The sequence below is a fragment of the Talpa europaea genome (genome assembly GCF_964194135.1).
Source record: "Talpa europaea genome assembly, chromosome: 3".
Lineage (NCBI taxonomy): Eukaryota > Metazoa > Chordata > Mammalia > Eulipotyphla > Talpidae > Talpa > Talpa europaea.
The window spans coordinates 11,740,529-11,812,443 of NC_140069.1; the positions used below are offsets into that span (position 1 = coordinate 11,740,529).

The following is a 71,915-nucleotide window of genomic DNA, read 5'->3' on the forward strand; positions in this document are numbered from 1 at the left end:
CCAAATGCAGTCCTATAGCTTGTCTCCAATATTTTCTTCTAGAAGCTTCATAGTTTTTTCCTTTTTTTTTTTTTTTAAAAGATTTGCTTATTTTTACACAAGAACCGGGGTACAGGCCAGATGTGCGGGAGGGTGAGAGGATTCACCGGAGACAGAGCAGGAACAGAACGGGCAGACTGAAGAAACACACTGCTGAGGGGAGCAGCGGGAGAGACAGGAGAGGTCTGCTGCGCCACGTGGGTTTCTCCCTGGCCGGCCGGGATCGAACCCGCGCTGCAGAGGCTGCGGACAGCTTCACAGAGTGGCACTCAGCTCTCTGCGCCACCAGGGAGGCCCCTAGAAGCTTCATAGTTTTGCATGTTATGTTAAAAAAAAAAAAAACTTTCCCAACAGTATACTTTTTCTTTTTCTTGCATTCCACTAGCTAGGAGCTCCAGTGGGATGTTGAAAAGGCATGCTGGAAGGTGACCTCCTGCCCATCTTAATGAGCAGCATCCAGTCTCTTATGATTAAATATAACTTTAACTATAGGGTTCTGGTAGATATTCTATATCAAGTTGAGGATGTTCCTCTCTATTTCTAGTTTTCCGAGAGCTTTTATCATGAGTGGCACTGGGATTAATCAAGTTCTTCATCAATTTGATATGATCATATAATTTTTCCTCTTCAGTTTGTTAGTAATGTGAACTGATTACATTGATTGATGTTTGATTCATGAACCAGTTTTGCACACCTGGAATAAATGCCACTGGGTCACCATGTATAATTCTTTTTATACTTTGCTAGACTCAGATGTGCTTTTCATCATTATGGTGTCGGTGTCAGCGTAGATAGACAAGATCAGCTACTTAAGACCAGTTGTTTACTTGGAAGATTATTGGAGTAATTTGTTAAGAAATAGAAAGGGATCTTCTCAGTACTGATAGAATTAAAATGATAAAGGGTTGGATTTAAGAGGAATTTAGAAAGTAGAATTGGAAGGATTTGGCAAAATTGAAATAAGTGAAAGGAAAGAAAGAGAAGAGAAAATTGACTTCCACACCTGTGGTTCTAACTTAAGTGAGTGGGCAGTGATATTATCAAATCAGAAAATACAGCATGAACTGGATTTAACATTAAACAGGATAGAAATGATGAGCTTGCCTTTGGATAGACTACCTGTAACATGTGTGATGGCAGGACATCCAGAGGAAGATGCCTGTCCAGCCTTTGGGCAGGTCGGTACAGAGCACAGGGGATGGATGTGCTTAAAATAGATTCGGGAGTCACCTAATGCAAAGTGATGGGTGTGTGTCCAAGGGCAATAATATACGGCAAATTTCAAGGATTCTAAAATGTCTAACTCTACAATGAGATATAAAGGTAAAAAGTTAATTCTACAGAGGTGAAAAAGAAAGAAGTTCAGACCTTATCCAACAGCATTGTTTTTTAGGAAAAATATTCCTGCTACGAACAGGCTTACCTAGATGCAATTCCAAATTCAGCCACAAAAGACATCCAGCAGCAGCTGTATAACTCACACTAACTTGACAGGTCACAGCCCACAGCATTCCCCGCATCAGAACTGTTGATTAAGCATTTATGGACTTCCTGGGGTGGGGGGTTATATTATCTATTTATATTATGCCTCCCTTGAAATGTCTGGCAACGATTTCATGGCTTCCTGCCTTGTTGAACCATTAACCCAGAATTTCCTTTGCAGCTCTGGTGAAAGAAAATGAAAACTGATTACTTCTGTGTCCTGAAACCAAGCAGGCAATGACTCCTAATAGAGTATAAAAATTAAGATGAACCCCAATACATGAGACCAGGTTTTTTCCCCCACACAACCTCACTAACAGGTCTGCAGGGAGATGTACTTGGAGAGAGAAGTGTAGGGTTCTTGTGCAGGCAGGAGAGATCATTTTTCTGGTAATGGAAAACATCTAGTTCTTAGAGTGAGTTTCCATTACATAAGGAAATGGGCCTCAGTCATGATCAATAAAAATTATGAGGAAAAAAACTACAGTAGATGAAAGGGCTCTGCTGACCTGCCACCCATCTAGCGACCGCCCTGCTTGGAGTCTTGCCCTAGAAGAGGCGCTAAGTATGTTTTTGATTTATCATCCCTTGCTTTTGGGGATCCCTTCCTCAGAGCCCAAATCACTAATTCAAAACTTTTGCCATACTTTGGATTCTTAAATGTCAGGATTTTAATGAGGCAGCGAAAGTTCACCACATCCCTTTCATTAATCTACAGAGCAGATTTTTTAAAAACAAATTCCCATTTGGAGCCTCCCTGGTTGTGGAAGGGGTTAAGTCCCAGCACTATGAAGCTATCAGCATCCACTGCTGTGTGAGTTCGCCCCCCAGCCAGGGAGCTACCCACATGGTGCAGCAGACCTCTCCTATCTCACCACTGCTCCCCTCAGAACTGTGTAAATCTGCCTGTTCTCCCCACTCTGTCTCTGGTGAATCCTCTAAACCCCCCCCCACCCTCACACCTCTGGCCGGTTCCCCAGCTCTTGTATGCATGCATAAATAAATCTTTAAAAAAATAAAATCCCATTAAACACCCTCCATATATTTTCCTCTCTACTGGTCTCTATGCCCTTCCAATAAATAAGGAGAGAAGGGAAGGAGTAAGTAGGGCTGGAACTCACACTCAAAGAGCTTTATGAAAGAAGCCAGATGCATGAAGAAGTACGTGATAAATGATTGAAGCATGAAACTAGGTAACACGAATCTGTGCTGTTAGAACTGAGAGCAATGATGGGAGGGTAGAGGCTGGAGGAGCAGAAGGGCCCTCGGGTGCTGGGGTGTTCTCTAGGAGCTGGAGGCCAGTTCCAAGGGTGGGTCCCATTAGTGAAATTCACAAATTCCTTTTGTGAGCTTTTCCGTAAGTACATTCTACTTCACTCAAACTATAACAAATAAGGAAAATATCACCCATCTCTATGAAAACAACCACACGGAGGGAAAAGTGAGCCAGCCAACATTTAAGGAGCCCTCCCACATGCCAGGAATGGTTCTGAGTGTTTTTCAGGCACATTATTTTTATTCTCAACTCTATGAGTTAAGTAATAAAATTATCCCCATTTTGTGGAGGAAGAACCGAAGCTTAGATTTAATAACTCTCTTCATTATTGTTTTCTGTAAAAAAAATAATCTGGATTTTTAGAAATCCAGCAATTTCTGAGAGTTCCTAAAACAACTTCCTCATTTTGTTTTCTGACTCTATAATCCTCTGCCCCTTTGCCAGTTTCACACACACACACACACACACACACACTCAGCAACATGGACTTCCAATCACCAAGGCTGACCTGACTACAGCCATTGCTCAGGGACCAGGGTGCCCACAGCACAGGCCAGTGCCGAGTGCCATTACGGCATCATGCCCAGGTAATCAGCCAGCTACCTTCTGGCAAGCTGATTGCACTGCATCATTCTCATCATGGAAGGGAGAGCATTTTGTTCTTGCTGAAATAGACACTTACGCTGGAGAGATTTGCCTCCTCTGCACACAATGCTTCTGCTAAAACTACGCTCTGTGGACTTAAGGAAGGCCACATCCTCCAGCATGGAACCCCCACCGCACTGCTTCTGAGCAAGGAACCCACCTCGCAGCAGATGAAGTGTGGCAATAGGCCCATGGTCGTGGGACCCACAGGTCTTACAATCATCTGAAGAACTGGCTTGATGGCACGGTGGAATCACTCTTGGAGGACTAAGCTGCAGCTCTAGCAAGGTGATACAGCCACGCAGGGCTGGGGCAAGTCTCCTCGAGAGGATGCATTTGCTCTGAACCAGCTTCCAACCTATGGTGCTGTTTCTCCCACAGCCAGGATTCACGGGTACAGGAATTAGGGGATAGAAATGGAAGTGACAACCCTCATGATTACCCATAGTAACCCACTATCACACTGCTTTCTGGTCATGTGACCTGGTGGCCAAGAGGTTCTAGTTCCAAAGGGAGGGACGCCCTGACCACAAGATTCAGTGACCTACAAGTTAAGACTATCACCACTTTGGGCTCCCCTGAATCGAGCTGGTTAAGGTGATTGATCTCTTTGATTGCCAAGAAGAAGCTGGACTCCTGTCCCACAGAGGAGGTAAGAAGAAGTCTCTTAGGTGGTCTCAGTCTTACCATATCCCATGATTAAGTGGATGGACAGCTCTAATAATCTAATTCAGGTCAGACTGGTGAGGGCCCAGACTCTTTTGGAATGAAGATTTGGGTCACCCATCAGGTAGAGTCATGACCTGCTGGGTGCTTGCTGAGGGCAAAGAGAATACAGAATGGGTAATGGAAGAAGGTGGTTATAAATGGCAGGCATCCCCATGTGATCTGTTACAGAAACGAGGGCAGTCATGGTCATGAGGATTTCTTCCTTACCACATTAAGAATATGTTTGTATGTACATGTACATATTGCCTCCGGGGGACTATTTTGTGATTATAGAAATTCACTGATGATTTTGCAAGGGTTCTACCACCCAAAGTACAGCAAATCATCACTAGAAAAAAAATAGTACCTTAGCATCTTCAACAGAGATAAATTCTAAGGTCAGGTGCAATTATTTATAGCAGTATATTCATAATGTGCAAAAATTGGAAACATCCTAAGTATCCCTCAACAATAAAAATAACTAAATGTGGCATATTCACGCAACTGAGTGCTGCACAGAAATAAAAAAGCACATTATGCAATTGCGTTCCTTGGTATTTACCCAAAGACACAAGTACTTACGTCCCCACAAACACCAGCACGTAGATGTTTACAGCAGTGAAGTTATTCGTGATCACCAAAACTTGAAAGCAACCAAGATACCAAGATGCCCTTCAGTAGCTAAATGGATAAAGACAGTCTGGTCCACTCAGATAGTGTTATTCAACGCTAAAAAGAAATGAACTTAAAGTCACCAAGGGATAAGGAAAAGATTTAAATGCACATTACAAGTAAAATAGGCCAATTTGAAAGAACTGTATGATTGCAACTATATGGCATTCTGGAAAAAGCAAAACTATGCAGACAGTAAAAATCAGTGGTTGTCAGGGATTGGGTAGAGGGAGAAGTGACTTCACCGAGCACAGAGAATTGTCAGGGGAGCAAAACTACCCTGTATAATACTGTAATGGTAGCTGCAGGTCATTCTGCATTTGTCCAAACCCACAGAATGTACGATACCAAAGGTAAACCCTAATGTGAACCATGAACTTTGGGTAATTATGCCAAGTCAGTGTAGCTTCATCAATGGCAATAGACATGTCACTTTGGAGGATGTGGAGAACAGGGGAGGCTAGGCATGGGTGGGGGCGGGGAATCTCTATACTTTGTTGTCAATTTTGTTGCCAAGCTAAAACTACAGCTGAAGGTAAATGCCATTAAAAATAAAGTGACTGCAGGCAACGAGACAGATCAGTCTAACAGGCCTATTAATGAACAAAAGAAGCCAGGTGCAAAAGAGGAGAAACTGCTTGGTTCCCTGTATGGGAAGATACACAGGAGTAAGTTGACAGAGGTCAGAACAGTAGGAGGAGGGAGCACAAGAGTCTCCTGGGGTGCTAGAAAGGTTTGTTTCAGATGTCAGTAAGCACATGCATGCGCACTCACACACACACACACACACAGGCTCACAGTATTTGTGTTTCCAATCTCATGACAGAGGGAAAGGCTGAGGGTTAGCCTATCAATACAGTCCAACTGGAGCGATGATTTCAGGTTGGGAAATTTATAGACCGAATGACCAGCCTGGGTCCTTTTAGGCACCTTCTCTGTAACTTCTCATTAGAAACACGTTTTATTCTGATTCCTGAAAACTTAATTTAATTCATCATTTTTTTTAACCTTTGGCATGGATTGCACGATCTCATTTGGTGTCAGTTAATCTAGAGGGTTATATTTGAGGGAGGGTAATCACTTACAGAGGTTTCCAGTTATTCAACTGTGGACCTCCCGCCAGAGGCCGCCAGCGGCCAGAGGTTCTGACTGAGCTGTGAGCTGTTCCCGCCCTATTGGACACACTGGGTCTCAAAACTCGATTTCTGCTTAACCTCTAGAGAGAAATGGTGGTGATGCAAAAGCAGACACTATTTTCATGTTTTTTGTTTTTTGTTTTTTGTTTTTTTTTAGTGAAAGGGGACCTTTGGGTAGGTGACTACACAGCAGAGATGATGTTAACAGGCTGTTGAGTGATCCCGGGTTTTTTTTTAGATTTAGTGGAAAGGACAACAGAGCTTTTATAGAAACACAAGGGGGAAAAGTGGGGGTATGGAGCGAAGGACGGAGGTCCAGCTGGTATCTTTTACAGACTGTTGTCTCCACTCCTCATTCTGATCACAACTCAAAAGAAAACTCTAATTCACTGACAATAATGGTTTTTCTTTGGAATGAATTTAGATATTTCACCTGAACCAAGTCATCATTTTTTGTTTTTTATTTAATAAAAGTTTATTGGTTTACAATATTATGTAAATTTGGGGAGAACAGCATCACGGCTCCATGCATTTATGCCTCACTGCACCTTCACCAAGGATTTGCTTCCACTGCACCATCATATGGAGCCTCTGCCTGTCTCCCCACCCCCTCCCCCTTCCCCTTCCCCGCTGGTAACCATCGTATATTCAGAGTCTATGAGTTATTTTTGCTGTGACTGTTAGTTCATTTGCATCGGGTATCTGTATTCCACATATGAGAGAAACCATCCAGTAATTGTCTTTCACTTTCTAACTTTATTTCCACTTAGCATAATCACCTCGACTTCCATCCATGTTGTCACGAAAGTAACAACTCTAATAGCTGAGTAGTATTCCATTGTGTAGATAGACCACAACTTCTTCATCCAGTCAACCATTGATGGGCATTTAGGTTGTTGCCATGTCTTGGCTGTGGTGAATAATGTCCCTATGAACACAGCAGTGCAGATATCATTTCAAACAGCTGCTTTTGTATTCTTTGGATAAATGCCTAAGAGTGGTATTGCTGGATCATATGGTATCCTTAGTTTTAGTTTTTTTAAGGAATCTCCTTACATTTTCCAGAGAGGTAACACCAATTTACATTCCCACCAACAATGCACAAGGGATCCTTGGTCTCTGCACCCTCGCCAACATATGTTAGAATAAATCATTTTAAAGAGCAATAAACAAGTGTGCAATTCTTTCAAAATATTATGATCGTCTCTTAACCTTATTTAAATTGATCAAGAAGATAACCTCGCACCCATCCTAAGACTACCCATGCCAGTTGCCCCTCTCACAGCACCCAAACTTTCAGCTTCCACTCCACTTCTCTGCCCACCAGTGCAGCCCCAAAACCTACCCACTTCTCTTGCTGCCAAAAATCACCCACACTCCAAGCACTGCAACTCACTAGGACCTGATCTTTCAGTTCAAGAAGACTAGCCATCTATAACACAAAGGGTAACACTTCTGCCCTTGAAATGTCCTGGCAAGGGAATCATGTATTCCCACTTACCTCCAAGATTAAGATCTCAAATCCCAAATAATAGTCACCAACAATTATTGAGCATTTATTATATGTTTTGCACAATGTTAGGCACTTTGAGTATCTATGCTGTCACATTTAATCCTTGAAATAACTAAAGGAGGTATGTGTTTTTACCTCCCTTCTCTCTCTCTCTCTCTCTCACACACACACACACGCACACAAACACACACACACAAAAACACACAGAGGCTTACTGTAACATACTTCATCGACGATGGAGCTGGGGCCAGAAACAAGACTTGTCTCACCTGAACAGAAGTTCATGACTCCACAGCCTCAGAGAACCCACAGTCTAAATCGTGGGTGAACCATTGCTTCTGCGCCCATATGTTTTCAATTTGAATGAATTGGCAAGATGATCACCATGACAACCAGAATTCATACAGGTTTTGCTTCTCTATGTTGATGAGAAAAAAACAAGTCTTTAGAAAACACTGAACACCTGACTTTGTTTTTTGTGGGCTGCCTATTCTCTGTGGTCAGTCCCTTTTGTAGTTGAACAACAAACATCAGATTTTTTGTTTTCTTTCTCACAGTTCCTGAGAAAGAATCCAGGCAAACAAATACTCAGCAGGACTTTTTTTGTTCTACAGATGAGGGACATTTGGCTGTATATTTAAACTTAGAAACTGTGCAAAAACACTTCTATATCATTTAAATTTGTTGAAAACCTTTGCAGCTTGAGGCAACCAATTATAAATATCTCTACTTGTATTAAGTATACAAAACAGATGACTTAATCCTAAAAAGAAAAGGTTTAAAAAAATAGTTTATTGTTAGGTACAGCAGACATGATTAATAATGGGCAGAATGTATTCATTTTCTTATCTCCTACACAAGTTGTGTTATAAGACGTACACCGTCTCGGTTACCCTCCCCACACCAAGATATCCATCTAGCATAGATGTTTACATTTCAGAGGGATGAGAGATGGGCTCTGAAGGAAAGCAATGTGACCTCAGAGAATCCTCATTGCTTTATATAAAATGTCAGGAAACATGAAAGAGAATAAAGATAAAAAGCAGACCATGCTTCCTGACAAAAATATTGTTTCAACCTAATTAATTTATCTACCTGAAGAATGCAAAAACAGGGGCCTCCCTGGTGGTGCAAGGGGTTAAGCATCAGCACTTTGAAGCTATCCACAGCCACTGAAGCACGAGTTCGATCCCAGGCCAGGGAGGTGACCCACATGGCGCAGCAGACCTCTCCTGTCTCGCTGGCTGCTCCGCTCAGCAGTGTATTTCAATCAATCCGCCTGTTCTGTTTTGTTCCCCGCTCTGTCTCTGGTGAATCCTCTCACCCCCCACACCGCTGGCCTGTGCAAAATAAAGCTTTTTTTAAGAGTGCAAAAGCATCCATTCGAAGGAATATTTGCACTTTTATGTTCACTGCAGCACTCTTTACAATAGCCAAGTTATGAAAATGACATAAATGCCCAATGACAAATGAGTGGATAAAGAGGATGTGGTATATAGACACAATGGAATACTACTCAACTAAGAAAAGAGACGAAATCTTGCCATTTGTGACAACATGGATGGAACTAGAGGGAATTGTGGTAAGTGCAAAGGTCAGAAGTAGAAACACAAACACTGGAGAATTTCTCTCAAGTGTGGAACAATAAGAAACAAAGCAAAGGAACAGACAGAAGCAAACAAAACAAACCTTGGAAATCTGACTGCAGAACTGAGGTGACCAGAAGAGCAAGGAGGGGTGTGGGAACAGAATGGCAGGGGCCCAATGGACAGCGGTGGGGGATAATTGATGCTTTGGTGGGTGTGGTGAGGTACATCTAAACCAATGAAACCAATGTTACCACAACGATTAAAAAAAGATGGTGAAGTCCTTGAAGCTAAGGGTGGGTACTGATCAGGCTCATGTTGCACAGTCTCCTGAAGGTCTGAGCCTCAGCTGGTTGTGAACATGTATTTGTTGAGTAGATCTGTGAAAGCAAAAGCCACTGTAAGCTCCATCTTTGCAAAGGGAAGATATGAAACCAGAAAGATAAGCTTCTTGGAGAAGGAATTGTCTTTAATTCCAGGAAAATGAAACAAAGCGCCTGGCTCTGAAACGACTTTGTTTCTCAAGGTTGTATGTGGTATGTCCTTTCCCTGGCCTTGCCTGATCTTTGAGGGGACCAAGAGAGATTCACAAAGAAAACACTCAATAAATTAATCAGGTTGAAACAATGTTTTTGTCAGTAATTTATTGAGGGGGGTGGTTGTTGGGACAGGGTATGCTCACACAGGCTGCTGTGGACTTTGCTTGGCAACAGGAAGCCGTTGTCCCCTTTTCTGTGCAAGAGGGGTCAAGGGTGACCCTCTTTGCCTACCCCACCCTTCACCCCATCTCCAAGCCTCTCACTCCCCAGCACCAGGTCTGGGCATGTATATCAGCAAGAACCTGTGTTCAGCTGCTGGAACAGGAACCCAAAAGCCTAAAACCAACCAAAAGCTTTATTTTCATTTTCTTTTTTTTAAGATTTATTTATTTATACAAGAACTGGGGTGCAGGCCAGAGGCGCAGGAGGGTGAGAGAATTTACCAGAGACAGAGCAGGGAGCAGAACAGGCAGACGGACCAAAGACACTGCTGAGGGGAGCAGCGGGAGAGACAGGAGAGGTCTGCTGCTCCATGTGGGAATCTCCCTGGCCTGCCAGGAATCGAACCCCACATTGCAGAGACTGCAGACAGCTTCACAGCGCAGCGCTCAACCCACTGCACCACTGGGGAGGCGCCCAAAAGCTTTATTTTCTTTCTCTGTTGTATGTAACTCTCTAGAAAAGAACAATCCAGAGCTGGCATACAGGTACCAGGGACCCAGGTTCCTGCCACCTGAGCCACCCGGCCCAGGCTAGCTCACATTAAAAGTGCCATTCCAGCCAGCAGGAAGAAGAAAAGAGGGAGAGTGAGACACACGCCTCCTTTGGAGGGCATGACCGCAAGTTGCACAGATAAATCCCACCAGACTTAGTCACCTGGACAGGGGCAGGCTGGAGGGAATGTAACTGTTGTTCACTCATGTGTGTCCAGATAAATCCTAGATAACTATGGAAGCAGAGGAGCCACGGATGGACAAATATGAGTAGGGATCAGAACAGAGGGGACTTCAGCGCACTGCAGCTGCTGAGTGTGGAAAGAACACCTGTCCCCGGTACATGGTCCCCAAGTGTCACTGACAGCTGGGCACCTACTTTTCTCTAGAAATTTCAATGACACTGTTCTCCTACTTGCCAACACAAACATACTAGCCTTCCAAGGTCAGGAATTTGAGGATGAGAGACTCTCTTACACACTAGCCATCTTTAAAAAAAAAAAAAAAGTAACTATTGTATATTTTAGTCAAAATATTTTTTGTACTTGATGATGCAAAATGTTATATAATCTCAGTCTGTCCTTGATTGCATAAGAATTCCATAAACCTGCAGAGGCAGACAGATAAAACAGTTGTGGATTCTTAGACTTAGGTCCAGAAACATCCAGTTTTCTTTGTTTCACTCATGGGTTTCTGGAAAGCATGGAAGGGCGGGGGGCCCTGTTCTTTTGGACAACTCTTCACGACCACAAGTTCATGCCATAATCTTGCATGGGAATCCCTAATGTGCATGTTCCCCTCATACCACAGGCCTGCCAGCTGTCACGAATTTCCAGCGGGCACACCCCCCCCCCCAACTTCTAGAACAGCCAGACAGCTATGACAAAGGCCTTGGTGCCATGCTCCCTGCTTTCGGCTCTCAAAAAGTTAGTCAGGCTTCCACATTGAGGTACTACCTCACCACTGTGAGAATGGCTCATATGAAAAAGAATGGAATCAATAAATGTTGACAAAAAGGAAGTCTCATCCACTGTCGGTGGGAACATGAGTTGGTGCTGCCCCTGTGCAAAACAGTATGGCAATGCCTTAAGAAAATAAAAATGGAAATTCTGTATGATCCAGCAATATCTCTATTAGGTATTCATCCAGATAATATGAAAGCTCTAATACAAAAAGATTTACCTATGCCTATATAAATTGCAGCACTGTCCACAATTGCCAAGTCATAGAATTGCCAACACAAGTGCCCTTCAACAGATGAATGAGTAAAGAAATTGTGTAATATATACTCAATGGAGTACTACACAGCTCCGAAAACAGTTGAAGCAATGGCACTTGGGACAAAGTGCATGGACCTTGAGGTTATTATGTTAAGTGAAATAAGTCAAAAAGTGAAAGACAGATATAAGATGGTTACAATCATTTATGGAATATAAATAATCAAAAAACATACACAGGCAAAATATAGGAGGACTAATTCTTGAGCCCAGTGACATAATGTAAATGGTTAACAGAGGGAATATGAGGGAAGAGGAGTGGATGGGGGAAGGAGGCAGATCGGATATGGGCACAGGTGGTTTGGTGGACAGTGAGAGAAGCATGTGCATACATGGAAGAGAAAAATGTAACCCTAAAAATTAAAATAAAAATAAGTCAGGCTTAAACAGTGCCAGGTGCATAGTGTGCATCTACAAGTACTAGTTAGGGCTGTTGTTTTTCCAGCATTATAACACTGCATCAGCTTCAGGTGCGCATCATTTATAAATCAATGTCTGTCTAGCCTACATTATTACTACTTCCCAAAGAATCTTTAAGTTTGATGGTGAATTGAATCATGGCAGAAATTGTTTTTTTTTCCACATTGGCATCCTCACCTAAGTCAGCACATACCCGATGCCATTCGAGCTACATAATGAGTCTAGGAAGGGGCACTAAGGCACAGGAAGGAACTAACTCAGTCATCGTCCGCTATCACCATGTGCCAAGTACAAAGATGGAGACTGGGGCTCCGTGATGAACAGAAGCTTCAACTCTCATCACCAGAGAATTTAGAATTTAGTGGGGACTCTGTGAATGCAGGGAGGAGGGGAGAGAAGGAAGGAGAGACAAAATGATGCTTGACCAAAACTGCTGGAGATATCACAAGCATGGAGCAAAGGCACAAACTTTAGGAGCAGGGAAATAAAAATGCACCTCCCCCCCAGGCCACCTTGCATACTCCTCTCAGAGGGCCAGCTCCGGCCCATGTTTCGCCCATCAGTGCAGCCATAGACATAGTCTGTGACCTGGGGCCCCAAATGGTTTGGACTGAAGCTTCCCAGTCCAAATACCCTGAGGAGGAACAGAAACAAAGCCACCAGAACCTTGCAGAACAAGATGAGCAAAAGAACAATATTTTACCTAAAGAACCACATAGGTGGGCCTCCCTGGTGGTGCAAGGGGTTAAGCACAGCACTGTGAAGCTATCCGCAGCCTCTGCAGCACAGGTTCGAAATACCCATGTGGCACGGCAGGCCTCTCCTGTCTCGCCCGCTGCTCCCTTCAGCAGTGTACTTTGGTCAGTCTGCCTGTTCTGCTCCCCACTCTGTCTCTGGTGAATCCTCTCACCACCCCCCCACACCTATAGCCTGTACCCCAGTTCTTGTATGCATAAATAAATCTTTTTTTATTAAATAAATTTTATTTTTATATTCCCCATACAATTGCAACCCCCTTATTTTGACCCCAATCCCTCCCCTCCCACCCCACACCCCCCATTTTTTTTTTTAAAAAGAACAATGCTGGTACAATCTACATATCGAACCAGACCTACACATGCACTTGTTACATGCAAGATGAAGGGAGGGAGAGGGGGAGCAGAGGGAGGGTGCGAGGAAGGGCAAGGATGAAGTATGGAAGAGACTCTCACCAGAGGGAACACCATAAACAAACCTGAAAGCAATGAACAGGACCCTGGATCACGGGGGAAACTGAGGAGCATGTAAAACTGACCAGGTGGGCGCCACCACATTAGCTTGGAGGACCAGAAAGGCCTCTTCTGGAATCTGTGTGAGCAATGACTTCAAGCCTAGCTCCCACCCAGATGCTGACTTTAGTGCATCTCTCTCAGGCCTCAGGTTCATGGGGGGAGAGGGTGTGTGAGAGTGGGGGTGAAGCAGCAGGAGGAGGCTGCCAAAAAGCAAAAATGTAATTATTCCTTATCCATAACCACTAACACCCCCTTTTAAAAATGCCTCCTACTTAAGAGAAGCTAAATGATTGATTGGCAACCAGACTGATTGGTTGAGTGACTGAGGTTGTTAATGCGTACTAGAGAATAGATGTAATTTTAGGTTTCAGAACATTTTGAATATGCATATCCAAAATGTTCTCATTATTTTCTCATATTTTTAAAGTCTTATTTATATAAGCAATTAGGTAATGGGTAATTTTCTTTGGCATCTGAAAATAGACATATAGAATAAGGCTTTTCTTAAAAAGATCAAAAGGAATCTGCTTTGCTCATGGAATATTACTGTATTCCTACCAAAGTGACAAACAACAAGCATTTACCGAGAATTAGATTGTTCTATGTATCCTGTTTTCTTTTATGGCCAAACTTAGGCAATTCGGGATGTCCAGAGAGCACTGGCTTTAAGAAAATTGTATTTTCCTGTGGAAAGGTGAGGAAAGGTGGCCTGGTGGGGAGAGTGAGCCTAGGGTGGGCCCGCTGCCCAAAGGTACAGAAGCCAATAGCCACAGACCCAGTTTTTGAGAAAAGAAATGTCACCTGGAAGGAAGGTCACCTGGTAGGAGCCTGGAGGCAAGACTCTCTGGCAGTCTCCCTGAGAATGCGGCTTTGGGCTGTATTTATGGGGTTGAGGGACAAAGGAAGTGTGAAAAAATGTGAGTTGGTAGAGTCTGCTTGGTTGCTTTCTGCTGAATCGTGGTGTGACTCGAATTTGGGTCCAGAACTGCAACACCAAACACCCTTCGCTTCTGAGTGCTGATCGTTTAAACATGAGCTGAGCATCTGAGCAATATTTTCCATGGCTTTTCCCCATGTCGGCCATTGAGGGGTCTCCGGGAGGACAGTGAATGCTCTGCTCAGCCTGTGCTCTGAAACACAGCGTGCCAGCATGTGACGGATGTCTTCTCCTTGTTTAAAATGGGTATGGATATTTGTGTCCCATCGTTTCACTCTCAGAAGCCCACCCTACTGTTGTTACAAAATAAGCAAAAATGGGAACGGGCCATGATGACCATTGTCGTTTCAAGATGAGACAGAAGCAGGCAACATCTTAAAGGAGACCCCAGAAGGAGAGTTCCTGCTGGGCTGGGCACATGGGCGCCTGGCAAAGAGAAGCTGGGGCGTCTAACAGCATGTGCAAAGGCACAGGGAGGAGAGGTCCCGTGCTGCAGGGTGTTCCCAGCACCTTCAGGGAGAGGAATCTGCAGGTGGCAGGATCCCAATGGCCAGATCTGGCCCCTCACACAGTAAGACCTTTAAGCGTGAGATAAGGAGTTTGGAAGGAAGGGAGAGAGGAAAAGGAAGAGGGAGGGTGGAAATCCCCTCCATGTGAAGGAGTACCCCCTCTCACGAAGCTGGTGACAGACAAAGGACCACATAAGCTGACGCCACTTGGTGAAGATGGTGGCAGAGGCAGGCGCGGCCTGTTAGCGGCAGAGGTGATCAAGGCAGTGGTTCTGCAGAACCACTAGTGGGGCCGTCCGAAGTGTCCATGTCAGCTGCGATGCTTCATCTAGACCAGGTCTGAAGCAAGTTATGATTTGGTGGGGGGTCCCAGACTCTGACCTTCAAGCTTGGATCTGCTCTTCCTGGAGGTTCCCTGCGCTTTGCAACATTTTTTTTTCTTAAATCCCTTTGCTGCTTAATTTAGCCAGGCTTGGTTTCTTCTCCTTAGAGATAAAAGAATTCCAGATGGATATATCCCCAGTAAGTTTCCATGGCAACAGCTGCAGAAAGCCCAGTCCTGGAAGGTGAGGGTAGGACAACCTAGCCATTGGAATGCAGGGGTGGTCTGGGGCTCTGACTGTCTCTTCCGTGCCACACTGTGGTACATCCACCTTCATCAAATAGCTACCTTAGCAAAGCAATTGAGAGGAGAGGGGGTGTCCCCCCACACCCTAACCTCACCCACATCCTTATTAGCATTAAGCATGACTCAGGCTGGGGACAGACATTAACACATAAACACTGACACCCATACAATTACACGAAAGGATGCGTCCATACAGACGCGTTCTTTCTATCAGTACAGTCCACATGTAGTCAGAGCTAATATTTGGCCACTTGTTGCACGCCAGGTACACTCAATGTATCATCCCACTTCATCCTGACAACAACCCAGAGCTATCAGGATCTTCACTTGCCAAGAGGAGAAACTGACAAAAGAGTTAAGTACTTTGCCTAAGGCCACATGCTGAGCCTGTTGCAGGAGGCAGGGGATGCCCTGATGACAAACTTGCCCAAAGCTTCCTTGCTCCTGCTGTGTTCCACCCTCCATCACAAGGAGGCTGCACAGAGCCCCCGCCTGGGGGCCAGCAGAGGTCCTCTGTCAGTTGCATCGTCATCCGTGACAGGGACAGAGAGGAGTGAGCAAATGGTGTCTCCTTCTCCCCAGAAATGGCCAGAGACGGCTTTCAAGCTCACTGGCCAAAGCGAGGCATGTGGCAGGGTCAAACTTTAGGGTGGTGGGAGGCAGAGTCAGCCGTGGGCCAGATGAGGCGAGATGGGAGCCTGGGGCAGCCTTAATGGCCCCCACACTGGTGGAGCCACAAAGGAAGTTCCAAGAAACATTCTGAGGATGTTTCACAGACAGTCTGGGCAGGGGTCTGGTTAATGTGTCTGTCCTATGTGGCCTGTGTATTGAGGAAAACAGAGGGTTGTAAAACATTACTTCACGTAGAGTGTGCTCTTCTGGAACAGGGAATTTAAGCAAGGTCACAAGTCTCAGTGCTTACTTTCTCTAAAGTTATTAATCTGTCTGGAGTCAGCAGCTCCCAGACGCTGTTTTGTTGTTCTTATAAAGTGGGTTTTTTTGGGGATGCAGCCTCTTCATAGCGCCAGGCCAACTGCATCCTGACTCTTGGCTTATGCTCCTTAGTTGGGACCAGGGAGATGGACCCACTTGTTAGTTTTGATAAGCACCACAACACACGAATAAGGTCCTTTATCATGCCCATCGTCCAGTTCTGCAGTAGCCATGCAATAAAGAAGCTGGCTCCACCAGTAAAGAACCAGCCTCTGAATTTCCTTTTCTGATCACATTTTGAAGCTTGAGCCATCAACACTGAGCAGCAATGCAAGAAGGGGTCAGACCTTGACCACCTGTCAACTCCACCAATAAACAAGGGTAATGGCTCCTGGTATATCAGGGCCCTGATCTACCAAGTGGTCCATTTTGAGTGACAGGGAGTTGGGATTGTCGCTTTTGCTTCCACCAATCTCATAAATAAATAAACAAATAAATAGATAAATGACATTATCTTACCATCTGGAGGAGCAGGAATAAATCAGAAACTGAGATCTTTTCCAAATCATTTTATATTTATTGGGTCCCTTCTATTTCCCACATATGGTTCTAGAAGCTGGAGATGCCATGGTGAACAAAAGAGAAAAATCCCTGGCCTCATGGAGCTTCCATTCTAAGGGGGAGGATAGACAATGTGAGAAGTACGACACCTGCTGTACTCGATGGTGTGACAAGGCACAGTGGGGGTGGCTGCAGCTGGACTGCAAAGGGAGATGGTGCAGGGAGGGTGAAGATCTTCGCTTTGTCGGGCAGTCAGAGCAAAGTCACAAGCTGGGTGACTTCAACAGCAAATCTGCTCTCTCAGATTCAGGAGATGTTCCTGTGGCATGTGTCTGTGTGGGGGAGAGGGGCTTCCTAGAACAAAGGTGGGAAGGAAAAATGAGCTGTGGGTTGGGGAGCCGACCTCAGTCACTGCACCCCAATACATTCAGGTGGTTTTCTCAGAACGTTTCTGAGTGATCCAGTCACTGCCAACACAAGACCCTTGCCCCCCAAATGTATTGGGAATCAACCTATAGAGTCACTCCTGATGTTCTCAAAGCAGTTTTCTAAGAAAACTCAAGCACCGGGTGAACAGGACAGGGTGGGAGAGGAAGCTGATAGCTCTGAAGAGGGGCAAATAGACACAAATTCTGCTTATTCTTTTTAAGAAAGAAATTCTGTGCTGTCCAAACAAGTTGGAAAGGCTTTAAGAGAAGGATGAAGCAGTGAAATACTGCCACCTTCTGGAAGAGAGAGGCCCGCGCATGAAGCCGCAGTTACTCAAGCCCCACAGGCCTCAGCACCTGGCCGCTGAGCTGGGACTCTCAAGCCCAGGCTGTGCCCGAGTCCTCCTGTCAACACTCCGGTCACTAGACAAAGATTCTTTAAACACCAGCAATAAAAACACTTGAGATAAATTTGAAAGTTGGATTGTGCAACTGTGCCCTTTGGTATTCTGGATTTACAAGAATGTCGTTCAAGGACAGCAGCGAGGCCCACAGAAAATTTCCTACTTGACAAGCCTGCCTGGGATTCCGTAGACACCTGCTGGGCAGCTGAAGACTCTTCATTGTATCACAAAACATCTTAAAGCAGATTTGACATTCAAAGATGCTTTGTCCTTTTTCTCACACACTGAGAAGAAAAATCCTACACTTGATTTGGACCTAAGAATGAGCCTCTTACAATTTATTCGGTGTCAGTGTTGTATCAAAGATGAGTGTATTTTAAGTGCAAAAGGATATTGACAAATTTCTCTTTCCCAAAACAGCTGTAATAATTTACCTTCCAACCAAGTGTAAGAACCATGCTGCCCTAGACTTCTCGACAGCTGGATAGTATCATCCTTTTTATTTCTGCCAGTGTGTTGGGTGAGAAATGCTGCCGCAGCGTAGTTTCAGGTTGAATTATTAACAGGCTTTATTTTTTGTTGGCCATTATTATTTTTTCTATGAAATGTCTATTCATCCATTTTGCCCATTTGTCTAGGCTGGCTTGTCTTTTGGGGGGATAGTCACGGTGCACACAGAGATGTGCCCCTCAGATCCAAGGAGAGTGGCTCAAGGGAATTCAAGAGCAGACTCACTGCCCAGCTGCAGAGGGTGGCTCTCGGGCATGTCCAGTTGTTATTTCCATCAAGGTCGGCCTCAGCTTTCCAGCTGGGGTCCTGGCTTCTTGTGGCAGCCCCCGCCAATGACGGAGCAAGAACGTTCAATAGAGCACAAAGCGGTCACTCCAGCCAAACCAACACGCCAAGTGCATGCAAGCGGCCAACCTGCCTCGTCTCCATCCGCTCCACCCACGGCCGCACTGGCTTCCTTGCTTGCCTCCTAATGTCCCATCCCGGTAGGATGGGGCTACTCCAATAAGGACGATGCTAGCAGCTCACTGGCCCCCATTGTCAGCTGACGGGCCCCACTGTACATCCTGCACCCCTAGTTTCCTTCACAGGCGTTAATCTGCAGTAAACCTCATGCACTTACCTCCACTTCAGTATCAGCTCCATGAGGTCCTTAGAAGTCAGCTCCTGTTCTGGACAATTCTGTCATTTTCTCTTGGAATTTACCTCACTTCAACCCCAGAGAACAAGAGGACAGTAAGATAACACTATGAATAATAAATGCCCACTAATATAATTTAGACGAAATAGTCACAAACTATTCAAAGTTGCTCAAGAACAGCTAGTCTGAAAGCATAGCCCAAAGCCTTTAAGCCCAAATGACTTCACTAGCAACTCTACAAACGTTTAAGGAAGACACAATTCCTATACTTGATAATCTCTTCTAGAAAATAGGACAGGAACATTTCCTAATTCATCTTATAAAGCAAAACTCGCCTTAATGCCAAAACCAGACTAAGTCATAAAAAGAAAACTATAGATCAATATCCCTGCCATAAAAAGTCTCAATACTAGCAAATCAAACCTAACAATATTTAAAAAGGATAATCTATCAAGACGGAGTGGAATTCATACCAGGGATGCAAGGTTGATTGAAGATTAATGAATTATTCAGTGTAATTCACCATATCAAAATAACAAACTCACTCACTGGGTATAGTGAATGCATTTGACAAAAACCTAACATTCTTTCATGATAAAAAATAATTCAGCGAAGTAGAAATAGGAGGGAACTTCTTTAATTTAAACATCATTAAATAATCTACAGCTAATATACTTGATAGTAGAAATAAATGCTTTCTCCCTAAGGGGGTAAGATATGCCACTCTCACAACTCCTATTCAATAAGCACTGCTAATCTTAGTGAAAAGGGACAAGAAAAAGAAACTATGCATATTGGAAAGTGTTTGTCTTTAATCACAGACAATAGGAAAATCTATTTAGAAAGTCTCAAAGACGCTACAAAAAATTCACTAATAAGTGAGTTTAGCAAACCCAAGTAGAAAATGAACAATTTCAATTTGAGATTTAAATTTTCCAATAGCACACAAAAGTACTTAAATAGAAATCCAACAAAATGTATAAAGACTATGTATGCTGAACCCTACAAAACAGTGATAAAAAAATCAAAGAAATTATTAAAAAATGGAGATTTTTTTAGGATGTCAATTCGCAGTTTATCTATGGAGTATTTTGATTAAAACCATTAAAGTTTGTATATAAAAGTCAACAAGCTGATTATAAATTTTATATGGAAAGGCATATAAATTGGAGGACTCACTCTATCAATTTTGGTGTGGTATTGAAAATAGACAGATTGATCAATGAATAGTGCAGAAAGCCCAGAAAATAAACCTATGCAAATGACATGTCATTTTTAAAAAAGCTTTATTGTTATTTACATCTGATAAAATTCACTGGTTTTTAAATGTACAATGTGGTGAGTTTTTGTAAAATTAACTGTTACCACAATCCAATTTAGAATATTTCTATCACTCAAAAGAGAGAATTCATGCCCATTTGCACACACTCCCTATTTCCACCCCCAGGCACCCCCCATTGTACTTTGTCTCTATAGAGTCATCAACTGATGTCTGATAATGGTGTAATGGTACATCAATGAAGAATGTTTTTTTTTTTTCACGAAATGGTTCTGTATCAACTGGATGTTCACATGCAAAAATAAATCTTGACATGTATCTTATACCAAACATGAAACTATAACACTTTCGGGAGAAAACAGAGAAAAATCTTCATGACCTTGGTTTTAGAGATGAGATTTTAGAAAACACACAATCCATTAAAGAAAAGAAAAAAGACTAATAAAATAGCTTCTATGATAAACTTCTCTTCTTAAATACTAAGAATGAAAAGATAAACGAGAGAGGGAGAAAAAATTTGCAAAACCTACCTGACAGAGATCTTGCATTCAGAATACCAAACTCTTAAAACTCAACAATAAAACTCAATACTTTAAATATGGACAACAGATTTGAACAGAAATTTCACCAAAGAAGATACATGGGTGGAAAATAGAAGCCTATGAAAAGGTGCTGAACATCACTTTTTATTCGGGAAATGAGTATTTCCACCACAGTGAGATATGCCTGCAGCAGGGGACGCTTATCCATTGTTAGGGCGAATATGCAAAATGGCACAGTGACTATGGAACAGTTTGGCGATTCCTTATAAATATACACTTAACAGGGGCCTTCCTGGTGGCGTAGGGCTTGTCTGGGTGCTATCATGCTATCACCACTGCAGGGCCTGAATCTATCCCCGGCTAGGGAGCTGACCCACATATGGTGCAGCAGACCTCTCCTGGCTCACCTGCTGCCTCCTTCAGCAGTGTATTTCAGTAGATTCACCTGTTCTGCTCCCCACTCTGTCTCTGGTGAATCCTCTCATCCCCGACCTCTGGCCTACACCCCAGTTCTTCTATGAGTAAATAATCTTTTAAAAATATATATACATTTAACAAATGACTCGGCAACTTCCACTCGTATTTTACCCAAGCAAAATGAATTCCTCATATTCATAAATGATAAACCTTGATACATCCATACAACAAAAAACTACTTAGCAATAGAAATGAGCTATTGATTCATGCAACATGACTGAATTTAAAATGCATTTGGGTATGAAAAAGATCTTGGGTTCAAAAGGCTACAGATCATACAATTCTACCATTTTAATGACATTCTGGAAAAACTCAAATTATAGGGATGGAAACAAGTAAGTTGTTGCCAGGGTGCGATGGGAGTACCCCAAGTACAAGCTGAATCTGGACGGACTGCTGTGCATGGTACCGAGATGGTGACCACAACTACATTGTCAAAGCTCACAGAGTGAATTTTACTGTATGAAGAAATCAACTGAGGTGTTGAGACCCCAGACAGAATACAGAACGTGACAAATCAATCTGTTTTACAAATGTATGACATAACCTCAATGAAAGGAGTGGGGAAAAGAAGCTGGATGAGGCTACTTAGGGAAATGGTGTTTTGAGAAGATACTATAAGGTTAAAGACAAAAACAAAACAAAACTAAGAAGAACAAAACCTATGCTAGCTGGTCATTTTGTTTTTCACAGGAGTACAACTTAACTCTTCCAAAACCACTTCTTAAGCATACAGAGTTAAATAAATAAATAAAGAGAAGATAATAGGAACCAGGGTTCTCATTCTAAGATCAAGAAGTTATAAATAAGCCAAAACTAGAATATGTTTCAGAGGTTTCTACTTGGTTTCTATGTACTGTTCTCCAAAAAGAAACTTGGGGCTCCATGATGAAATAGCTATTTCTGGGGCTAGTGTCCAGATAAAGTTTGTAAGCAGTCTTTAAAAAACAAACAAACAAACAAACAAAAAAGGACTCAGACAAGTCAAAAGAGCTTCCAACAGCCAAACTTTAAACAATCTGCACAAAATAAAATTATTGAATTTTAACCCAAAGTATAAAACAGCCATGATCCCAAACAAATATGAATGATCAGACAGACAGAAGGATATATTTTTTTAACGATTTATTTACACAAGAACTGGGATATAGGCCAGAGGCGTAGGAGGGTGAGAGAATTCACCAGAGACAGAGCGGGGAGCAGAACAGGCAGAACGACCTAAAACACGGCTGAGGGGAGCCGCGGGCGAGACAGGAGAGGTCTGCCACACCATGTGGGCTTCTCCCTGGCCAGCCAGGACTTAAACCCATGCTGCGGAGGCTGTGGACAGCGTTAGAGCACTGCACTCAACCCGCTGTGCCACTGGGGAGACCCAGAAGGATAGTCTTTTCTAAAAAAAAAAAAAAAAAAAATTACACACACTGCCTCCCTTCCCTTGAATGTGGGTTTGACTTAATGATTCACTTCCAGAGTGAAAGTAGAAAAAATAGTAACTTCACAGTGGAAAAACCTAGCAGACACCACCTTCACCATAGAAGGAACATCACCAGTGATGCCTCGTGGTATCAGGCATTCCACCATGAGATAGTGAAGGGCACACACACCTCTGTGCTATTCCTCCTGATAAATCCTAGCCTCAATTCTCATCTTGAGGAAACAGACAAATCCATCCCACAAAACTATAATCGGCACTCTTCATAGTGTCAAAGTCGTGAAAGATAAGAAGCCGTCACAAGTGGGAGGAGAATAAGGAAGCATCAATGATTAAATAAATACAACGTGGGAACCTGGACTAGGTTCTGGACCAGAAAAAGAACATTAGTTGAAAAAGAATGAAAACCAAAAAAGTCTGAGTTTAGTAACCAGCAGTGGACCAACATTAACAGGTGACTTCTGACAGATGTACCGTGGCTTACATAAGGTGTTAACATGAGAAGCTAGGGGGAGGGTACAGGAAATATCTCTGGACCATCTTCACAACTTTTCTGTAAATCTGAAATTATGATGAAACAAAAAAGCTATGGAAAAAAAAGTATTGGTAAGCCACAGCACTGAAACCATGGCTGCATTTAAATTAAGAAAGGGACTTACACATTGTACACATTTTAGCAGTAACTTGATCAATACCAGTTTATTTGTAAACATATTATATGTGTCAATAATCAAATTGACAACATTTATACATTTCATTGTATAATATGAACATTATACCAGAAACCACTGCACTGGTTACAGTTTTGGTACTTTAAAATCTTTAAATACAAACTGTCTTTGAAACACTGAACATAAAAGAGAACCATGAATGGCAGAGAAAACTGAAAACATCGACTTGAAAAAGCCCTGTTACCCCAAAAAAAGAAATACAAAACATCTGACTACATATTTTAAAAGAACAAAATCAAGGAAATCAGATGATTGTATTTTTAATGACACGAAGTTGCATTTCTTTAGACCCACTTGAGAAGTTAAGTCGTATTGTATTAAATTCTATGTGCTTTTTGTATTTTTTCTCTTGGCTTCCAAAGAATGTTTGCCATGGTTTAAACTACATTAAGGGGAGAAGGGGGAGAGAGAAGTGGCCCAAAGCCAAATGAAAATACCTTAAAATATCCAAAAATAAACTGGATAAAATCTTTCATAAATCTTCTTTGGCAGATAATAAAGTCTACATTTTAAATTTACCTTTTGATGAACTGGGTCAACACCTGTAAGATTTAAGAGCAAGCTCTTTACATGGATTAGTGTATGAAGGAAACAAAAGCCAAATTCATAAAGCACAAGCACAGCAGGAGCTTGCAGTTCACTAACAGCTCTAAGAAAGCAGATTCCCCCTCAAAAGTATGAGAGCAGCTAGGAATCAGAATCTTTCCTCATTCACAGGAGAAATAAGAGTTGACTGTATGTTTTTTCAGCCCTTTTTTTTAAATTCATGATCATTTTTAGCTTCTATTTCTTTCTCCATTATCTCTCAAAGGAATAGCAGCAAATCACTCTCATATTTTAAGTTTCAAATTCACCAACCACTGGGTTCACTGCCAACAACTACAAATATTTGATTCTTTATTAGTGTACATGTCATTACAGTAGGCTTAGACTGTTAATACAGGAATAAATAACTACAGTCAATTCAAAGAAAGCAAAAGAAGGTTGAGATTAAAGAGCCCTGATCAAATGAAAGAGTTACAACTTTTGGTTGAAAAACTGTAGAAGTTACATACATACCTAACAGCACTAGGAATGTACAATATCAATCATTGGAAAAATAAAGGAGTGATTCACAGTTGTAAGAAATTATTTTAATATTAGTATGTATTTTTCCTTTTATAGACACACATTTATAACATACACTTGGTTTCTACCTCATCTAAGACAGAGTAGGAAACTAAACGTTACTGCATTTACCCGACATACAGCACTGACTGTGCCACAGATAACCTGTTCCAAAATATTCGATTCTTTAAGTAGGCCATGGTATTGAATGCATGGTTAACAGTTTTCAGAAAGGCATATATTTCCAGGTGTTAAATACACAAATATCAGTTCTACAAGTAACAAAATTACCAGCAAAAATGCTTAGGTTAAACACTCCCAAATTGTCTAATGCTTTACGTATTTTAGATATAAGTTGTATAACCAGTTAGTTTGGTTACAGTTTTAAACTAGCAAACCATTAGCCTATGAGAAGAACTAAACTAAACTATAACACTGCACAAACTGCCCAAGGAAGATAACCTGAAAAAATCTAAAAAGTGATTCCAATTAATCTAATTATCATTTGAGATACTAAAAGAATCAATGACTCATGAAATATTTTGAAATTATTCATTTTCTTTATCATTTTCTCTGAAACTCTTAATAAACTTAAGATTGAGACTAAGAATATGTCTTCTAAGTAGGCTTATCACTAAAATGTTTTGATCAGAAGACACAGTCTTAATGCCGCTAACATCTAATTCTAACCTAAAATCACAATCCTTGGTTTGAAGACATCAAACTCAATTTCTAACAATTCATCAGTAAAGCTATGAAACAAAAAATAAATCAGGATGAAACGTGCAGCAGCCACAGCTATGAGAATGGAAAATAAATTCTATTTTTCCATAAAGACTCTGAAAATATAAAGCCCAAAGTGAGTGACAACAGAAGTCCACATATAAAGTGTTTAAAAATATAATGTTTTCCAAAGATTCTCATGAGATGTTGATGTATATAGTCATATTCCAAGTTAAGACCTTATAAATCAAGGTTAAGATATACATAACTATGCTGATTTACATACCTTCCACAATGTTCAACTGATATACATAATTTACAGACATCCACAGGAATTCTTAATGCCCTATCATATCCTCTCACAACACTGGATGTTTATTGTTCTATAGTTGTGCTACTTTTAGTACCAGGAAGCCACTCAGAGGAAGAGTTCCACCTCTTCCCATGATCCCCTAAGGAATAGGTAACAAAATATAAAATTAAACAAGATTCATGTTTGATAAACTAACATATAAAATTACCACTGCAATATTCATAGTGACTGCTTATAAACATAACAGTCATCATAAAGCCTATAAAGTATATCCTCAGTTTTATAAAAGAAATGCAGATTGTCTCAAGGTAAAAAAATACAGTGCAGGCTGCTAAAAAGCTCTTTGTTGCATTAGGAAGTGCAATGAGGAAAACTTCAGAAAGCATGAGCATGTTCCCCAACCCTTCATCATCAGTGAAGCAGGAATTGCACTGCAGCAGCAGGTGCTTTTTAGTGGCTGGCACTATAAAGCGAAGGTTAAAATGAAAAAGGCCGGAAGTGTGAGCAACACATGGCGTAACCAAATTATTGCAAATGGAGATTGGCAATAAGAAGTGAGGAAGGTGAGCGTCCACTCCATTCTGATAAAATGCCATCTTTAAATATTAAGTTCTTTGCAGGAAGGGGGACCCCCATATCAGCAGAGGACTGCGATAGCAAACTCGAAAAGCTGGCCTCTGTGTGAATATCCAGTGTCGAAGCACCTTCCTGAAAGATCAAGAAACGAGAGTAATGATTTACTTTCAACATATTCCCAAACCATTTGCTACAGCTAATGAGAAATATAGACCTTGATTACCCGAGAAATGTTTATGGAATGCAGAAATGTTTGTGGAATGTTTACTACATGTGACACGAAGATCTACTCAACAAACCCAAACTGACAATGACGGGTAATATAACATCTGCAGAAATGACTAATACAAGTAAATCTCTGACAAGTGCTTAGAAATAAATAGAAATAGGCTATGAGACAATGGGATAAGAAGATGTTAACTCTACAAAAGCGAAAGGTAAATCGGAGATATTCTGCAGGGGAGTAGGAGGGAGAGGGAGCAGAACAGGGGAGGGAGAACACAAGAGACTACGGCGATGTGCACAGGTGGCGTGGTGGTGGGAGTTCTATAGGGACTACACCTGAGAGGAACCACAGTGTGAAAAAAAATACATCTGTAAATGAACTTAAAAAAAAAAAAAAAATGAAAAGAAAAAAAAAAAAATGTTAGCTCCTACACATTCTCCAAAAATCCTGACATAACACTAACATGAAATACATACCATCCACCCCCGGGACGACCTGATTCCTGTACGCAGCACAGACTTCTCCCCCAAACTCTAGCTCAAACATCCACCCAACTGACTGACCGCTCTCGATGTGTCGCCACACACGTCAAGGCACCCCAGCCTTCCCATTCCACCCTGCCTCAACACTGCCTCCTCGCATTTCATTCACCTCCAACATGTATCCCAAACTAGTTTACTTTATTCATTCACCACAGCTACCACTGTGGCCTAGGCAGTCGTCTCAAAGTGGGGAACTCACTGCAAAGTAGGGTATGATGTGAAAATTTTAGAAATCTCCTACTTACCACACTCTTACAAAAATTCTATTTCTGTGTATGTTTTACTATATATATATAAATTATTGGTATAATAACATATATACGTAATAAACTGTTTTTACGGATACATGCCAAACAAAATATATGTATTTTTTTGATAAAAAACAAAAAGGGTGCTCAGCTATCAACATCTCTCTCACTTGGGCTATTACAAGTCTCAGAAGCGATCTTATATCTATAGTCTATAGACAGTAACTAATCTTATAGGAACAGTCCATCAGAAACATCACTGTCCTATTTTCAAATCTTCAATAGGTTCTCTTTGTACGCAGCATTAAATACAAATCCCCAATTACTGATTTCAACATGTTGGTCAGATACTCTGAATGAAAATTCTACTCTAAAAGTTCATATACAAAAATCTTAAGTATTGTTTCCTTGTGGGGACGACAAGAGGTCTAGAGCACTGGTTTTTACAACAAACAACCTGATTTCAACAATGGAGAATCACTGCAATTTGTGCAAGGAGACTGCACCCAAGAACCAGCACTGCAGGGGGTGTGGCCCGTGGCATAAGTCCAACACACGTCTGTGAATGAAGCACTGGCACAGAACAGAGTCAAGCTGCACAACCCGGAGACCAACCCAAGGAAATCATGTATAAATCAATCAACTTCCTCATTCATAAACTAATGTTTATTTCATGTCTTGCTGTTGTGGAGACTCAAAATCAAACATGAAATGCTTTGCATGTATAAAGTTCTATATAATTACCATTTACATTTCTTAGTTTTTGTTACCTGGAATGAGTGAACGAAGTTAAGGACTTGTAGAGAGAGTTTTCTACTGGAATGTAGGAGATCTTGAAGGCTGGGGAAAAAGGGTAGGGGTGGGGGAAGTTAAAAACAAACAGAATGGCATGTACGCATATCTAACAAGAGTATAATTTTAGAAATTTAAACACATTGATACTTGTACATACATCCTGATTAAGAACATAAAAATTAAAAAAAAAAATCAATGTTTCTTGTTAATGAATTTCTGCCCTTTTTACTAGGGAATAAAAATAATACATAAAAAAACACTATTTTAAACTAAAACATTATGTCCAACCAAAATTAAAAAGTTACTGTTAAAAAAACAAACTATTAATAAACATAAATGCTAGCTGAAAGAAAATTTCTTAGTAAGAACTTTGAGGAATGACAATAATTTAAACTTGAAATATCCAACTAAATTTTAAAAGACAGCCTGATGAAACACCTGACAGATTTAACATACATCAATCCCCCCAAATGAAGTATTTTTCAAATATGTGAACTGGTAACAATTATAGTAGCTACGTTCAAAGCTGCACGGTATCCACTTTTTATTCATGACATTATTTTCATTACTTGTCAATTGAATACCTTTTATTTTCTCATATAAGCTACATTAAGCCAATTAAATGAATTATTTGTCATTCAACTTTGCTTTCGTAAAGAAGTCAAGGAGATCTGGATATCACCTCTCCATGCCACAGACCATGACAACCAGGGTCTATGACATTCTCTCCTGCTCACCCAGAGTCTCAGATCTATTACAGCACCACTCAGAGCAGATGCTCCCAAAGAACCAGAGATGACTTAGGAGGATAAAGGCTGCACCACATCTCTGATAATACATGCTCATTTTAGAAAATGAAGAAAAATTTAGAAACTCAGCCATAATCCCATCAGAAGAGACAATCACTGTTAACATAACTCAAGTGTATTTAAAGTGTACCATAAAAATTTTCTATAGACATTTACATAGTTTTAAAAATTAGCTTATACTTGTATGTAAGCATGCCCATTTCACCACATGCTGACCAAATTAATTATAATTAAGCAAAACAGTTGCCCAAAATGTTTTCATGAGCCCAAATTCTGGGCTACTAACGTTTAATTTTGAAAAATATAGTAATCAATCCACAAATATACACAAGAAAATTATTAAGATCATATGTGGAATGAAAAGACACAGCAACTATTACTGAGAGTTATAAAGTCTAGCAGATGAAAAGACAATGAAATAAACCCTCACCTCTCTTTTCTGCAAAGGCCATGTGTAGCAATTTTTCTACAAACTTTCTGGTTTAATTCAGAACTAAACAATGGAATTCCAAAGCAGAGCTCAAGAGGAACCCAATCTGCTTCTGCTGTGGCCACTACAAGAGGACATATAAACTTATTAATCACACATAAATATGACACCTCTATGAATGACCAGGGTTTGTTTCTTCACTGAGGTCTGCAGATCCTCACTAACCCCTCCCACCCCCAGGACATTCACCAATAGGCTGAAGAGAGGAGGGGACTCAGGGGGTCAGTGAATCTCTCTCTGAACTGGCTTTTTTTTTTTTATGTACATGTTTCTGGGGAGAAGGATGTAGCTATCATCAGATGCTCAAAAGGTCTTTTACCCAAAAAAAGGTATAAGACATCTACAAGATGAGGGAATGAATCAAAGTATTTAATACAGGAAAAACGAAACTGAAGTCATTCTCAGGTCATATTTCTGTAATACTTTAATGATTATTCTAAATAAATAAAAGTTTCTTAGAAGACACTTATTAAAAGGTCCACTACAGATAAAAGCAGGCAAATGAAGTCCAAATAATTTAACAAAAGGGGTAAACCTTAGGAATTAGTTCAAGATTACAAATAATTTTTTTTTTAAAGATTTATTTTATACAAGCACTGGGTACAGTCCAGAAGCGCGAGAGGGTGAGAGAATTCACCAGAGCCAGAGCAGGGAGCAGAACTGGCAGACAGACTGAAGACACTGCTGAGGGGAGCGGCGGGCAAGGCAGGAGAGGTCTGCTGCGCCATGTGGGGTTCTCCCTGGCCAGCGGGGAATCAAAAAGGTGCTGCAGAGGCTGCAGACAGCTTCGCAGCATGGCGCTCAACCGCTGTGCCACCGGGGAGGCCCAAGATTACAAATAACTTTTAAAGTCTTACCAGAGTTTTGCTTTGTTGATGAATCTAGAGCTGCTTCCTCAATGACCATTTCAAATGATTCTGTACTCCCATTCACATCTGAGCCGGAAGCCAAATCAGGGTCTCCTTACAATTAAAGGACACATGCAACATTAGGATCCTAGTGGCTGGTGTAATCTGTCAATAAATCTGTCCTTAAAGAAATGAAGACGTCAGGCAACTCCAGGAATGATAAAGGAAAACAACAGTCCTTAGCCTAAAGCAGTAGCTGCTAACTGGAGGGCAGCTGTGTCCCATAGAAGACATTTGGCAACATCTAAAGACATGTTTGGTTGTCTTGAGAGGGGGAGAGGATGTGGTGACTGCTATCTCGTGATACTAAATATCCTACAATTCACAAGACAGTCTCCACAATAAAGAATTACCTAGCTCAAAGTGCAAAGAGTGCAAAGATTGTGAAACCTTGGGCTAAAGAAATAAGAAATGAAAGGGCAAAGAACACGAGTTCGAAACATTCGCTGAGACCACTACTAAAGTCATTTCTATTCCTGTGGAAATATACACACTATTGTCATTTCTCTTCAAAATTCTTTGACTCCATATCTTTTACCACATAAGATCCTCAAAGATCATCTATTCCTTAACCTACTTCTCTATTCTTATCTCCTCCTGACAAACAAAAATCTTTTCTTTTGGCCCAGAGGAGTTACTTTATTGCCCAATTCTCTGTACCTGAAAGGCTCTGATCCTCGAAAAAAAGCAAAAACAAAAAAAACCCCAATAATCATCTTTTGCCCAGCTAACTTCTCATTTTTCCAAACCCAGTTCAAATTTTAACTTTTCTAGGAGGCTTTCTCTGACAGTTTAACTGGGCCAAGATGTGCCTCCTCTGTCCTGCTTTAGCATTTTTAAGCCTCCTGGCATGGGTCTTAAACTTGCTATCTCCCTTGCTAGGATTTTATTCTTTGAAATAAAATCAGGTCTTACTAATATAAATACCTCTAGCACCTAAGCATGTATTCCATAAATGTTTGTACTGTGACTAAAATAAAACATGACAGCTGTAGTAGATATGCTTTGAAATGACCACCTAACCCCTGGCCCTCTTGTCTAGAAAATGCCCCTGCAGTATTTGGCAGTCAACTGTTGAGCATGACCAAATTCCTCTGGCCAAAGGCAAATGGACCAGGAGAGGATACCCAATGCACAGGGAGCCAGCGCAGCCCACCAGGTGCGAGCAATCAATCACATCATCTCAGCATTTCAAACTAAAAGCTTCGGAATTAGTCTAGCAGTGACACATCTTGAGTTGAAAGGTTTCCTACAGTCATGGGCTAGGCTGGTATCATGGCAACCAAAACCACAAACAAACTAAAGTATGCCGGAGCAGAAGCGATTAGTAAGCACGAGGTGACTGAAAATAAATTTTTTAATTGAAAAGAAAAATTATTTAAGGAAAATTGACTTTTGTCAATATGCAGAGAGGTTGAAGAAAGAAAAGAGGCGGCGGCTTCAAATAGAAGACTCAGACTAGGTGGCAGCTATGGAAAATTTAAAGAGGAGAGACGAATAAACAGATGAGATATTTCTAAAGACTACTTTATGTGAGCTGGAAACTGGATAGAATAAGAAAAGCGAAGGATGAGACAAAAACACAATTCTGGGTGTGGCTAATTGAGCAAGTAGTGCCTTTGACAGAAAGAAATGGTAAAAGGAAAATACTTATTAATTCTATTTGGAAACAATTTTGCAGAGACTTAAGTTTTGAAACCATCACCCCATAAAATAACTTAACTTAAAGCCTATAAACTTAACTCAAAGCCTATAAGCACAAAAATGTCAGCAAAGGGATGAAATCCTTGTAATAACTTCTCTGTGTTCCAACCCTGCGTCACCACCTCCTTAGTTACATCCTTAGTATTTTCTCAATGAACCACCGGTATTTGTGCAAACGATGTCAAAGAATTTTCTCATTCTTAAAACATTAAGTACTAAATGAGTCAACATCCCCCACAAAGTTCTCCCTGCTTTTTAAATATTAAGATTGTGTGAAGCTCAATACCAATTATCTTAATTCAAAGAATGCAATTCTTGGCCAACCTCTCTCATCAGAAGCATCACTGAGTTTTCGGTGTGCAAGCTGGCTAGAAGCATTCAACATGGTGACATAGCCACAAAAATGCTGTAAGTCCACTTTGCTCCTTAGCACTTGCAATGCTTTATGAACACCCATGTTGACTCGAGTAAACTCTAAGAACAAAGAGTAAACATCATGTTGTAAGTAAATAGTTGTATAACATGATACAGCAAAAACTTAAGTATACTTTAACAATCCTTAGAATTACTTTTATACGTTAATCTATTAAAAGACTATTCAATGAAGAAATATCTGTGAATGCAAAACATATTTATAGCCGCCAGGAGACATTTCTGGTATTGGAACAAATTATCCGCTAAGTAAGCAAACAGGACCAGTTGGCAGCAACTTCTCTTGGCTTCTCTCTGTGGTTCTATTCTGCCCCAAATGCTTATTTGGTGGGGTTCAACCTGGAAGTGTATTAAACAAAATTTATGAAACCTGAAATTATTCTTATTGAACCAAAGCTAATAGTACACTTGAAATCAAAGTCTAGTTATTTAAATATTTGGTCAAGTTCATATCTTTCCGAAAACTAGGAAGATTCCTCGTTTTTATAATTCACACAATAATCGCCCAAAGCAAGAGTGTTCTTAATCCGTTCTTGAGATTTTATTTAAAATCCTCTATCTTTAGATGATCAAATTTCTCCCCCCCACCCCCCCATAGAATGCATAAAGTATAAGGAATAAGTAGCAAAGTTGAGTTGGAGAGAAAAGCTTATTTCTAAATACGGGGATATTTTCTGGAAGAGAAAACTCTTCTCCAAATTTTGTACACAATTATTTGCAACAGCCAAAGAGAGCACCTTCATTTCAAAAGTAAAGCTTCTGCAGTCTGGTGACTTGAAGATATTTATTAAAATCTTCTTCTTAAATTACCTGAGCCATTTACTGCTCTTTAAAAAATCCAAACATCGATTACAGGGAAACTGATTACAAAATAGCAGTTCTGCATGGAGCAGGAAACACAAGCATTACATAAAATATGTGTAAGTTTTAATCAGATAGCATTTTTCTTTTGAGCATATGCAATTAATGCTCAAAAGAGAAAAGCTGCCTTCTCTATTAAACAAAAGGATGGATCTGCTTTTATAGAAATTCGCTGAGCATCTGCCATCAAGTGTACTGTAGCTAGAGACAATATTAAACAGGGCTTTCTCCTTGACTCTAACTGAATTAGCTTAAATATGGCAATCCACTCAAATCCTCTCTAATAGCAAAAATATGTTAACAGAAAAACAAATGCTGAAACATGGAATGCCTGCAAGTGTTCACTGAGTTGTACAGTAGTATAAAAACAAATTCAATAGCATCCATTTCTCGATTATCTAAAAATGCCCCCAAGAAAGAATAGTATGTACCCCTAAAGGGAAAAAATTTACTTCACTATGATTTGTCTTCTCCCCCACCCTCCAAATAAAATAAACAATGAAAGGAAACAAAAAGGCTAAAATATAAAGAAAGCCCAATCTTCCATCTAGACAGAGATGGCTACTTAATTTCCATCATCTCCAAGACAGACAATATTCCATCAGAGGACCAAAAATAAGTCTACTCTGTTAATTCTTTGTTGGAAAAGGCACATTACAGAAAACTACCTTTTGCCAGTTTCTTTAAAAGCAGGATGGAAAGACCTTTGAAGTCAATAACTTTTAAGAATTCACTTCCTGCTAATGTTTTCCACCAAACTGTTTACAAAGATTAATGATAAAGACGTCACACGGACATGAGTCAAAAGTGAGGTACCTCCTTGTAGTTCTGTTTCATCAAATGGAAATGGTATGTGGACGGTTTCTCCTATCCCATGCAAACCATGTCCCTAAATAGGAAGAAACGCAAGCTGAAAGGTTAGGAGAAACTTACATTCCCAATAATACTCAAACAACACTGTGCCCTTTGGTGGTACAAAAACTATAGAAACAATAGTTTCTCATTTTCCCCAGCAAGTAAAGACAATCTTCGCTGCATATTAATTTCTAAGCAATGTGTCTCAAAATGAGTGTATGGGGCTAATTAAAAAAAGAGATTAACAGGTAAAGAGTTGTTGGCCAAGTGAAGGCTGAGTGAGAGCAAGTGAACTCCCACAGGGTTGGCTGTAGTTGTGACAGAGAAAGTGGTGGAAGAATCTCCATAACCCCAAGCGTACCATGGACAAAGAATGCAAAACTCAAGAACTTGCATTGAAATGACATGTTCAAAATTACTTGACACCGATCAGTAGGAGAAGTATACCTTTTCAATGCAGCCAAAGAGAAGCAGGAGCGCTCTATAAACTAAAATGGAAAGATCTCCAATTGCTAATTGGAAAAAGCAAGGAGCATGTCAAGTGTGTGTTTGTATATGCATAAAAAACTCCAGAAGGGTATAGCAGAAACTACTAAGTGTGGTTATTTGATTTGGAGGGGAAGCAGGGAATCAGAATTGGGTTGACAGTGTGAGACAAGCAGGGATCCTTTCCTCTTAGACATCTTTGGTAGTCTTTAGTAGTGTTTTATTTGGAATTGTGTGAATGTATTAGAAGTCAAAAAAATTTTTTTTAACTTAATGAGTCTAACCACCCCATTCCCATGTTAACAAATAACTTTATGTCATATTTAGTTAACTTTTAATTAATATTCACATTGCTAGTTTTAAATTTTTTTAATTTCTAAGTTTGTTTTGGTTTTAAATGGTTTAAGAACAACAAACATGAATTCAATTCCATGTTCATGAATATTTAATACCATTACAAGGGAAAATTTAAGTTTTTCTGGAAATCTATACATTCTTCTAAGAGGCTCAGACACTATTCAAATTCAAGATACCCTAACAGAAAAGAAAAAAACTTATTTCAGAGAAAAATTACATCCATTTAGTTGGGTGAGATAACAACTTGAACATATTGACAGTTCACTTCTTTTCCACTGATTTTTGATTTAAACCCTCAACAAGCTGGCTATTATAAAATTATGGTTTTAATCAAAATCTTAATTTTGTTACAAATTTTAGCAGATGATTTTTTTTCTGATAAAACTTAATAGTTTTTTTTTTTTTTTAGCAAAAGTAAAACTCCTTAAAGAACACCTTAAAAATAGGCACTAAGATTGTTTTTCTATCCATGATTGTTTGCCATATCAAAACAATAAAAGAAAGTAAACCAACAGAAAGCCTAACCTGGCTTGATTCTTTGAACACCGCTTAGTGAATAGACTGTGACAAACCCCACTTTACAGAGAAGAATTCTGTTCAGCACCTTTTCTACTGGCTGCCATCAATCTGTAGGAGCAAGTCAAAGTGTGACAGCAGGACAGTCAGGGTACCCTGCACTCCAGGGCCTGCCTACTTGTCAAGACTCCTCTCTGACCACCATCCCATAACACTAAGACTCATTCCTCAAACACCGAACAACTTATAGGCCTCACCAGGTGCTATGACTTCACGCTCCTGTTCATTCAACACTCACTGAGCAACTATTATGAACCAGGCACTGTTCTAGGTAGGCACCAGGGGGAAAAAAAAAATCCTTATATAAAGATATATTCAAATCTGACTTCAATGTCCATGTGGCTCCTACCACTCCCACATTGTCAAAGGCCAAGACTGAAACCCAGATCTGGTTCCTCACATTAGCTTTACAAATTTCAAATTACTGACTCGGCAGAAAACGGGGCAAATTATTATCTTTAATCAAAAAAATCCAAAATCAATTTATTTTAAATAAAGTAACTGTACCTGAATCAAAACTGCAGAATGTGTTAACGCATCGTTCAACATCGTGAGTACATTTGATGTAGGAACTACACCAGGATCATGACCCCAAGATGTTATTAGTAATCGATCATAACCCTACAGGAAAGAAATGAGAAATAAATTGGCATTTAGAATAAGAAAAATAAATTTACCTTACCAATTTTCAGCCACCTCTCTTCCACAAGAATAATTTCAAAAACAAACAAAACAGCTTGTACAACACACCTGGAATATATCTGGCAGTTTTCGAAGTCTTGTTCCTTTGGACAATAACAGGGATGGGGGTCCTTGCCCAGTAACATGGTAAATGTATAGCTTAAACCAGACAGAGCTGACTTCGGGAATAGCTGGTCCAATATGCTGCAATTAGAGAGAGAAGCTTTAATATTTATGTAAAGAAGCCAAATTTATGAGTGACCAAGTATAGTCTTGCAAATAGCTAACAGCTCAAATAAATGATAATAATTTATGAAAATAAAATCTAAATGTTCCATTCAAGTAGCTTCAATTTTACACTGGAATTGAGAAGCACGTATTATTACTACATTTAAGAGGTTTCTGTATTCTGGAGGTTTGTATCTTGGCTTCATCCCCTCTCTATGCTTCACTTTGCTCATCTGTATTATGGCAGCAGAAAATTTACCTCAAAGGATATTGTGAAGGTTCTTCAAAAAGGCTTAAAGCTGTATCTGGCATATGATAAGGCTCTATACCAAAGTGTAAATTATTATCATTTTTCACAATTTGCACAAAAGGGACTATCTTAAACTCCCATCCATCATACCATTCACTTAAGACAGTTCATGGATTTCTGCTAGGGACGGGTGGGGAGGGGGCTGTGCTCGCTGAGGCAGTTGTAACAGGACAGGCAACAAAATCATCCTGTACAGGAACCTCTTCCTTTTGTCTACAGCATTAAACCTTGCGCATCTAGGAAAGATATGCACTGAAGAACAGCAACATAAGCCCTGATCTTTGAGAATGGTTAAGGCCACATAACATCCTTGCTAAGAATACAAATAAAGGCCATGGATGTATTTTTTCACTAGAAAATGTAAAGGTGAAATTCTATCTTTCAAGCACAATCTTTTTTTCAGCTTATTTAACATCACAGCCCCACTCCTAAAACATTTCATGCTTTTTTTTTTTTCATTTTATTTATTTATTTTTTTAAATTTCCTGGGTTGCATTAAAGTTGGTATCCTGATTTTTTTTTTTTAAAGATTTATTTATTTATTTATCTAAGCACTGGGTACAGTCAGAAGCGCGGGAGGGTGAGAGAATTCACCAGAGCCAGAGCAGGGAGCAGAGCAGGCAGAAGGACCGAAGTACACTGCTGAAGGGAGCAGCGGGCGGCAGGAGAGGTCTGCACGTCATGTGGGACCCTCCTCCAGTGGCTGGGGAGCAGCCAGGGATCGAACCCACAGCCAGGGATCGAACCGGCGCTGCAGAGGCTGCGGGCAGCTTTGCAACCCAGCACTCAACCGCTGCGCCACCGGGGAGGCCCACATTTCATGCTTTTTAATTAATCTTATCTCTCAAGGTGATTTAGGCTTCCTTCTTAGCACACCCAAAAAATGTTACTCTCAGAAGATACACGCAAGGAGCGTCACAAGTCACTAGATGATACATAAATAAAATGTACCAAGTATATCACACAAACTACACAGAACATCATTTAACAGTATAAAATGGAAAAGTGCTTTATGAGTCAATGACTTCAATATTTGGTATTCACAAGTTGAGAATAACAAAATAAAACTGCTGAACCTCTCCTGCAGGCCATGTGAGCAGGAAGGAGATGACAGCTCTAGGGGTCTTCCGAGTGCGCCTTTACCTGAGGGGTGCAGCTGCTGACAGGCCGGATCTCGTTGGTAAGAGGAGCCATGGAAACAAGCAGTGTGTAATTTTTGTTTAGAACTCTGCTGCAAGTTGCAGGGTCCAGACCAAGAAGACTTTCACAGCGTAAGAGATCCAGAGGAAAACCTGAATTATGATCAAACACACACAACAGAATGAAAACCTGATAATGTGAAACAAAAATGTCTAAGATGAAATGCTGATACTTGCCTTGAGATTTAAAAATTTTTATCAGTGCATCTCTATTAAAAGGTACCAAATTTCTGAGGAGACTAAGGACTGAAAGCTCAAAGTCTTTATTTTCTGGCCTAAAAAGACCACTAACTGGTGATACTGCTTCCAGCTACCTTCCACTTTAAACGAACGTATTTGCTTGACCTTGTTTCCTCCCTCCCAGCCCCTCAAGGACAGCGGTATGTTATGAAAGCCTAAGAGGCACAGGAAAGCTGCATCCTCCCTCCCCCACGTTCCAATCTCCACAAAGGACTTCGCAGCCAAGTTCTGAATTTAGCATGCAGGCAAGAGTTCCTCATTTAGATATAAGTGCCCTAAACTGGAGGTCCATAAAGCATAAAACTCACTCAGCCTTGCAACAAAAGTACTGATCCTTTTGCTCTCTAAAGAGACATTTAAGGTTGAAAGAACTTCAGAAGATTGAGTTAGCCCTCTTCCCTTTCGAAAAAGAATGAATCTAAAGAAATAAATAACCTATTATGGACAATTACTGAAAAGGCCTAGAAGCACGGGGCACGACTAGTGCCATGATCTTGGCCTTGATTATCATTTACCAGTAAAGAAATCGGCCTCCAAAAAAAAAGTGATTCTGGGCTGGAGTAGAAGTATAACAGAGCTGTTGTCAGAAAGCAAGAAATTACTCCCTCCACCGAAACCAAATCTTTTAAAGATGAAGGCATTACACAAAGAGAGAGGCGTCAGCTTGAAGGGAATCCCACTGGCAAAATCTGAGGAAAATGTAGCATAAAAATAACTGACACAGTAATACCTAACTGTAAACCACTGAAAAAGGAATTCATACAGAGACTATAAAAGAATGCCTCGTCCAAAAGAAGTGCTAGAGTTGAGGGAAAAATGATGAATTTTCAACAGTCACAGTAAAGAACGGGTCAGGTGAGAATCACTGCTGAATCTAGGAGGACATCCGCCTGGTCTGCCTGTATATTACTTATAAGTGGCGTGTGTCTTGAGGTGGCAGGGCAGTCGTTAACTACACAGTGGAGAAAGCACACAACCCATTTACTGGGTGATCAGAATTAACATCATCGCTGGGCAGGCAGATGGAAATCACATGCCTCTAGATGTCACACCTCTAGAAGGACTCACTATTACTTATGTAATATTCTAGACACAGGAAATGATGTAACAGAGATGAGAAATTTTCCAGTGTAACATAAAGATACAATATACTTAAAAATAAGAACGATGGTTATAGATCTGTTACAGAATAAAGAGATTCGACAGTTACATGCAAAAGCTGATGTCTTTCTTTTTCATTTTTTCTCCACTAAATTACGTGCCCGTATCTCTACAAAACCTGATCTTAAACAAGATCCTGTACTTGAGGGGGAAAAAATATCATTAAGACATTATTGGCCTGACTGACAAACTGGAATATGAGTGGCAAATTATTGGAGCAATATTAAGTCTTCTGAAGTTGATATAAGAGAATAGCCCTATTCTTAAAAAATAATTCAGAAGAGAAAAAAGTCACAATACACAATTTACTCCCAAATTCTAGACTAAAAGTAATTCTACTATACTCCCTCTTAAATTTTTTTGTAAATTTAAGATATTTTCCCAAGAAAATTTTTTAAAAATCAGGAATCTGTGATTTAATGGAGGCATGACAGTGATACAAGGCTCAGAAGAGCACCTGGACCACATCTGGAGAACAAGGTGCAGGCAAGAGCGCAAAGCCTCTCTAGAAATGTCCAGAAAACAGTCTGGCTGGGGCAGAGGGTAGAGCCTGGACTAGACTGCCAAATTATAAACAGTGACTTTTATGTCCGACCTGTACTGATCTTAGGAGAGATGTCTTTTTAAAGACAACGATTATAGGAGAAAAAATCATACTTATAAAGTGAGAACAAATTAGATCACACATTGCTTTTATTTTTAAAGCAATGTCTTAGGCTATCTAAAACCAAGAGATTACTAACTAGTCCTCAAATGTCTGGCTAACAATATCACAAGGCTTTTGACTTTATGGTGACTACCAAGTGGCTAATATAGTGACTACTACCACATAAACTCAAACTGCAAATTATTAGTATCATAAAAAGAAAATTCTTTCCTTAAAAAAAAAATGCTTAAAACACAAATAACACAGAATATCTAAGTGGTCATATCTAGCAACTATAGAAGACAACTTTCTTAATGTGCTAATTTAGTCTTTGTATAAATAAGACCTTCTTCCTTTTCTATGCATCTAAGATGGCACTATAATAGTTAGGTACCATCAATAGAAAAATTGAGAAATAGTCAAATACTTTCTGTGGTTTGTGATTCTGATGAGAAGGAGCCCCAATCAAGAAAGACTGGCTAAAAGAATGAAACATTCACAAATAATTGTGGATTAATTCTTATGGGGAGAGGTTAATGACAATTACTCCAAGGAATTAAAGTTCCAACTTGTGCCAGAAACAGTCAACTATTAAACCTACCTTAAAGAGGTCAGAATTATATTTAGTTATTTTCATACAGAATAGACTTAGACTGACCACTTAACTAACTTGATGGTAAGAGACTATTCATTGTGAAAAGTAAACTTTAGTCCAGACCACTAAGCAAAACAGGTAATTTTGAAAAACCAACAGAAAGCTTGGAGTTCAAGAGAAGATAATATAAGGGACAGTACAGTGGAAAACCATGCAAGAGACTAAGACTGAAGCCCCAGTTCTCCCACTTATTAATCATAGAACTTTAATGACTAACTGGGCAGGAGATACAGTAACCATCTTACTACATCGTTGAAGGTGACAAATTATTCCAAGTAAAACCAAAAATAATTTTAGCAGTTGAATAATGCTAAATTATACTACTATACAAGTTAGTATGTCCAATATATGATTCCAATATCGTGCTTAAAAACTGTAAAGACCCATATTTTGCAAGGATTTCCTATATTTCAATTTTCTATAAAATGAGTTACATATACCGGTTTTCAGACCTCATGACAGCAGGAAAGGACAATATATTTCAAGACAGCTATACCAGAATATTTCAAATATTCTAACCCTTTATCTCTGGGTCACTAAAAAGTCCCAGAAATTCTAGAATTTTTTACTTCCAAAGACATCTTCAAAATTGTACCACTCACTGTTAGATTTTATGAGCATATATTTGGTAACCAAAGAATTATTATCAATAAATGCTTATCAAGAAGTGCTGCAGAGCTGTGGCATTTAGTAACTGAATAGTCTCATTTTTCCTATTTATGAATAATCTCAAAAACAGTGCCAGCAAGTAACCATGTGTACTTCTGCTGAAGCATAACTCTGAAGCAGGTTTATGTTAAGGCTGCAGAACTGAGTCACTAGGTATGGAATGTGTCTCACAGCACTGAGTGGCAAAGAGGAGGAGAAAAAGTGAAATAAGGTAAATAACAACTGGCACACAAAGAAATTCACAAAATAAACCTCTAGTTAGAAATTCAATATGCTATCTACACGAAATGGATTAAAATAAGCAAGCGTGGTCTGTTTAATTTTTTAGAAAGAAGCTCCATAGGATCATGATTTCAAAATCAAGGCTATCAGTCATACCATGATTGGGTTGGTCGGGCTGTGCAGTTTGCGCAACTAGGTCTTTATTATGACGCAGAAACAGAATTGTGTTTCTCAGAGTAAGTGCATGGTCAAAGTATCTCTGGGCTTCTCCTTCACCAGTGCTCTGAACCTAAACCAAGAGAAAACAGAGTCTCCATCAAATACCATTCTTCATGCTATTCGTTCTAATGTATAATCATAGTGTGAAAAGATTGACACATTTTTAAAAAATCAGTAGATCAAAAACTTGCCCAAGTAATACTGAAACAAATATTAACCTTAATGTCAGTTACCATTTTACTGTTTCTTTGAAAGTGATAGAAATTATTCCAAGTAAGACTAAAAAATTGTAGCAGTTGAATATTGCTAAATTATACTATTATATAAGTTATATGTCCCATATATGATTCCAATAGCGTGCTTAAAAACTGTAAAGACCTCTATTTTGCTTATCCAGAAAAGTACTCCAATCCATGTCACCAATTATGCCTCTAATTCTCATCACCCCATTCATAGATTCTTATCACCAGTTACAAAGACACTGGGAAAAAGTCAATCTGTCAGTTCATCATCGCTGAATACACAGCTCAGGTTCATTCAGTGAGTCACTAAGTCTCTACTATGTGCTATGATCTGTCCGGGATGTAAGCAGAGAGTACTAAACAAACCCCTGTCTTTACTGGGCTTACATTTCAATGCATGCTCTTCTGGCACTGAGTCAGTCACCTGCTTAATATATAAAAACAAACCACGCCAAAACAACATAGAAAATGGAAGGACAAGTCTACAGTGGGGAATAACCAACTAGATTTGCATTAATTTAGCAAGATCAATCAATTAAATTTTATTAAGATCAGGCTTTCCAAAAAATAGCTAAGAAACCATTTTTAAGAGTTAAATTTCAGACTAAAAAGCTTTTCCAAGAATGACTATGTGGCTAAAAAAAAATACAGATATATACAGACTAAATAAAAGAGCAAAAGTGATCTTCCAATTTGCTACATTACTTGTAGTCTTTTATCTGAGGTGAGAAAAATAAAAATCAGGGAAACAACTTAAAATGGGCTAGAACATAATAAAAAGTTAACAGGCAAAAGCTGCCACAGTTAAGAACTGGGACTAACAAGATAATAAAAAGCACTGACAGAATAAAGATAAAAAAGTAAAAGATGAATTAATAACAATGATTATCTCAAATATATTCCTGCACAAAAAAACAGTACAAGTCCCATGGAGAAGGAACAGCGAAAAAGCAATTGCATCTTTAGCTACAGAGACATTACAGAATCATCAAAACAGCACGATTAATATACTCAATTCATCACTTAAGCAAAAGGCACCAAAATTATGAGTCAGGGAACAGATTAGGCACACAAACTGTTTGCATAAAGAAAGGCAGAGAACAGAATAAAATATCCAGAGAATGAAAAAACACCAAAAAGGACAGTCAAGCTTTAGAGCGAAGGAAAACCAGCACTATACTCTTAGAGGGAAATGATGGTTAAGAAAAGCACAACTGAAGTCTTCAAGATGCTAAAGGGATTATGAGAACGGACATAATGATACAGAGACACTTGTTCCAGATTTTAGGTAAGTGGAACAGAAACATCTAATAAACCACTTAAGAGAAAACATGAGTCATACCAGAAAAAAAAGGTCTTTTTAGAAAATTGCAACTTAAAAAATGTCAGAGTAAGATTTCTATACAACACTTCTTCATTGTATCGACTTATGCCAAGAGTTAAATGAGGCAGACACATAACTTTTAAAATCAGTCTTCATTCATCCACTCAATGAATGTTCATGTTTAAGCCGACACAACTGCCACAGCATTAAGGTAGGGAAAGAGGTAGGAATGAAAAGGATATATAAATATTTCTACACAGTCAACCAAAAGGCCTATGTCATGTTTTATAAAGCAAGAAAGGTTCCAAATATCTTGACATCCCCTAATAGGCAATCTAGATTTACCTTTTCCAGTTCAACAAGGAAGCTGTCCAAAGATTCATCTGAGAGTTTGCCAACTTCGAACATTGTGACGGCATGACTTTTCAAGTTCTGCAGTAGACAAAAGCAAAAAAACTAAAATATACCCTACTATTCTATAAGTGCCTATTACAAAAGTTCTAATTTCTCCCTTTTATGCCAAGTGTAACATACATACATTTTCTTTCCAATACATGTAAGCTAAAGGATGAGTGAAGTGAGGTGAAGGATGGATACTGCTAATTATAAAAGTAGCCCTACTAAAAAGTCACTAAGATTCCTCTAAGAAATACAAAGTCAGCTGAGTTTTCAGGAATAAATCTAGCACTTAGAAAAAGATGTTAAAATATTGAAGTACTTTATACATTACATCTAATCTTTAATTGAAACATTCTCATATTTAAACATTTTCTTATTTCATATTTTGACTTACTGGTGAAAGATTTCCCATCATTAAAAAAGCAGTAAGGGTTGAGTCAAAGAGGAATGCAATACGCTTTGTATATCCTGTAGACAAACTCAAACTGCTTATACTGGCTGTGTCAGCTGGGGAAAAAAAATTATAATTTAAAGTCAAATCAATGAAAATTCTTTGCTTATCACTTATAATGAGAAAGTGCAGCTTTATTTAATACACAAAAAGTACATAATTAAATATTAGCAATGTTTTAATAACCATAAGAGACCTGAGTCCTACCTACAACCAATGGAGAAAATTTAAAGAAAAAAAAAATGATAAGGCAAATTCACTTTTGTAGTAAATTTCTTGAAACCAACATTTAACCAGGACGTGATAATATCAAATTAATAAGCACAACTGGCCTAACCTCTGCAGACACGCCAGCTGGCTCGGTTAACAGAACTATCTGGCAGAAGCCGTGCTCCTTTCCCACTTTCCCACCTCAACATAAAACCACGTGCCCCTCCATCCACAATATTTTGCCCCCCCTTTATACATAGTCCATGCTAAGGCCGTCCCTTGCTCACCGGCTGGCAAGTTCTCATTCATTTATTCTCCATGAAGACTTTCCCAACCTTTCCAAGCAGTAAAGGGTCTCTTCCCCTCTGCTCCCCACAAGCACCAGGACACTTCTCACACCACTGTGGTTCTTGTTTACACTACCTTCCCTCTCTCTAACTAGAACTCTCAGAAGGAAAGCAGCACAGTCTTGTAAATTTTGCATCCCTAAGACTTAACACAGTGCCCCAAACATGAGGAAAGTATTCAAGGACTGCAAACTGAACGAAATCTAGGACAAAACTGTAAAACCACTGCATGTCTGGAAAGGTGTGTGGGTACACATACCACATCTACAGACTCTAAATTACACCAGTCACTGCTAACCTGGGTCTTCTTGGCTATTTGTGTCAGTGTCAGTAGCTGACGATGCCTCTTGCACGGGACTCCTACTTTCCCCGCCATCCCACGACAGCAGCATCTTTTGTGGATCTAAAGTACTCCTATTAATGAAGAAAATATTCACTTTTTAAAATCACAAAAATGATCTTATGTAAAAATAGCTACTGAAGTCATAAATTATGAACATCCATCTAAATCTAGTCTTATAGTCATGCCCAAAATTGAGCTGAAGCCCAAAAATGCTTTGCACAACGGTTCTTAGCCGAGACACATGGATAGGCTTCAGGTAATTTGAGAAGCCTTTAAAATTATGTGCAAAATATTGCATGTGCTTTCTTCTGGGGGATGGACTCTCAGTTTTCATCAGATTCTAAAAATGATTTATCACACTCAAAAGATTAAAAGTGAATAGTGTATAAAATTCACCTCAGTTTACAGGCTGACGAAGTAAAGCTTCTCTATGAAAAAACAAATACTTATTTTAAAAGGAAACTAGTAACTTATACTAAATAAATGAGTTACTTTAATCTGTTTACAGATGGAACATTCCTCCATGATGAATGAAGTTGATCCAAATTTATTACTTGTCCCTTCTTATGGGCAAAGCCCAGTCGGCAATACATTGAGACAGCATTCTGAAAGGAATAATAAAGAAATGAGCATCATCTCTGTCAAGATACAAGAGTGCCTACAATATGCTAAGAGTGATGCGCAAACGTTTTCATCCCATAACTAAAGAAAACAATTTTCAGGTCTTCACATACAGGAGAAGGGGAGCTTTGAATTCTCCGGGATCATGGCTCTCGTTATATGGGCCCACAGCAAAACAGGTCTTGTTGTTTTAACTGACCTCATCACAAGAAAATGATCAGCCCACTTCCCACTCCACAGAGTGTCTGAGTGCTCATTTTATTTCCTAGCATGGAAGTCAGCTTCAAGATGCTTATTGCGCTCTCATCTATCTCTGCAAGCACCCCTCACTGTACACACTCCCTCTGACAGCTAGTGAGAATCTCGCTGTTTCTCTTTCTCAGAAACCTATCTAGACAAAAATCTGCAATAAAACACCTTCAGTATTTATAAGAAGAGAGGGTATAAAAAGTACCTACCTTAACCAGGGATAAGTCTATCTCAAGGACATTTGCAAGCTGGAAAAGAAAATATTATTAAACATTCTTAGAATTACCAGCATATTACATAATTGTAATCAACTCTTTAACCACAATCAGCATTATTTTAAATTATGAACTGGAAGAATGAATAAATTTTGAAAATCAGAACTTCCTTCTTTCCATATCTCTAAGATGCTAAGAGCAGTATGAATCCAGGTAGTAACCATAACAATTTAAGATTCCTTGACTCTTTAATCTTGTCTCATTTAAAATAAGAAAACTCCTAGATCACTCGTCTATAATTCTTTCACTATAAAGTTATATATAAAGCTAATCACCAAATTATAAATTAACTAAAAAGTAATACATATATGCAGAAAGTGACTTAAGAATAATGATTCAAGTATATCATAGGCTGAGCTACACATGTGTAGATTTTAAAAACATCTTAATCATATAATTAATTTTACCTACTACTTTCTACACGTATAATCCTGAGGTTAAATTCTTTCATTAGAAATTGTCATACTTACCTCTGCAACATTAGTATGTTCATCTATTGAAACAAATATCTTATAGAGTAGAGTTTCAAAATAATCACCTTGCACTCGATTCATTACAAAACCTTCAAGAGGAGGAACTAAAATAAACAAAACAGACTTTCCTCAGTGTTGTAATTTCATAACACAAGAAAGTATCATTTAAGTATCAATTCAAAAAACAGAAGACTCTTATTTAGGGAAAGATTTCAGCTTTGATTTATTTTATCTATACCATAGCAAGTTTTCTAAAACTCTCAACATTAAGACTATGTACAACCTTGTCTACAAAGCAAGGACTCTGCTGGGAAGGCACAAATCCTACAAGTGTTATAATCCCCGTGGACCTCCCAGCATTACTAAAGCTGAGGAAGTGCTGAAAACATGAACTTGGTTAGCAAATCAAGGGGTCTGGGACTGATTCATAATGGCAAGACTGATTCATAATGGTAAGACAGGCAGGCTAAACAAGATAAAATGGAAAAGCAAAGCACGACAACAAAGAGTCGTGAAGCCAGGCGGGTCAAAGTATTGGCTAGCTGCCTTTCCCCATTATTCAACTTTGTCCTGAGAAGACAGGAAATTCACTTGTGTGACTTGTCTTCCAGCAATCACTGCTGTAATCTACCCTGGGGGGCTTTCTATTCTGTATCCTCATCAGTGGCCTCAACAGCAAAATGTCAAAACTTTCTTCAGCAGAGGAGACACCCAAGCACTGCTCTCCATCTGATAGTTGAAAGTTGATTCACACTCACTTCTCTCCATCTCTCGAGTCCACATGCCCTAAAGTCTTTTACTAGCATGCTCTACCCACTCCCTGGGAAGGAATGCCAAGGCCATAGCAGGACTTGGGTAGCCTTGGGTTCCCCCAGCCCTAATACCATTAATTGTACCCAAAACCTAAATTATTGCCAACAGAAAGAAAAAGACAAATTTCAACTGGTTAGAATGATAATATTGAGAAAAACCACACTTAGGATAGGATATTCACTTTCCAGATCTCATTATGTCATCTTCTACCTATATTTCCAGTCATCCAATAATTTGTTAAGGATCAAAAGTTACATTTTAGAAACTGCCAAAGTACTTTATATATACAATTTCATTTACTCCTTCTAACCCCATGAATTGTTCAATACTGTACCCCTATTTTAGAGATGATGAAACCAAGGCACTACAAGGTTAGAAATACACAATTTACATCCAGACAAAAAGAAAGAGGCAAATCTATGTGAAAAGATATGGAATAGCATGTACACAGTATACTTCTGGAAGGCTGCATTAGTCATTTAACAGTGGTTGCTAAAAGACAAATTGGGTGGCAAAGGAAAAGGCGGGAGACAGGTCTTGCATTATACTCATCTAGAAATTTAGAATTTTATATCATAAAATGTTACTCAAAAATTATTAACAAAAATAAATAAACAAAGGAAAAATACCTGGGAATAGTCCAAAGAGTCATATATGTAAAGACTTACAAGGAAAGATAATATTAAAGATTATTTGAAGTCAATGTAATTAAAATAATATGGCTTAAAAATAAATTGGTGAAGAAAAAAAGGACAGAATTAGATCCAGTAAGATAGGAATTCAGTGTATGGAAAAGTTATACCATCATTCAGCAGTAGTAAGTTATCGAAAAAATAGCGGCAGCATTTAACCAAATGCTACTGGTTAGCCAAATAAGAAACCTTACTTCAGATCAAATATGAAAATAAGTTCCAAGTCACAGATTTGAATGTAAATGACAATTGTAAGTTTTAAAGACTTTTTAGACTATAGATCCTAAAAGTATTCTATTCAAGCAAAACAGAAACCAAGAAACTATAAAAGGTTTGACATAAAATGAATAAGCATAAAGTATGATACAATGTAATAAATATATTTAACAATAGACTCATGTTTGTTTTCTTCAAAGACTATCTCTCCTCCACATTGTTCAATTACCCACAGTGCTTATAATGCGTTGAAACATGTCTGAAATGTCTCCTGTGAAATCACTGCCAGGTGTTTTGTACTGAATTTGATAGCTACCATGTTGTCAAACTGCCTTACTTTCACAGGTCATTCCAATTTAGGGAACAGTCAGAGATGACTATTAATAAGTGGCCTTACAAATTGGTAAGAAATCTAACCAACAGAAAAAAGCCCTAGTCTGTATTCAAGGATGTTAACTGCATCATGACTGCAGCAAAAAACTAGAAATAACCTAAATAACCAGATAACCAGCAAAAGAGGAATCATTCAATAAACTGACAGAACCATAAGGTATAACAGGAAATACACAAAAGTCTTAATATTGATTTAACTTAAAAGAGGTGAGTGAAGGAGAAAGGGAGTATGTAAAGACAAAAAAGACAGCAGCAACATGAAAGACACAGACATGTTAAGTGAATAAGAACATAAGATTCTCTAATATTTTTGAATAAATGCAAAAACTTATGCAATGAACAGGACTAAAGGTGATATGAATTTATAAAAAAAAATTGAACTGATCTGAGATTGTGAGAAAATTACTCTGGATTTCTATTACTTCAATATACTGTGTACAACAAATTAAATATAAGTGAAAATAAAGAATCTAAATGTTACAATTTAAATGTGATAAAGAAGAAACATTTTTTGAAAAGCACTAAAATTATTTGTATTTAACTTATTAGAGTGACATGTAATGCCCAGCACCTAGAAGTCATTCAAGAAGTCATTCAAGGCAAACACCTACTCACCCGCTATACAGCTGTCATCAGATATTGGTACGTCCAAATAAATAAATCCTTTGTTATATAAACCTACAGAAGCAAAATTACCTTGATTTAGATGAACTTTATTAAACATAGTTATATATTTAAAAACATTGATTTTTCCCCCATATTCTTATAACTGAATGCTACATGAAAATAATAAAATAGAAAAAAGAATTATATTGAAGTTTTCAAATCTCAGTTTCCTTCAAATTTTCCTTCAATTTTCTCCTTACAAGTTATTTGTATAAATTTCTTTTTTTTAAAGATTTATTTATTTATTTATACAAGCACTGGGTACAGTCAGAAGCAGGGAGGGTGAGAGAATTCACCAGAGCCAGAGCGGTAAACAGTACAGGCAGAATGAGAACACACTGCTGAGGGGAGCAGCGGGCGGCAGGAGAGGTCTGCGCGCCATATGGGACCCTCACCAAGCGGCCAGGGATTGAACCGGTGCTATAGAGGCTGCGGGCAGCTTCACTACCCAGCACTCAACCGCTGCGCCGCCACCAGGGAGGCCCTATTTGTATAAATTTCTAGTGGCTGTGACAAATTATAGCCACACTGGAAAACAAGGAACTAATGTCACATTGCAAGCAATCCCAAGCCTTAGGAAATATTACTATTCTTGTCTAATTGATAAAATAAATATTATTAGTTGTTGATGGTTTAAAACAAGTTTTATGTTGACAGAAGACCTTTTCTACTAACCACTTACTATGTACTACATTGTAATCTAGTGATCCAGAGAGTTGAGGGCCCGCATCGATGATCTTATCAATAGCGCATTTCTCAGGCAAAGTGCATATCTAAGAAAAGCAAAATATTTCCAATTAAGTTCTGTCCACATTAACTAATTCATAAGTGTCTTCAGATCTATTAATGTTTAAGCCAATGATTTTGTCATTAGTTGAGTGAACTACATATTTTTTTCATTTGTCACTCAGAATGCTAACAAAAAAGCTATGCTTATACTCTTTAATTAAGATGCCAAAGAATGCTTCCAACAGAAAAGAACAAAGTAACTATTAGTATTTGCTGGTACAAATAATTGTTCACTAAAAATACCAACTGGAATTTGGAATCTGATCCACATAATCCAGAAATTCTCAAATCAGAAGTTTACTCAAACTTCACAGTGTCATCAGTGAGACAAGAAGTTCACTATCTTATGAAACATATTCACAGCTTTGTCAGGAAGTTTAGGAAGTTATCCGAAGCAAAAATTTGAAGACTTCCACTCACTGGGTTTAATCTCTCCTTTGGCGTAAAACAAAATGCAAACTAAGAAAGCCCACATACTCACTTACATTCCTTCAACCACATCGTGATATAATCTGGTCTTTAGCTCCTCTCACTCTACCCCTTTCCTCTAAATCAACCTCTCTCCTGAAAGGCGTAAGCTTTAATCAAATGTGGTCTGATAACAAAGAATATAATTTCCCTTTTTCTTGACACTATCCCCCTATCAAAACACTTCCTACTTCAGTCAGGCACTTCAGCACAGAGTATCCACAGCAAACAGCCTGGGTTCAACTCCTGGACCTTTACTCCATGACGACTTGAGCCCTTACTGCACTTCTTTGTGCTCACTCTCTTCATACATGAAATGGGGTACAAAAAACACACACCTCTGGGACTGTTATGAGACTCAAGTGAGACAATATAAAGTGCTTGGAATAGCACCTGGCACATTTAGTACACAGGAGTGGTCAAAAGTGCTAGCTAATGTTGAGAGCTGCAGTATCACATCACTTGACCTAAAACTTTTATCTAATTAAAATCCCCAGATTTTAATGAGTGAAGTCAAGCCTTCCTCATTATTACAGTATTTCTGAAACTCAACAATACTCTAGCCTACATAGGTCACTGAAATTTCTGAATTTAATTTTTTTCGAGAAAACCAAATAGTGCCCTTCTTTAAATTTTTTTAAATTATGAAATATTTTTTACAATATAAAAATTCTATGCTTAATTTTTAAGGACATCTACCTTTATGTCATCTTCTGTGATATATCCAGACTGCACCACCCACCACACCTCTATGGCAATCTCCACTGGTTTCACTGGTAGAAGATCACGAGCTGTTTTCCTTCTGAAAAATTTCTGCAATGGTACAAACACTGAGAATTTTTAATGAACCTAATTATTACTTTCTTTTTTTATCAAGCATAAGAATCTAACAAGCTAAATAACTTTTTAAATCTTCCTGTTTAAAGATCTTAAATAATTGAAGGGAGAAAGTCACTCTCAAATTATTTCAAAGTAAATTGCTTCAAAAACGAATTAATAATCTGGATCTAAACCCAGAAATTCAAATAAAACCCAGAAGGCAAAAATGCGTTTGGAAAATATGTCATCCATTAAGTGAGTCCTGGGAGTGGAATAAGCACAAAAGGAAATCAGTGAAGTGTAACTAATTTTTAAAAATAAATGTTTTATGCGCCAAATATTTTTAATTCAATAATCACTTATGCTCTAACTTAGAGAAGACTGAGTTGTTTTTGTATTGTTTCTACATTACGCATATTTTATCTAATCAAAGACATTATTATTTCTACTTTAAAAAGTTAATCCAACTGTCTGATAAGGAGAACAAGACATTAGGAAAAATAGGTAAACAACTAACTTACTTTTGACGACCTACACTGATTCATCAGATCAATGTACTGGTTTCTTCCTATGCCAAGAAGCCTCAGACCTGAAAGAAAGAGTCTTTCCTTTAAAAACATTTAATATATTCTGAAATGTCAGTACAGTGACAAATCTTCTAGGAAAAAACCTATGGCTTTTGTTCTTTTGATTACTGATTGACAATCAGTATCAAATTAAAAGGATTTAGTCAATCAAAATATAAAAGAAAACCAAACTGAGAATGAGATTGGAAAAGATGAATATTAACTTCTGACAATGCTAACTAAGAACATTTTTAAAAAATAGAAGTCTTGCTAATTTTGGGAAGTTAAAGAGTACTTTTCAGCAAGTTTCTTCTTATCCCAAAGAATTAGAACACATTTTCAATATAACTTCACTAAAATAAGCGGAACAAAAAACCGGCATGTTATGTTAGTAACTGTGATACCATGCTGCAAAAATAATGTGCCCAAGTTTTCTTCCCTCAGCCCAAGTAACAGAAAGAACTTCAGTCTCTGAAAATATATAGATTAGCTCTGTTTTTCTGATTCTACCACTGCCAAACAATCCTCTTAGACATTTAGACTAAATTTTACACATGCCTGGTATCACCTGATAAAATTCCCATCATATTGCTGCTTGCTGTTTTCATCTTCCAAGTATTCCAGATTAAAAATACATCACAATACTGACAGACATGTGTGCACGTTGCACACAGACATACTCTGAATATTAACTCCTTCAGCATCATTAAATACTTACAGTCAGCTGCAGTAAAATTGGGTAATGAGTCATAACTTTTCTCACTGTTCATAATGTCCTTTTAAAGAGAAAAATTAGAAATTTTAAATGCAATATGTCCTTAGATAGAAATATGTATAAAAATATATATTCCTATAGCCAAACAGAATAAGAGTAATGGTTACATGAAGCACTGAGATCAGAGTTGGGCAACCTAAAGCATGTATGCCACATTGTAGCACTTACCACATGTTCCCAACCTAGCAAGGAAGATCAGACTTTCAGGTCTGGGTTTCCCACAGCTCTCTATGAATCCCACACAGCTGCCCTGTAACCTCTGCCCTGTGGAAGCTATGCAAGAAATACCTCTATTAGAGCTCGAGTTCCAGCCTCTGACACTTCATACCTGCTCCTAGACTCCTACCTTGAGAAGCCATAACAGAAGACAGCTCTGTCAACATGCATCTAACACATGCACCACAAAGACTTTAACCACTTAGTCATCTTTGCTCCTGCGTGTCCTAATCAGCAACAGAGATAAACTCAGTATCCAAGCTCTTTCCAACCCCCATTTCCAATAATAAATCAACTTTTAACTGCAGGGATAAACCCATTTTTCAACCCAGGCTATACCCACTAGTGGAAGAACAGAAACCAGAGGGCAGCAAGAACCTGGATGTAACTGAAAGTCGGTAATGGGACACAGACACCCCCTACTATTTCCCTTAAACCTGTAGAAACCACCACAAAAATAATCAAAGAGATAGCAACAAATATCTTGTGTGCTGCTTAGCTGCCACCTTCGCTATGCTACACGGTTCTAGGGAGAAAGGATTAAAAGAAATATGGGCTGTCAGACCTCAAGCTTTACCCTAGTGCAGGGACACAGGAGACACAAGACTGTAGCAGTGCCTGTGGAGAAAGGGCCTCAGGAGGAAAGCAAAGGGAGCTCTTGTAAAGAAAATCCCATCATAAAGAGGTTCCCATCTCCTTTAGTTCTGGGCTTCTCTCTGCTCTTAAAGTGGAGATTGAGCCCAAAACAGTAACACTCAGATATAACTGAACAGCAAATGGATTCTAGATAAACAATGCTAATCTCTACACAAAGTTCAATTAAAAGCAGTGCATAACTGATATTTAAAGTTATTCAATGCAGGACTTAAAAGGTACGCCTAAAAGTTAATAATTACAGGAACAGATTAGCAGGCACAGCCCTTAAGACATTTCTTTTTTACTGACACAAATATTACATAATGTTGGATTTATATCATTTATTCTTTCTACAGTTAGTGAATAGTTGAACACATTAAATTTTTCTGAGCTGAATATTCAGTTCTGTCATGTGCATTTTCAACCTTACTCATATATTAAAAACAAGAAAACGTCTACGACTCTGCTAACATAAGTGACCAATCACTGTTATGACAGCACAAAGGGTCAACAATGCCTTCAAGTACAGAGTAGAATTACCTTTCCACTGAGAAAACAATGCTAGTGACAATACTTGTACACATGAGACTAAAACAGTTAACTTGTAACCAACAGTCCTTTTTACACTATAAACTCAGAAACTATGTCCACTGCGACTGAGAACCACAGAGCTGGTCACCGTCTGCGAAGCGTCTCTGACATGTCGTCACTCACATTTCCCAGTGGTTCACGTACTCTGTAAACATACCTCCATAATCCCGGTGTAATATGAAAATGGTGTTATCCTCAGGCCCTTTACTATAATATCCGACAAATGGTAAGGGTATAGCATGAGATGATCTCGACTGTACTTTAACAGTTCTTCATAGTATTTTCGTTCATCTTTCTTGACATGTTTAACTGGGAGAAAGAGGGAAATTTTCCAGTTTTTTTTTTTTCAGTTGCATTAATTATAAATACTTTACAAACTAATAATTTGTTTAAAAGAAAAGTAAATTCGAAGAAACAAATAAGATAATCCAAGTTGGAGCGAAGAAGACAATCATACCATATGAAACGGACTTGCAGTAAAGTAAAATGTAGTAAGAGGACAGATTAAGTAGGAAAATAATTTTTAGCAAAAAGATGTAAAATGTAAGCTATAGTAAAAATTATCAAATCCCTTTTTATACAACTTTACAAGATAGCCAAACTGAAGAGGTTTTCAATGAAGTCAAGGTTATTTTTAAAAACTTCTTGCTAGTTTTGTTTTTTAGATATAAATGGAATACATTTAAATATAAAAAATACCCTTAAAATACTGTGCTTAAAATAACTGAGTAACACCTGGGAGTCTGAAAAGCTAGCACGGTAATGGAGCAGACAAATCAAAATAATTTGACAAAATGCTAACATTTTCTAAAAAAGGGAGCTAAATAAAATGGAACCAACTATAATTTGTTCCATTAAAGAAAGAGTTTTCATTAAAGTTATATTATTTGGAAAATGCTTGGAGACAAAAACAAAATTCAAAGTAAAACATTATTAAGAACTTCTTTGCTGGCAGAATTTCTGACCTCAAGCAAAAAAGAGGACATTTAAATGAAGATTAATCTACAGGTAAAACAAATCTAAAAACAAATTTACAACAGAATTAGAAAGAATAACCTTGCCGCTGTAAAGTGTTGTTAGGTGGCACAGTGTCTTAAAGGCTGCATGTGTAATAATTTCAGTATTATGAAATGAGTATTAAAAAAGTTATGATAGATTTATGAAAATAAATCAGCAAGCCAATGTAAAATATTTCTACTTACCTAAGTTATTTCTGTATCGTAACTGATTACGGATGCTGTACAGGACAACCTGTTTTTCATATTCTCTCTGTGAATTTCCAAGGCTCTAAGAAAAAATTCAAAGCACAGATTTAACATAGCTTCTAAACTAAACAATACTTCTTCTGTCCCATAAAATTAAAAACCATGCCCCCCTAATTTTATCCTGCATCTCTTATTTCTAGTAGATTTTCTTAAATTTTATTATACTAACTTTCCTGCTATGGTATAAAGGCAAAAATATAATGTGTCTAATATCAACCTGCCTTTCGAAAAGGGGGACTTACTGAAATTACCTAAAATATTTAATATCAAATAAAAGAACAGTCTGGGAGTATAATTTCATTTATGTTAACAAAACAACTAAGTCCTGCTTAGTAAGACTGCTTTCTTCAGGCCTCCCCTGGTGGTGCAGTGGTTGAGCGCTGGGCTGCAAAGCTGCAAAGCTGCCTGCAGCCTCTGCAGCACCGGTTTGATCCCCGGCCACCGGTGAGGGTCCACACGGTGCGCAGACAGCTCCTGCCTCCCACTGCTCCCCTCAGCAGTGTATTTCGCCAGTCTGCCTGTTCCGTCCCCTGCTGTGGCTCTGGTAAATTCTCTCACACTCCTGCGCTTCTGACTGTACCCACTGCTTGTATAAATAAATAAATAAATCTTAAAAAAAAAAAAAAAAAGACTGCCTTCTTAACTGCTCTCAATTTGTGTTGGATGGATGGATGGATGGATGGATGGATGGATGGATGGATGGATAGATGGGATGCTAGCACCTCCATTTATTTAAATTTAAGAATCATAACTAAGGAAAGATCCCGGTCTGATAATTACAACTGAGGACTATGATCATTACAAAATTAAGATCTCTGGAGAATATACATTTCAAATGTAGCTCTAAATGATAAGATTATTTCATTAAAAACATCTACGGCCTCATTAGAAAACATTTAAACAATTCTAGAATTATATTTTTTAAAGAGCAAAAACCTTCTAGCTATGCATTTAGTGTTCTGAATTCAGAGTTAGGTTCTCATGAAAGAAAGAAAAAATCTGCCTGATTATAGTCAACATTACATTCAAGTTGCATCCACACTCTTAATGAATACACCACTGCTATCTTCTAGTCACCAGTATGGTCTTTCCCACATGCTATTCAATAAAATTAGACATCTTACACTGGCAGAAAGATCAGAGGATTCAGCACATTATATTTTTTACTCAAAGGTTTTTCAAAGCCAAGACAAAGACAAATGTCCTTACATAATCTTCACAAGACAGATGAAGCTACATCTAAATAAGATGGCACATAACTGGATCCAACTGCAAGTTTAAGTAAAGGGAACAAGATGGTAAGAAATTAAAGATCTTTCTTCCTGCAGATATTAATGAGTTAATCACAGGTAAGCCATAAAGCACACTATTGCCAAAATGAATGAACTTATATTATTTTTCAGCTATTTCAACAAAAGTAGTTCAAGTTCACTGTAGAGAAACTCTACCTTCCTCTATGTAACACCAAAGCCAGGATCAGTACTGAAGATACAGTGGAGATGCAAAATAGCAGGCTTTTTGTAAAACTTTTAAAGAGTTTTCTCCAAATCTACCAACAAATAGGTCTCTTTCTCAAGGAACAACAAAACACATACATGCAGACCCATACAACACACAATTGTGCTAAAAGTTTAACAATTTCTGAACTTGAGGTTTTCTTCTGTTTCAAAATAAGTCTCTTAATTTACCCTACCTTAAAACCATTTTGCTCTCCAACTTCATTCTTGGCAACTACAGAATAAAAAGTGTAAATCAAACCACTCATATAAAACATACGGACCCTGTAGTTATATTTATAGTTGGTAATACAATAAACATCTAAGCCTTTGTGCTAGGCAGTAGATAATGAAAGGTTCTGATCAATCAATACACATGTGTACACACAATTATCTAAAAATTACATAGAAAGTTGATTTTATTCTTCACTACCCACCTATATAAAACATAATTGCTTTTGTCATAAAAACTGTATGATTTCTCTCCCACTCCTACCTCAAATTTCCCACCATTCACATTTTTTAAACACTACTGCTACTATAGGAGGCAACTAAGGAAAAGGGCACTTTACTCTGAAAAGTTGTAATAGTTGCTGGCTACAGAAACAAACACCAGGCCTGGCAAATGCAGATGGGCAGCATATAAAAGGCAATATAGGTGCAGACTGTAAAAGACCCAGTGTGCTGTGCATCGGATGCTCTGCTGCTACAAACCCTCATTACAATGTGCACAAACCCTCATTACAATGTGCACACGCCCTCCTCAAAACACAGAGTTTGTAAAAAGTGACGCTTTTTGGATTATACAAACCCTGAACATTAAGAGTTCCCCTAAAATAAAACAACTATGAATTTTTGGACAACTATGAATTGTTTTGGACAACTATGAATTGTTTTGGACAATGAATATAAGAAAAATACCCCAATAATGGCCCTAGCCACATTTTTTAATGTATTTTTTAAAGTCGAGCACAGCCATCATTTCATAAAAATACTTTATATCATCCATATAAAATTTTAGCTTGAAACACATTTGTCTTTAAAATCTGAGTCACCTTCCACTAGCTTTCAGAAACTGGGAAATGAGTCATTTCCAAATTAAACTCATCAAAATTATTGGAAACTCTATCCAAGCACTAGTATCCATAATGTTAAACTCTTCCCATACAAGAAATATGGCCAACTTTTAAACTGAACTCTTACTGCCCCGGAGAAATCTCAGACTGATACTATCATTCATTCACTCCAAAAATAAATAGCAGAAGCTATGGATAGGTGTTCAAGACACAAAAGCAAAATACATACTGTAACCAGAAAATGAAACAGCCAAGGGTTAATCCCATGAGTAAGAAATACAACAGCTGAGGTTCAACTGCTCTGGATTTAGATCAGGGAATCCTTTCTGGAGGAGTTAATGGCTGAAATTTAAAAAAGAGCTACAAGTAACATGTAAGAGACAGGTATAAGAGAAAGGAAAGGTCTGCATTTTAGAAACTGCACCCCAGTAAACTATGAAGAAAGAAGGAATGTGTCCTATTCTGATGGGAAGAGATCAGATAGAAAGCTGATGTTGTAATCCAAGGTGGAGCTTGGCATGGGGAACAGCGACCAGGTTAGAGAAAATCCATGGAAATAACTTGCATAGGTGAATTTTGCAACACCTTCTACAAGTGGAAGCTTATCCCAAGATAAAACAGCTATTTTTTTTTTTTTTTTATCTTACAGAAAAGAAACCAATGTCACATCTGGAACAAATAATAACATTGTTCTGTGATCTTTTTTTATAGTCTCAGGTTTAGAAACACCTGTGCCAAAACTAATCAAGATCAATTATTCATGCTGAACATAACTGAATCATCCATCTTTCTTCCATTATACTACATTTACTTATTTATTTATTTAGTGAAAGGAAGAACAGACAATGGAAACAAAGAAAAGGTTGTTGGTTCTTCAAGTTGTCTTTGGATATGCCACAAAGCCTTCCTCCTCCTTAACAGGTATTCCCTCAGGTTTAGAATTTTGCTCTTCCAGTTCAAGATATTGATAAATGCCACATGGGCAGACACTTGCACACAAGAAGTCTAAGTTTCTTAAATTTATCTTTCACCTTCTTGTTAGCTGCAGTCTCTTAAAGTGAAAACATTTTCTTATACATGATGCACCGCCAGAAACTTAAATTATTCATTCCTAGAAATAATAAGCCCCCAATCTCAGAAGGCAAAGAAAATCCTTACAATACCAACACCAAGACCATCCCAAACTTGCCAAACAGACCATTATCTGGCACCAACGGAAAGCAGAATTTCACTCTCAACCTAGATTGGGGAGAGTACGAAGACTGATCAATTTCCATAAAACGAGTGCCCTACACAAAGCATGGTATCACTGCCTTCATAAGATTTACCACCACGTGACACATTACATGTTATGTTGTATTCATTAATTTACTTACTGTCTTTTTTTACTAAAATATAAGCTCCACGAAGGCAGGGTCTTAACCTCGTTGACTGCAAATTACCACCATCTAGAATAAGGCATAGCGCACTGCAGGTGTTCAGGAGATACTTGTTAAGCAACTGAGTAAAACTAACACTCAAGCATTTGAGAATTAACTCAAAAACCTCATGGCACTCCCTTGTTGGAACAGCTCAAGTAAACCCATCTTGTCTAGAGGATAAAGTTCAACAAAACAAAAAACTACGAAATCCAGCCCTAACTTCAGCCTCATCTACCACCACCCCCACGAGCTCCTAGTTTCACCAACAAACGCCAACGATACCAAGTTGCTATCAAGTGGCTCGATACTCTTCAGCCACCGCCTTTCAGCTTTTTAAAATGACTTTCCCTTTCCCTGGAAAACCCTCCAATCCTCTATCTAAGTCGCATTATTCGTCCTTTAAGATCCAATTTAAATGTCTCCTCTACACATGCTCAACACTCTCTGGACAATTTCTTCTTGCCTTCTCTGTGCGCCCACATATACTATACTGGAGATACATGTGAACTATTACCCAGGGAAGTATTTATCTGTCACGTCCCTTCACCATCCGGATGTTCTGGAGCTCAAGGGTCGCGCTTTAAATGTTTCGCAGGCACCTAGAACGGTGCCCGGCTGAATGGGGGCTGCGGGCAAAGCGCCAGGAGAATCCGGGGGGGACACTATTCCATTCCTTTGAGCCACAGCCCCCATCCGCCCCCGTGGCCCCGGAGTCGTCCCTCTTCCCCTGGGCTGCAGGCTGGCGAGGAGCTTCGAGACCCCAGACCCCGGCAGGGGAAGGGCGGGCGTCCGCCAAGGGGAGGCGGCCCCGGGCAAACAGGTGACGGCGGGGCGGGGCGGGGCCGCGGCCGTACCTGCCTCACGTTGGCCGGCAACTTGCTCCAGGGGTAGTTGTGCCGGATGTGGAACTCCACGTCTATGTTCATGGTGCCGGGCGCCGGGCCCGCCGCCACGGAGGCAGGAGCGACGCCTCCCGGCCTCCCGCCCGCCGCCCTCGGCCTGTCAGGGGAGCTCGCGGGACGCCCCGCGCCTCACGCTGCCGCAGGCCCGGGCTGCCCCATGGCCAGGGCTCCCGACAGCTCGGCGCCGCCCGGGCCACGGGGCACAGGAGCAATGCTGATGGGCAGCAGGGGCGCCACGGCAGCTCCAAGTTTCTTCCTAGTTTCGGCCCACCGGAAATGGCTCTGGGCGCGCGTCACTTCCGCCCGCCGGCGCGCGACCGGAGGGGCGGGGCTGGAGCCTAGTGCGGCACCGCCCCCTGCACGCTGAGGGGCGGGGCCACCAGGTGGCGTCCTGGGCGACCCGGGTAACCAACCGCCCGGGCCGGCGCCCGGGTCTCCCGCCTCCAGTCCCTGGAGGAGTCAAGACTGGCGCTGGGGTTTACATTGTCGTTGTTTGTTGACCCACTTTCTCCAAAAGTGGGTGGCCCAAGAGCTGGTGGTTACAGACACTGCGGTTGGGTGACTGAGAAGAGACTCCGGAAGGGGGTGATGGCTGGCTTCAAATAGTGGAAGGTCCCTGAGCCCCTGGGGCTCCCCACTGCCACCCCAGAACCCCGGAACCAGGGCCAGGGCGGGGCCCATGCTTGGGAAAGAATTTATAAATCAATTCTTTTTCCGAAATTGAGCAAGAAATCACAGGAAGTGGCAAAATTGGTGATCCTTCACCCTTCCAAGTTTGTTCCTCCATTTTGTGGAAGGGGAATATTGGGCTCTACTTCCAAGGCTCAGAGTCTTAAAATGTAGGGATTCTAAGAGCTGGAATTTCAAATAGCTGGTGCCGATAAGTAGGGGAGGCTCAAAGGGAGATAAAGACCCTTGCCAACCTTTGGCACGCAGCTTGTTGGTAACTGCTTTCTTCTGCTCCATACCACCCCTGACCCCCACACCCCCAAAACACACACACACACACACACACACACACACACACACACACTTTTCCAGCCTGTTTCAATTCCAGAGAGAAGGTCTTTGGGGATAGGCTCTTCCAGAATTTGTTACACTATCTTAGGAAACAGACAACCATTGTTACTGGCAGCAACCAGAGACAAGTTTAGTATTTTTGCAACTATTTTTCAGTTTTCAATAATGTTTTCTATACACTTTTTATACTCAGAAGTTTTTATAAGATGCACCTACCTCAGTAGTTGAGTCTAGTGCAGAGTAGGAAACCCATTGTGTCTAACAAACTGAAACAAACATCATTCACATGGCCCTTACATAGGAATACCAGCATGGTGTCATCCAATGCTGAGAGCTGATATCTAAGGGCTTTGAATTCTATGTACAGACCTCCTCATCATACCTGTAAAGAGAAATCTGACTAGGAGACATTAATTCAACAAATACTGTTTGCCTGCTATGTATTAAGCCCTTGACTTGTGATAGATTGTTATCTCTCACAACATAGTGAAATAATTCCACTGTTATCTTGATATCATAGAGAAGGAAATTGAGGCTTGACAGGGCTGCCTGAACTGCTCCCAAGATCACACAGTGATAGTGACAGAGAGCAACAGGGGCCCAAGGTTGTCACATGCCAGAGGCATGCTTTTAATTCCTTAATTCAGGCTCTCACTCACTGAACAATTTTGCTTCCTGTTCCAGACAATTCAAAATCATTCAAAATCAGCAATGTAGATCCCACCACTAAAATAATTCCACGTATAGAAGAACCTATATTCTTCCAGAGCCTAACTTCAGTTTAATGAAAGTTGAAGTCAGTGTAGTTTTAAAATCCCTATAAACCACTTGTTTAGCCAATTATAGCAATTGGACAGAACACTTGTAAGTTAATATTTTTATCAACAAATATATATAAAAAATAAAACTAGACAGAGGATAGTGGGGAGGAACATACACAGATCTTTGAAAATATGATGATGGTGAATAGAGAAGAGTCTAATTCAGCAAGCAGCTGAGAAAAAAGGAAATTTGAAAGAGGAAATAAATGATAATGGGTCAAAAGTGAAGCCTGAAATAATCACTGCTGTAAATGAATGCAAAGTTTACTAAAAGAATAATTTATTTAAAAGGATATTCAGAGCAAAACTGAGCACCCGAGTCCAGAAGACCAATATTAGATTTCTCGGTGACTGGCCCCTGACTTCAGGGTTTGGGGGCTTAGTTTATACAGGTAAGCTACATACAAAGAAAGATGGCAGGGTACAAGTTAATAAAGTTAAAACTAAGCCCCACTCCTTGGCCAGCAGGGAAGTTTGGGAGGCTGGAATAGATGAGGGAATAGATAAGTCTGCCTTGGGGACAAGGCCATAAAACCCATGACCAGAAAACCCAGCCCAGATCCAGGAATGCAAAGCAGAGGCCAGGACATGTTTCTGTGTCAAAGGCCAGCGCCCGAGACCAGCTATCCCAGCAGATAACAGGTGCAAACTGACGCCCCAAGTTAGAAAACCCATGAAAAAAGTATAAAAGAGAACCTCAAATCCTCCTTCGTGCAGACATTTCCGGTCTTACCCATTGCTTCCCTTAGCATTATATTTCAATAAATGCTCCTTTTCTGTTCTCTGTCTCTTGTGAATTCTTTCACCCCCATGACTATGGCCTCACCCCCATATTTCTCACCACTACAAAAGACAGAAAGAACATATAATTTTTTTTAATGAAGGAAAGGTATTTAGGTAATTTCTAACATTGTTCAGCTAGCTAAGGGAGATTGGTTTCTAGCAAACTTAGTTGGTGAAAGAAAAACACTGTTTATGACCTCAAGGCCATTCCTTGACCTCACGGAGTTAATTCAACCAGAGCAATCTGTGTTTGAGAAGATATAAGGACCAAAGGTTATTTGACTCACTTATCCCAAAAGTACCTTTAGAGACACTGAGCCCAATCAGGCTCCTTCTCATGCTCCTTCCTGCAACTTGAAAATTTGGCAGGGACTCAATCTGAATTTTCCAAGACATTTCCTTCATTTCTCACTCTAGGGTTCCTTATAGGGAACAAGGATCATTGTTCTACAGACTCCAGCCCTGCAGGCAGAAGTATACATTCTCCAACATAATAAATGGTAGAATTTTCTTTTCTTGGTCCACATGGCAAGAATCCAAGTAAGAAGGCCTTTAGGGTAGGAAACTGGCAGCAAGTTAGGCTTGTGAAATGGAGTGCTAATTAAAGCACAAATACAAATTTCCCCCAAGGTGACCAGTCTTAAAGAGATTGGAAACAAAGTAGTTCAGAGATCATAGGTTACCCCATCAGCTCAATAGCCCCCTCTGCTGAGAAGCGCAGGACCAGGCCTGCTCTCTCCAACACCAGGAAGTGAAAACACCTGCTGTTTGCACTCCACAAGCAGCACTCCTTCATTACCTCCTGGCTCCATTTTGTTTAACAATAAGGTACATCTTTTTAAATCCTTGACTCAGGTTCCTGCTAATTCTGCTTCAGACATTTGCTTTTCAAATTCCAGAGAGGTCAGAAACTGCAGAGTTAGAAGCCCAGTCCCAGAAGCTGCCATCTAGATTAACCTTGTGAATAAACAATGTGTTCAAAAGTACAAGTGCAACGAGATTCGAGCTCCTCTGGCTTTTCCAGCTCAGAGGAAGGAAAATTACCCAATTGGGTTGGGCATCCTGCCCTTCAGAAAGATCACAAACTATTTTATTGCTAAAATTTCAACAAAATTAATGAGCTGAAGCAAAATAAATGTATGGAGCTGCCTCTGGTGGTCTAATTGCACAGACCTCAGAATATTACTCACTGTGGTGGGCTTCCAAAGATACCCACACCCCAATCGCTGGTACCTGCAAATGTGTTACCTCCCGTAGCAAGAGAGATTGAGCAGGTGTGCTTAATTAAGGATCTTGAGATGAAACTCATCCTGAATTATTTGAGTGTCTTGATGTCATCACAGGGTCCATATAAGAGGGGAGATTAAGAGACAGATGTGACATTTGAAGCAGAGGTAGGAGTGATACAGGGGCACAGGACAGCTTAGTAGAGCTGGAAAAGGAAACAAATTCTCCTCTGAGGCCTCCAAATGGATCACAGCCCTGCTCACTCATTTCAGATTTCTGATTTCCATGATGTAGGATAAATTTGTGTTGTGTTTAAGCTACTAAATTTGCAGAATTTTTGTTACAGCAGTCATAAGAAATGAATGTACTTCCCCCGAGAATTAAGTACTCCAACCCCCAAGCAGCTGATAAAGCAAATGTCACGATTAAGTCATTGTGATTGAAATGTAAATACAATTAAGAGGAATAATAACTATTTACCCTTTTCATTTTTTGTATGCCCAGCTACTCCATCCTCTTCTGAGATCAAATTTGAAAGAGAAAGAGCTTGGGCATGGTATTAAATGAGAACGGAGAAGCACCAGTAGAGGAGGAAATGGTGTCTGGGGAAAAAAAAAAACCAAACAGGAAAGAAGTAACTATAATATTTTCTGTTTTAGTTTCACCTTGGTCTGACCTTGGCCATGGGTTTCCATACTGTAAGTGTTCTTCTTTGTTCCAAGGACCAATTCATCTCCCCACCACCCCCCAACATCATGGCCTGGCTTAGTCCCACCTCACAACTTTTACCCTTAATGTACCCTTGACCTTGAATGCCTTTCTCCAGACCTTTGCACAGCTGGCTTCCTTCATTCTACCCATGTCAATTAGAGCAGCCTTCCCCAACTGCTCTGCCCCGCATTACCTTGGTCTATTTCCTCCCTTGCAAGGAATCACTATAACATTGTCCTCTCTGATTCCTTATTTGTTGTCTGTCTCTCCAGTAAGAACATTATCTCTGTGGAAGAAAGGACTTTGTCTATCTCTACTATGTAGAAACATACCATGAACATAATACATACTCAATAAATACTACTGAATGTATTGAATGGTGGACTAATTAAATGAAATCTGAGTTCTCAAATGTTGCCTTTTCAGTTAATTATAACACATCTCCAGTCTTCCCCCTCAACCTCCCCTATATTATTTTTTGATAGCATCTAATATATTTAACAATTTAGTTTTTAAATTATTTGTCTCTCCCATTAATCTGGGGCACCCCAAAAGTAAAGGCTTTTGTCCCTTTGGTTCTCTGCCATGCCCTCAGGCTTAGAACAGCACAATAGTATACACTCAATATTGAAGGAATGAATGATGTTACACAGAGAGCAGAATTCTGATAGGAAACTAGATTTGGGGATTCTCCTGAAAATCTGAGAAATCCCACAGCACTAGACCCCCTTTTCAAACTTATCTGTAGAGGAAAAACTGTTTGGCTTTTCCTTGAACCAAAGTCTCCGCTGCTCCTTTTTGCCTCTGTTATAGAAACTGTTAATTGTGAAAATCATCCCTCTTGCACTTTGTATGGTATTAAATTATAGAGGAATAGTCCTATACCCTTGTCTCTGTTGAAAGAGAAGGAAATGAAAGCTAGACTGTCTATTCTGGCTCACATTTTACATTTCAGAAACAGTAAGATACTTGCACTTCCTTCAGCATTCCATGGTGTGTTAATCACGTTGGGGCTTTGCCTACAGAATTCCCCTCTCTGGATGCACTTCCTTCCCTTTTACCTGGAAAATGCTGCGCCGTTGTAATAGTCAAGGTGTCCGCTAGGGGCCGATCTGACACAATATTTGCAAGATCCTAAAACCTGCAAGTTCTTCACTTCCCCATTTTTGACTATTATCTTTCATCCAAAGCCTTCTTTCAGATTTTAAAGTACTTGATATTCTTTCTCTATTTGTCTGTGGTATCTAATAACATCAAATACGGTTGGTTTTTCCTTGGAAATTGTTACACTTAGGCCTGCTGGGCTGTGATCCAACTGAAGTTTGTACAATCTCAAGATCACCATTGAGGCTCAAGTTTCGTGGCCCCTGTTGGTCAGGAAGACAGGATATGTCAGTCAGCCATGGGCATGATTTATCCTTATTGAATGTATTTTCACAGAATCCATGGTGAGGAGTATGGGATTTGTGAATTCCACAAAGCATCTGAAGAGTTCCACCCATTTCTCCCCGCCCCCCCATTACTTTATCAAATTAGTTAATTTAAGTAAGTTGATAAGATATAGGAAAAAATTATTAATGTCAGTTTTTTTTTTAAAGATTTTTTTTTTTTTCCAGATTTATTTATTTATTTATACAAACACTGGGTACAGTCAGAAGCACGGGAGGGTGAGAGAATTCACCAGAGCCAGAGCAGGGAGCAGAGCAGGCAGAAGGACCAAAGTACACTGCTGAGGGGAGCAGCGGGCGGCAGGAGAGGTCTGCGCGCCATGCGGGACCCTCCTCCGGTGGCCGGGGAGCAGCCGGGGATCGAACCGGCACTGCAGAGGCTGCGGGCAGCTTTGCAACCCAGCGCTCAACCGCTGCGCCACCGGGGAGGCCCCAATGTCAGTTTTTGTTTTGTTTTGTTTTGTTTTGTTTTTAATGATGGTTAGGGGCAATGGAGAAGGGTAGGACCAGGGACATGAGAATCACCTGAGAAATGGTTTAAACTACCAATACCCCGACCCACACTGGACCAACGACATCAGGATTCCTCAGTTAGAGCCCATAGTCTGCATATTTTTCAAATATCCTCAGAAGATGCACAGCAGAAGTTGACAACAACTTCCAAAGCCTCTTTGGACCTTAGGTACTCAACAAGCACTTGTTGAAATGAATTTATCAAGAGGAGATTAAACAAAGATGACTTCTAATGTCCATCCTAACTCTACAACTCACTAATTCATTCCTGGCCAGTTATAATCTTTTTTTTTTTTTTTTGCATAGGCAAAATAATACCCCTAATCTAGTTTTTTTTTTAATATGAGAAATAAACAGGCATCTATTCAAAATCCGTGGAGACCAAAGAAATAATTTCTCTATTTTTGACAATAGTTGGGAAAGCCATGTGATAAATAATCACACACTTTTGGACTAATATGGAAATGAGTAGAGTTCTGGTTACACAGCAGGCATTGGTCCATGTTAGATCTTTATAGCTTATTTGGGTGTATTGTCACAGTGGCTTAGAACTTGGCTGAAATGAAATATTTTTTGTTTCTGTCTACATTATGTCATTCAAACTTTACACCTTCAGCAACACGTAATTCTCTTAACTGTCTAACAAGAAATACAAGTTTGTCTGGTAGTGTAACCTGTGATTAGGAATTAAACTCCAGTACAGTGAGACTGTTTCATGACCTCCACAAATGAGATCTAAGTGAGAGATAGCACACTTTCTTGGCTACAACTGCAATTAATTCCAGGAAAATATAAATTGTCTTTTCTAGGTCAGGGGTTGTATTGGTCTCTCACTTTACAGAAATATGAAATTCCCTGTTTTAGAACTTATGGAGGTTTAGTTAAACATAGTTAGTGACCATATCTTTTTAGAATTTGATTAGCCTTAATGCATAGTATTTTTTCCTCTTTTTTCTTTCACTCATTCATACTTTTTTTTTTATTTTTAAAGGATACAGAAATTCAACTGAATTGTGTACTTGGTAAACAGTAGATCCAGGGAAAAAAATCAATCAAGAAGCCAGCACCACCCATTTGCCTTTGAGAAGATAAGGATTATTACAGAGAAAGACAATAAAAAAATCAAGGTTCCTCTTTGCATCTGAGCAAGACTGTATGTAGTCTTTAAAGCCAGGCTCTTTTGAGAAAGTGTTCTCTGAATTATTTTAGTTCCCATTGGCATATCTCGAAGAGAAACAAGAAAGGAAGATGAAATCTTCAAGGCGGAACATTTGCTGAATTGAAATCATTGTCCCAATGAGATGACTATTTGAACAGGAAGAGGTTGGATTAAGAGTTTCTTAATTGGTAGATTTAAAACCCTACCTACCACCCATTACCCAGTGGGATGACAGTGTGAGGACAATTAGGTCCACCTTCAGAAATACAGTGGCTACATATTTTTTTTTTTTTTTTGTCTATAGTAAGAGTCATATCTGAACACTTTCAACCCCCAAACAACTGTCAGTTTTAAAGTAAGCTAAGACTTATTTTCTGTATTCCCTGAAGCAGAGAGATAGTTCTTGTCTATGTTTCTTCTAATAGTATCAGCATTCACACATTCGGATCCCTGGAGCAAGGCATTCATTGATAAAAAGAAATGATGAGGTCCCAACCGCAACTTTCCAAAGGCCCCACATCTACAGGGAGCTCTGAATTCTCCAAAGGATGAAAGTTCCTGTGGGATTCATTTAAACAGATATCCTTGACCTGGGCTACAAAGAGAACAGTGGGAAAGACTGCTTCATGGAGTCCATCAATAGAATTCACACGAAAGATTGCAATTAGTTCCCAAATGTGAAAGAACCACAGAGCAGTTCATCTTGAAACTGAAACCAAAATCCCATTGGAAAATCTCACTCTATAGAGCAGGAAAGAGGATTGGAAGACCCAACGCCTAGAGTCATCCACTTTCCTGATTTTCTTTCTTTTTTTTTTTAAAGATTTATTTATTTATTTATCTATCTATCTATCTATCTATCTATTTATTTATTTATTTATACAAGCACTGGGTACAGTCAGAATCATGGGAGGGTGAGAGAATTCACCAGAGCCAGAGTGGGGAACAGAACAGGCAGAAGGACCAAAGCACACTGCTGAGGGGAGCAGCGAGCGGCAGGAGAGGTCTGCGCGCCATGTGGGACCCTCCTCTGGTGGCCGGGGAGCAGCCAGGGATCGAACTGGCGCTGCATAGGCCGCGGGCAGCTTCACAACCCAGCGCTCAACCGCTGCGCCACTGGGGAGGCCCTTTCCTGATTTTCTTAAGCCAACAACAGAAATAGAGTTAGCAGCTGATTTTGACTTGCTGCTAAATATTGATTTCTGATTCTAGAGAAGGATTGGTTTAATAAAAGGATATATTGTTTTAACAATGTGCTAAGTGGTCTCTATGGCAAGGTGCTATGGTAAGAACGGGGGCTGCAGCAATGAGTGGCCAGGGTCCTTGACTTAAATAGTCTACACTCTAGTAGGAATGAGAATCCAGGCATTTAATTCAATGGAACACACAGTAGAATACACTGATGGTGACAGGATGATGGGTGGGACAGTGTGATGGGTGGTTCTAGAAGAAAGAAGTGGCTCTTTTGATGAAGGATTCTGGAAGCAATCATGGAGGAGATGGCTTTTTTGAGGGATTTTAATGCCTGCATAGATCCAACAGGATTGGAGGAAAAGATTTTTTTTGCCTTTTATTGATTTGTTTACATTGTATTCATATTTTTACAGTATTTGATTTCTCCCCTCAGCTGTGTAGTCCCTGTAAATATCTCACCACCACATCACCTGTGAACCATCACCATAGTCGCTTGTGGTCTTCCCACCCTTGTTTGGATCCCTGAGAAAAAGATGTTTTGGCTGGTGGCAAGGGTTGATATGGGAGATGCCTGGAGGCAAAGACACACTGAATTAATAAGGGCTGAGTGATGTCTTTGCTAGATTCTGATATTAGTGACATAAATGACCAGAAAACTCCACCTAAGAGATGTCTTTTCTTTCTTAACTGTTCAATATTTTATGATGTAGTAATATTCATGATCCAAATGGTGGATTTTGCATTTAAAATCCTAACAAACATATTCAAATTTATACAAATGAAGAAGCTTGTAATGTCTTATTTTTACATAGATGCCCCCACCCCATTTTCAATAGGACTAAATATATCAAAGAAAGAAATTTAGACTCTCTTAAAATTGAAAAAGGATTGAGGTCTCTTATAGATTTTTGGCAGCTGGTACAGACAGTCGGGGGATTCTAGAACTATAAGACATTGGTTGACTATAGACATTTTATAAGTAAACCACGAAGTTAAAGATTCACCACGTATAACATTGAAAACCAATAACTGGTACAAGTCAGTACCAGCTATTTCTGATATAAGAAGCCAGACACACCTTATACTAACTAATAATGACAGCACAGTGTGACAGAAAACCTAGGAAGGCTGCCAGAGATGCTTAATCACATCATTTCCTCATGCTGCTGATTACTCCGGGCTCCGCACTGACTGAGGCGCTTCAGAATTCTCTAGACCAGTATTACTCAGCACTGGGAAATGTCTGGAGACAGTTTTGGTTGTCGCAAGTGGAAAAGAGGCTATTACCATTTGATGGGTAGAGGCCAGGGAAGCTGCCCTAAAATCCATGGGACAGTCACCCTCACCCTCCGCATCTCCTGTGCACACACACACACCCCCCCATACACACACACCCATACACACACACACAGTATCTGATCCAAAATGTCAGTAGTGCTAATATTGAGAGCTCTCCTCACACTACACACCACTTGACATTAAAATGACTACTCTAACCGCATCTACCCCCAAAGCCTGACTCTGAATCCTAAACCAGTTTGAAGATTTCCAGCGCATCCGTGTAAAGGAATCCACATCCACCCTAACCATGCAGTTGTCAGGTGGAGAGCACTAGTGGCTAGAATTCCAATCATTTGACTATTTACTGAGTGAGCACTGGTCCTCTAATCACTCTGTACCTTAGTTTCTCCACCTCTAAAATGGGGAATAATGTAATAACTGGCTCATAAAATCAATATCATCTAAACAAATGAAAAGGCCTTAGAACAGGGTCTGGTGCCTATCACCAAACAGATGTAAACTTTCATATTGCTATTATTACTTGGAACAAAGAGAATGTAAAGGCTTGCGTTTATTTAGGCAAGTTACAGAAGTTCAATCATTTGTCTAATTTATAATTTCCAAGTTCCAGCTAAACTATCACTGATTTGAGATTTTCCTTTAATTTGTCACACCTCATACTCTTCATAAGTTTTTGTCACTCTCAAGTTGCAGATCTTCACTGTATTTTCCCTAGTACCCATAAAATAATGCCAAGCCATCAAAGCAAAATGTTTAATGTGCCATAAAAAATCAGCTCATGAGCTGATTTTGGGATGATACCAATATCACGATGGGATGATACCCAAGCTCTTTCTTATGGACTTGGGTCATTCATTTGGTGCAACATCTAAATATCTCATGAATCTTGCTCAGAGGCAGAGTTTACCCCCCATCAAAGAAGCTATAAATGTCAAATAATCTCTTTCCCAGCTACCTTTGCGGCAAAGGCATGAGACTGTGACCCCAGCTTCAACAGACAGGCTGGTACCTGAGACTGAATCCCAAAAAGCAGACTCTGAGCAGATCCTCTGGGTTTCAACAAGCCCAACTGCCCCCACTGTGGTAGCAGGGATTTCTCCCTGCTCCCAGATTACCCGATATTGAGTGAATCCCCAGAACTGCAAACTCAAATGCTCCAGGGACTAGGCAAGTTATAAAAATAAGACACAGGAGCCAGGTCAGGAGGGGAGTACTCCAGCACCCCACTTCATCCAAAGAGGGCATCCTCTATTTGTTTCCATGTGCAGAGATAAGCCCTATACCACTGGAGCTGATTTTTCAAGAGTAACAGGAATTCCGAGTTTTGTGTGAAACTGATGGTCAGTCCTTTAAAAAATCAATCAAAACTCCACTGTGTGTGCACACTGATGGGTTTCAGTCTCCAGACCACCTACAGGCAGACTCCAGAATGTTCTTTTATTTTCTCACCTCTCACCTCCCACACAGTGGGAAAGTT

General features: G+C 39.6%; 1 protein-coding gene across 2 annotated transcripts; it reads right to left on the reverse strand.

Moving 5' to 3' along the window:
- Window positions 1-25,956: 25,956 nt before the first annotated feature.
- On the reverse strand, window positions 25,957-60,284 carry FAM91A1 (family with sequence similarity 91 member A1; the record flags this gene model as incomplete). Of its 2 annotated transcripts, none has more annotated exons than XM_084229618.1 (24): window positions 25,957-26,139; window positions 27,794-27,863; window positions 29,058-29,181; window positions 29,975-30,079; window positions 32,054-32,203; window positions 33,839-33,911; window positions 35,804-35,917; window positions 36,047-36,181; window positions 37,659-37,807; window positions 41,464-41,596; window positions 43,438-43,524; window positions 43,886-43,998; window positions 44,798-44,913; window positions 45,335-45,447; window positions 45,922-45,960; window positions 46,458-46,564; window positions 49,190-49,252; window positions 49,923-50,013; window positions 51,197-51,310; window positions 51,838-51,905; window positions 52,601-52,658; window positions 54,258-54,409; window positions 55,303-55,387; window positions 60,213-60,284. In XM_084229618.1, 24 exons carry the CDS (start codon window positions 60,282-60,284, stop codon window positions 25,957-25,959), a joined length of 2,514 nt encoding a protein of 837 aa, XP_084085744.1. The 2 variants fall into 2 exon arrangements, with proteins under 2 accessions (XP_084085744.1, XP_084085743.1); XM_084229617.1 differs by having other exon boundaries at window positions 51,197-51,327; window positions 51,834-51,905.
- Between the last annotated feature and the right edge of the window lie 11,631 nt (window positions 60,285-71,915).